The sequence below is a fragment of the Hemibagrus wyckioides genome, linkage group LG14 (genome assembly GCF_019097595.1).
Source record: "Hemibagrus wyckioides isolate EC202008001 linkage group LG14, SWU_Hwy_1.0, whole genome shotgun sequence".
NCBI classification, from domain to species: Eukaryota; Metazoa; Chordata; class Actinopteri; order Siluriformes; family Bagridae; genus Hemibagrus; species Hemibagrus wyckioides.
This window is the reverse complement of record NC_080723.1, coordinates 5,068,186-5,140,274: the sequence shown is the minus strand read 5'-3', so window position 1 is coordinate 5,140,274 and position 72,089 is coordinate 5,068,186. Positions and strand designations below refer to the sequence as shown.

Here is a 72,089-nt window from a genome sequence, read left to right as displayed (position 1 = left end):
AATGTGGTGGCTCAAGCAGTTAAGGCTCTGGGTTGTTGATTGCTGGATTGGGATTCAAGCCCCACATTTCCAAGCTGCCACTGTTAGGCCCTTGAGAGAGCCCCTTAACCATCCCTGCTCCAGGGGTGCTGTATCATAGCCTTCGGCTGCCATATGTGAAGAAAAGAATTCCACTGTGCTGTTAGAATAATAAAAGACTTCTTCAAGTTGGAAGCTCAGGCTACCATCAAACTTATACTAAGTGTTGTACTGGAACATCCCTAACCTATTAATATGCAACCATGTTCAATGCAATCAAGATCACCACATGCCTGTATCACAGATCTCTTCAGGAATATCAAGAAGCTTAGACATTTTAGGCCACTCTAACGAGGCAGGCAATTAAAGCACATGCTTTCACAGTCCTGAGTCATCTGGGATTAAGCAAAGAATAAAGACACCATTTGTTACAAACTCTCTAGGCAACACTTATCCTGTATATACCATACACCAGGGTCAAAGAGGAAAGAATTTACAGGTAATGTAGGTCATGAAGTGATATATTAATAGTCATGCCCTTCGCTCGAGCGCTCCATGGGAGGCTTCCATAACAAAGCTCATTAAAAATCCAGTTATGAACGGTGACATATGCTTCTTCTGTTGTCTATGCACAAGCAGGCCATGTGACTTGAGACTCCTGACTGTGTACTTTGATGGAGGCCTATCAAATATTAATGCCCGCCCAAGTGTCTGGGGTACCAGCATTATTTGACATGTCACTGTCATTCGCTGCTCTTTTAATTAACTCCCTGTATTTTGTCTTGCTTGTGTGTTGCCCTTCGAGGTGCCTGTAATCTCCTTCATTATTAATCTGGCAGAACGGAAATGTCACGGCAGCAGATTTCTGGGCACCAAAACATCACTTGACTCATGTTTCCGCACTTATTCCCTTTGCTGGGATTGGGTTAAGTTGCACCACTGATTCCCCCATAGACTTTTTTGTCATGTTTTTTTCCTTCACGCAAGTCAAGTATTAGAATCCACAAGATTTCAAAGTCCCTTTACTCCTCATCAGTCAAAGCCAGAATCAAAACAGCTGTTGTTATTCAGACTTTTGCTGCACCTCGCTGAGATTCATGTATTTCAGAGACTAATGTCAATCCACTTCCACAGTGTAGTGGAATATGGCTAAATGAAGCTCTGTTCCACACAAAACAACACAATTCGTATTATATATGTAACACAATTGCATTTTGTGTCTCAGTATCTGTTTAGTGCTCTAAATAGCTATATTCAAAAGGTTATTTATTTATTTATTTATTTATTTATTTATTTTCGCTGAAGGAAAATGTAAGCACTGTCCTTATCCTCCATTACATAATTTAAGTTCATACTTGTTCTCAGCTAAAGATGCACATTAATATTGTATATTATAATATAAATATGTATATATTGTAGATTGGTATAATGCACATAATAATACAGTGAAACAGTCAGTGTTCATTCTGTCAGCTCTGTTCCCTACTGAAAGAAATTGATGGCCACTGCTAGGGAAATCCTCCTGTGGTTGTCCTCAGTGGTCTCAGTCTATGGCTGAACTTACTCCGATAGGACTCCAGTGTCCCATCCAGGGGGTGTGACGTGTTGTCAAGATCCTGAAAAGTTTCTTCAGCATTCTCCTCTCAGACACCTCCACCAGAGACTCCAGCTCCACTCTTTTGACAGAGCCTGCTTTCTCAATAAGCTTGTTGAGTCTGTTGGCATCGATAGTCTTCACCCTTCACCCAGCACACTACAGCGTAGAAGATGACGCTGGCTACCACCGAGTGGTAGAACATCTACAGCATGGTTCTGCAGACATTTAAAGAACTGAGTCTCCTGAGGAAGTACATTACTTTTATTAGTAGTAGTAGTTGTAGTAATCGTATTAGTAGTGTAGTCATTGTTGTTGTTGTTATCTTTTTCATTCTCAATAATTCATATTTGGTTCCATCCCGAACACCATCATGGTTATACTGAAATCAGCACAGAACATCATTACCCATCAGCCCCAGCAAATCACATGACCACGTCACACATCATTGATCACTCCCATCTGTTTCTCCTCATTAACACCAGTTCAGTTTTTTATTGTGTGTTTCATTGTCAAGCTTGTGTTGGTGTGTCTCTGGAGTCACAAACTCTCTTGTAGTCTGGATGTTTTTGCCCAACATGTTGCCAACACACAACCCATCTCTTAAAATAAACAGCTTGCTGCGGCATAATTTTATAGACCTGCCCATATTCGTTGTTCTTTCGTTCATTTTTTAAATCATCCAGCTCAACTCTGTATCTCTCCAGAAACCCATATTCACATATAACACATTTAGGCAAATTGTATATGTTGATCTACTCGGTATATAACATGAAATGACATCTAAAATCCACTGCTGAAATGTAGCCTCTTAATCTGGCAGATGTATTGGCCAATTGTTTCTGATTGAGTATGCCTTTCAAGTTGAGAGGGATTAGAACTTAGTCACGGGCTGCTGGAAAAGCTTTAAAAACATGACAAGTCAGCATTCCAAAGATTTAGTGTCCTTCATAGTGTGTAGATTGTACTGTTTATTTTATACTGTACAGGGTGTATTATTTAAATGAAGTGTTATGGCATTAAAAATCCATCAATAAAATGTAATATGAGTTGCAAATCTGTTTTTCAGAGTTGTTTGCTGAAGTGGTAGACTACCAGCATCAATCGGACATAGAAAGCGGATCCCGGTGCCATTATTCCATTACCTGCTAAACAGAAATATTCAAAAGCTCTTTAAACAGGGTCCGTGTATAATCTCTCGGCCCGTCATCCAGCTCTAGATTCATTCCAAATGAAGAATAAGCAGGAACAATTGAGAGCGTGCTATAATGAACCCAGTGAGATTCAACAAGAGGAGCTATCATCTGCGTGACAGAGCTGAGAGCGAGAGAAAAAGAGAGCAAGATGTGCTTTTCTGTACCACAGCTGTTCTTACTTTAAATTGAAAAAAAGAACAAAAAAGGCTTTCATAAGCGTTGGCGATAAGTCATCGTCTTTATCGTCATTTCTCAAAAACGTTTTGTGTTGCTTTTGCACATCCAGTGATTCAGTGAGGTTTGTGAATCTTAATGTTGTAGGCACACCTCGGAAGAAGTCACTCACGGGTTCCTGTGATAGGGTTGCGGATAAAAAAGGAAAGAGCAGGTGTTACCGACAATTTGAGACGCACCAGGATCCTTACACAAACCTTGCTTTGTTAAGATTTGTATGTGTAAAAACATACATACTTGCTTCTGTGATTAACTCACAGAATGGAGAAATCAGGAAGGTGGATTTAGTGTGTAAATTGAACTTAAAGTATAATGATGTTGAAGCCATTTTAAGAAACATCCATCCATTCATCCATTTTCCATAACACTTATCCTGCACAGGGTCTCGGGGAGAGATCTCAGGTGACAAGGCAGGAATCACCCTGAACTGGCCAACCTATCATACAGCATAATCCTGGACATAATATCACACACCATGAGCTATTTAGAGACGTCAATCAGCCCTGGTTAAAGCTCTTATTACTCCTCGCACTGCCCCACGTACCCTCAGATCTACTAGCACTGCTCGACTGGTCCCACCATCTCTCAGGGTACAAGGAAACATCTAGACTCTTCTCTGTTCTGGCACCGGAATTAACTTCCCCTAGATGTCCGAAAAGCCGAGACACCGAAAGTCTTCAAAAGACGGATGAAGACCTACCTCTTCCTGAAACACTTACACTAGCTGTTTCCCTGTTTGTTTTATGTATTGTCGTATGTTGATTTTTAATATGAAATAAAATCTTCCCAACACAGTTTTTTAGGCTCATGGTATCATAAGTTTGACAGAGAATTCAAAGCACTCTTGTACGCCGCTCTGGATAAGGAAGAAACCTCTGAAGCACAAGGAGATCATGCAAACTCCACACACACATACACACAGGGCAAGACAGGAATGAAAATCTCCACAGCTGCGAGGCAAAACTGGCCATTTTAAGAAACAATAAAACCGGTTAAAACAGCAAGTCTTAATCATTTGAATGTTGCTTGAAATTATTACTCAGTGCCTCAACATAATAATAATGTCTTTCCGAATTATCCTAATATAGTTTTTATAGTTAATATAGTTTTTTATAGTGAATATAGCTTTTGTTACACTAATATTGTTATGTTGAACTGCATCCTGAAATAAGTGTGTGTGTGTGAGTGTGTGTGTGTATGCATGGTGCTTTACGATGGGTTGGCATCCTGTCCAGGATGTATTCTCGCCTCGTACCCAGTGTTCCCAGGACAGACTCCGGCTCTGCCACGACTTCTGACCAAGATCAAGAGGTTACTGAAGATGGATGACTGAATGAATTACCACAATATACTTGGTTTGTATTTGATATTCACCACATGTCCACACCTCTGGTGGCAACAGCATTCATTCAATGAAAGCCTGTGAAAACCCTCAAGAACAGAACACACACTTACATACTCATTGCATTCACACTGCATTTTGAATAATGTTTACGGTGTGTTACATAATCTATCAGAATTATGTAATTATTATTATTATTATTATTATTAGAGTGTGTGTGTGTGTGTGTGTGTAAAGCTTTGTTTATTAATCTCCTTGCAGTCTCTTTAAGATCTGAACATACCACAGTTATTAAGAACAAACACACAAAACGATTTTATTAACCAATCGATGTCAATTACACAAATATTCCTTAAAAATCACGTGCAAGTCATCAGCTAACTATAAACAATTGATCAGATTGAACTCACCAACAAGTAGTATTTATCTAGGGGTCATAGCAAATTAAGTCCTGCAAATAAAATTGCTTTTTGTGATGTAATGTCATCTCAGTCCTCCTCAAATTTATGTTAGTGATGTTATAGTGTAATGTTTTTGTTTTGTTTTTTAGCAGCACTACTACTTGTGTTGGCCCTACTCAAAACCCAGCCTACTTGGGATTTCATATTGCCTCTATGTCATTGTGTTAGCTGTGAGTAGCTGAGACTTTTCATCAAGCCCAAAGCGGTGGAACTGGGAATATTGCCTAGGCACACAGATGGCCCAATCCTCACAAATCTCTCTGATGCTGTGAAAAAAAAATGCCTGAGGTAAATGAGAATGAATGTCCAGGTCCTCTTATCTTGATTGATCTCCAGACTTTCATCAATACCACAAATATAAGAGGCAAGCCTTGATTAATTTAGAGTAGCTTTGCGGTCTGTCGCGGTGGGAAACCTGTCCGATTCAGTGATCGCTACTAGACAGAAGTCCATTCACATTCGGCGTGGTAAAGGGAATCAGTCACTCCACTAATTTACTTTAATGAAACAACACTTTCAACATATTGGTACAGCTTCTCAATTAAAAGAAGAATAGGAGGAATGTTGTCGTTTTCATGCAAGCATCTTATACTAATCCCAGCCCAGTATATCAGTCATTTAAAATACTGCTATAATTGATTTTTTTTTTGCTTCCCTTTGTTGTAGTAATTCAGTTAATGGGATTTGTCGCACACTTGCCTACTTGAAGTGGAGTCAATGCAGCACCTCTAGGTCCAATGAACATTTGTATTGTTTAAATGGGATTGTGCATCGCTGCTACAATTATACAAGTAGTCCAGGATGCCTGCTGAGATCCAGTGCTGTGAAACGGGATTATTTATTTAAGAACCATTTATACATGCTTTTGCTATTCTTGCTGGCTTCATTTTGTATTAAAACAAAAGCATTTCTATCATTTGGAATATTACAAATGTACCTTCTCTAATGAGTTAAGAGGAACTGTCACAGACAAAACAACCATCCCATCAGTGTAATCAATATACATGTAGCAGACGATACAAAACAAATGAGGATCATCAGTCATTATAGGGAATCTATCATAGAGACCAGCGTATACCAAATGAATAAAACAAACAATAATTTTTGTGCAGTACATTGTATAAAGGGGGTGAATTTTAGTCATGAGAGATTCACAGTAGACAATAACCAGGAGAAACATACTTTTAGGTTTTAAATAGAAGTGTTTATACTGCCTGAGTGAATTAGTATCATTTGCATAGAAATATCTCCTTGCTTATTTACCAGGGTCATGTGGCATGCCAATTCAATGCCATCTATAATCTTGTTTTTATTGACTTCATCTGGGAAAACCCAAATGAATATTTTTTGGATTCTGGTATATGAATATTTGCCTGCAACTTGAATCTTACCAGGCGTCACATTCTCTTATGGCTTTTCATACAAGCCCTGGCAGAAGACATGAGTATATCTATTAATAAGTTGATAGGAGTGGACACAAGAACGTTGCAAAACCTAGATTCCATAGCGAACGTATAATCTAAATGCAAATGGAGCATCCGGCTCATTTCTCCCCTCTGCAGTATCCTTAGGCAGCAACACTTTAGCATAATAATCTGCTTGTTATTAGGCTGTTGGAATTGGATAATGATGAGCCATGATCAAATATTTTTAAACTGCATTACAACACAGTCTCATTTCTAAAGGAAAAGCTGGGTTTCATCGTTTTGGTGAGTCCCCCGCATTGAAAGAATGTATTCATGTTTTTGCCTAATCATTCATTGTTTTATAAGGAAATCAGATAGAACTGTGTGTAACCTTGGCTTTGTTTGTGATCATGAGTATATGTATAGGCTACACTGTGGTGCAGAGGGTAGAGTTGCTGCCTTACAGCTTAATGGTCACCGGTTTGATTTGGAGCCTACGCTGTACAGTGTATTTCATGCTCTTACCATGTCCATATTGGTTTCCTTCCAGTTCTCAGATTTCCTCCCACCACCCAGAAATGTGAGGTGGAGCGCTAGTCTAGGTGTGAATGTGTGTCATGCCGTGTAATGAACTGGGGTCTCTTCCAGGGTTCCACCTCCCACCAAGTGTTCCACATTCCAGATCCAGCACCAGAATGTATTGGATAGTGACGATAAAATAAATGAATTTCTTCTTCAGTAAAAGCTTTATCCTAGTATATGCGCTCACTGGTAACTGTATTAGGAGAACCACACAAATACTGGGTTTATTTTCACAGAGCAGTTCCAGTTCATCATGGCATGGAGTACAAAAGGTGTCAGAAATATTCCTTTGCGATTCCAGTCCATGTTGATGCCCTGCACATTCATGCTGCAAATCTCCCATGCTATCACACCCCAAAGGATTTAAATGCGATAACCAAGCAAGCCATTGAAGTATATTGAAATCATTATTGAGTCCATGGACACGGTTTGAAACAATTTATGTTTTTGCAATGCGGCACAACATCATGCTGAAAATAACTATGAAAAGGGCAAATTGTCACCGCAAAGGGAGAAACCTTATCAGCAACCATACCCTGATAGACTGTGGTGATTAAACAATGCTAAATTTGGAATTATTTAGGCCATGTGTGCCAAGGAAACATTCCCTGCATCATTACACACTACCACCACCAGCCTGAACTGTTGACACAAGGCAGTTTGGGGTCCAGGGATTCATGCTGTTGTTTCGGCCCAGATTCTCTCACAGCAGAAATCAATATTCATCAAGCCAAGCAAAGGTTTTTTTTCTACTCCTCAAGTGTCCAGTTTTGTTGAGCTTATGTCTGCTGTAGCCCGATATTCCTGCCCTTGGATAACAGGACTGAAACCTTGCTGTTGTCTCAAGGGTCTATTATGTAGCGCATTCTGAGATGTTTTTCTGTTCAACACAGATGTCAAAAGTGGTTATTTGACTTGGCGCAGCATCCTTCTCTTTCCTCTGACAAGTACGAGGCATTTCTATTAATGGAACTGCATTCAGGGGATATCTTTTTATTATTATTATTATTATTATTATTATTATTATTATTATTATTCTTTTTCTGTATAAACTCTATAGACTGTTGTGCTTGAAAATCCCAGGAAGTCATATGTCATGGAGATGTTTGTTGTGAACATTTAATGAAGCTCATATACTGTATATTGTATACCAATCATGTGCCAGCAACCCAACACACAAAATCATGCAGCTTTCTGTTAGGATTTTTGGCCACAGTGACTTAAAACTTAACACAAAGTCATTCCCGTTGTTTATCTTATTCCACTTTGTTACAGCCATTCAATCAACTCCCAGTATTTAATAGGCACTAGATAAAAAGCAGACATCGGGGACTACAGATGGCAAACACCTGCAAGGTGTGATTACACTAAATAGACACTTTATCAGACAATAAACAAGGCTCAAATAAAAAGGACAGTTACTACCGCATCTTGCTGAAGGAACAAGCCTCAAGTGCAACCACAACCACATCAGATTTTTTACCGAATAAAGAACTCACGGCTATTTTAAAAGGAAACCGAATAGAAAATATGAGGGAAAGGACATGTGAGGAGAAAGGAATGTTTCCTGAATTCCTGTAAAAATGAAACGATTTTCTGTCCACGGGAGAGAGGATCTCCAGAGATCAGACTGTGAAAGTGCTCCAGTTACCGAGTCGTGGAACACTTTGAAAAGATCTTCAACTTTGAAATCCCATGCAGAAGCGTGTAGTCTGGGGAGCGAGACTGAGAACACAAGCTACTTCTGTCTGCTTTGCATATCTTTTAAGAAGAAATTGCATTATAAACAGTATGCTTATTACCTGTAGTCAGTTCATCTCAGTAGTATAGCTCGCTTGGAATTTGCTGGGTAATTCTAAATATATATATATATATATATATATATATATATATATATATATACATACATATATATATGTATATATAATTCATGCAAAGTTTATCAAGTTAAAAATGTATAATTGTGTCAGATACGGTTGAATTCACTGGGTGAAGATAGACCTCTTCCTGAAATACTTAAACTAGCACTGTTTTTCTGCTTGTATAAAAAATGTCTGTGTGCTATATGACATCCCAACAGATGTCATGTTATCCTTAGTCTAAAACCTAGTACAGTATCGATTTAAACAGTCTTCAAAAAAGCACTTTTCTTTGTCTCTCTGAATAAGGGCATCTGCCAAATGCCGTAAAAGTGAATGTAAATTCATACCATATAAAATAAATCAAATATAAATATAAATGTGACTTTCTTTTTCTTCATTTTCTCTGTACTCACTGAGATAAACTAATGCCTCAGTCGACAATTGATGAAGACATCAATGAAAACCAGTTTCATCTCTCCACCAAACCATTAAAACAATGGCAGTTTTCAGCAGTGGTGGAGAGCCTGTAGAGTTCTTTAGTGGAGCTTTTGTTTATAATGATTTGTTTGCCTGCTTCAAAATGCTGCTCATTAGTGTAGCTTTTGTAGCTTTGGCAGCAATTACTTTCCTGATCAATATGAGCATTTGACCTCTGTCTGCACATAGCGGTGAGTTTCTCCTCTATTCTTATGCGAGGTCAACCTAGACTTAGAACAGATTGTAGGTAATGATTTTCTTCATGAGAAGAGTTCAGCAGCATTACCACAACAATATAACTGCAGATGAAATGACTATAAATTTAACTCCACAGCTTAAGAAATTCTATGATCTTTCAATATTAATTTTAAATATATTCATAATTACTCTGATCAGGCATAACAGTATCACCACCTGTCTAATATTGTATTATTCCCCTTTTGCCACCAAAACAGCCCTGACCCATTAGCTCGTCATTAGCTCGTCTGTTGGATGGGATCACACGGGCATCAATGAGCCTTGACCGCCCATGACCCTGTCACCTGTTCACCACTGTTCCTTCCTTGGACCACTTTTGATAGATACTGACCACTGCAGACCGGGAACACCCCACAAGAGCTGCAGTTTTGGAGATGCTCTGATCCAGTGGTCTAGCCATCACAATTTGGTTCTTCATCAAACTCGCTCAAATCCTTACGCTTGCCCATTTTTCCTGCTTCAAACACTTTCAACTTTCACAATCAACTTTGAGGACAAAATGTTCACTTGCTGCCTAATATATCCCACCCACTCTCTCTCTCTCTCTCTCTCTCTCTCTGCAGAATAGTTCTTTCTCTCCAACCTTGACTTCACAGCGCTCACAGGGACACTGTGAAACAACCTTCAACTACATTATATGGTCAAAGGTTTATGGACACTTGACCATCACACCCATGTCCTTGTTGAACATTCCAGATTTAGTTCCTACTTTGCTCTGATAATAACATCCACTCTTCTGATAGATTATGGAACGTGGCTGTAGGGATTTTTGTTCATTTAGATACAAGGAGGTCTGGGTGTTCAGTGGGGATGAGGTCAGGACAAGTTCTTACGCTTCAACCTCAGGAGATCATTTCTTCATGGAGATCACTTTGTGCACAGGGGCATTGTTTGTGCCTCTTAGTTCCAGTTTAGGAAAATTGTAATGTTACAGCACACTAAGACAACTGTATACAATTGTATAGAGTATTGTTTTAAGAAGATCCTCTTAGGGCTGTGATGTTCCCTTAAAATGAAATCCAACTGTTTCCATAGCCGCAAGGCTTTCAGACATAGAAGGTACCTAAGTACCTAAAACAAGCAATACACATCAAGAAAAATAAAGCACACTAATAAGGCATGAATAAAATCAAGGCAAAACACATCCACCTTATATTCAGCATTATGTAAGACTTCCAGTTCACAATTTCATCAGTGTTTATGAACACTGTTTATTAATGTCTTAAAGTTAATGTTAATACGAAACATAGTATTAACATAAATTATAAGACATTCACTGGCAGTGTTCATAAACACTGTGATGAATATTGTTTATACAGTTGGCTATAATCACTTGCACTAACAAGTCACGTGTGTTTCGACCATAAACTGAGCTGAATGTAGACGTGACACCGTAGGATCCCCAGCTGCCGCTTAAAAAGAAGCTCTTCATCTTTAGTCAAAAGCTTTGAATGTAAAGAAACCGCTAAACGACTGTATGTTTGCTCTTTTCACCTTGTGTCCAAAAGGTCTACAGAGGAGCGTATGTTTATTCTTTGGCCTCCGACACGCCGGTGAAAACTCTACAGAGGCATCAATATAAATAAATAAAGGCTTTTCCATGGGTAAGCAAAAATGAATGAAATAGCCAGATTTATTATAAGGTTGTAAATGACTATGGCACTTTCTATGGCATGTTGTTTTTGTGTTTTCTTTTGCTTAAGATAATCAATGTCCTAACACCTGCATATAAGACTGCCCAACAAAATGAGTAATAAAAGAATCTTAATTAAAATTGAATGTAGGGTTGGTCAATATTTTTACCCACAGACATCCATTTGAGATTTCTGTGATAAGCATTAGATACAAATCAGTTCTCAAAACCCAATGTGTATGATTTTGTTGCTTAATGTAGTGATGCATGAACTGACTTCAAATTTGATTCACCTCTAGGGAACTTATGGGAACTTATTTCTTCTCTTTAACTCCAATTTTCATGATAAGTTTTGGATATTTATCTCAACTTGAGATGTTATCATGAATGGCAGCAGGTGAACTTTAATTTCTAAGTTTAACCATCGTGAAACGTCTTACAGTGTAGAATAATCTTGCTGTCATTTGTCTTATTTTCGTGTTTTCTTAAGCATGTGTACATTCAGCGTGGCAGTGAACTTGCCAGCAAATTCAGGGTGTATTCCTGCTTTTGGCCCAGTGTTCCTGAGATTCACAGCTGAGATCCTTCAGATCAACTGTAACCCTGACCAGGATAAAGCTTACTGAAGAATGAATGTACAAAGAAGAGGAAGAAGCCATAATGACTGTCACATATACATTACAGCACAGTGAAAGTCCCATTAAACATTAGAATGGGGAAAAAGTGTGATCTCTGTGACTGTGACTGTAATTGTGACATGAATGTTGGTACCAGAGTTGAGTATTTCATAGACTGCTGATTTCCTACGATTTTCACACAGGCAAAAAATCTAAAGTTTATACTGAATGGTGAAGAAGTACCCTTTATTTGTCACATATTCATTACAGCACAGAGAAATTCTTTCTTTGAAGTTGGAGCACAGAGTCAGCCATGATACAGCACCCCTGGAGTAGAGAGGATTGGGACCCAACAGGGGAGGGACCCAACAGTGGCAGCTTGGCAGAACTGGTGCTTAAATACCAACTTTCCAATCAACAACCCCGAGTCTTAAGCACTTGAGCTACCACTGCCCTAAATGGCTGAATGACTGACTGAATGCATGGATGGATGAATGGATGACGGATGGATGGATGGATGACTGAATGACTGAATGAATGATCATAAGGTATAATTCATAAAGTCCTTTTAGCATAATGAGGATCTCTGTAATGTGGTGGAAATCATAACTTAAATAAATATGGCTTTAGATTTCAGTGATGTTCATATACTTTTACATTTACTTATTTAGCAGACATGTTTCCTCAAATCCAAACTGATACAACTCAGCTGAGCGTTTGAGAGTTAAGGGTCTCGTCTTCTGGGTTTGTGGTAATATTATGCAATAGGAATAAGACTGACTTGATGACTATCTTAGCTCACACAGCTAAGAGGTAAAATAAACTGCAGACTGATTCACAAAGTTTGAGTGAATGAAAGTTTTATATGCCCTTGAATAATATTCAGCTCTTCCATGCAATGTCTTTGCATTAATAACTAAAATACACTGCAGTTACTCCCTAGTAACTTTCTTTTAAGTATCCCTAAATAATATAGTTTATTCAATATTATCGGCTTGATTCATTTAGCAATAGAGCAGGCTGACATATCTGTTATTGATTTGTTTTCTTCCTAGTGCTTAAGATAGAAAACTCTAACTACACAGGCCATATAACACTAATTGTGTATAGCCACAGAGATAAGTGATCAATCTTCTACTGGAGTGTGTATTGTTTACACAGCAGTCGGGGATTAATTAGCGTTCAGACATTGTGATAGTATATGTTTCATTTACAGTAAAAAAAAAAAGAAGAAGATATATTTTGAATACAGTACATCGTTGTCAACATTTGCATGTAATTAATGACTGACCAAAACAAAACAGAATAATGAGATCTCAATATTTTTAAAAGAGATAAATGTTATCAAATGCATTTAGGACACATTTGATGATGTTGATGGACTCATTTTCCATAACATCAGCTCTGACATCAATGCAAGGCAAATCACTGGGGTATATGATTATATCCAGTGTCTACAACATTTAACCTTTTATGGAAGGAGTCTCCAGTGTCTACAACATTTAACCTTTTATGGAAGGAGTCTCCAGTGTCTACAACATTTAACCTTTTATGGAAGGAGTCTCCAGTGTCTACAACATTTAACCTTTTATGGAAGGAGTCTCCAGTGTCTCCAACATTTAACCTTTTATGGAAGGAGTCTCCAGTGTCTACAACATTTAACCTTTTATGGAAGGAGTCTCCAGTGTCTACAACATTTAACCTTTTATGGAAGGAGTCTCCAGTGTCTCCAACATTTAACCTTTTATGGAAGGAGTCTCCAGTGTCTACAACATTTAACCTTTTATGGAAGGAGTCTCCAGTGTCTACAACATTTAACCTTTTATGGAAGGAGTCTCCAGTGTCTCCAACATTTAACCTTTTATGGAAGGAGTCTCCAGTGTCTACAACATTTAACCTTTTATGGAAGGAGTCTCCAGTGTCTACAACATTTAACCTTTTATGGAAGGAGTCTCCAGTGTCTCCAACATTTAACCTTTTATGGAAGGAGTCTCCAGTGTCTACAACATTTAACCTTTTATGGAAGGAGTCTCCAGTGTCTACAACATTTAACCTTTTATGGAAGGAGTCTCCAGTGTCTACAACATTTAACCTTTTATGGAAGGAGTCTCCAGTGTCTACAACATTTAACCTTTTATGGAAGGAGTCTCCAGTGTCTACAACATTTAACCTTTTATGGAAGGAGTCTCCAGTGTCTCCAACATTTAACCTTTTATGGAAGGAGTCTCCAGTGTCTACAACATTTAACCTTTTATGGAAGGAGTCTCCAGTGTCTACAACATTTAACCTTTTATGGAAGGAGTCTCCAGTGTCTCCAACATTTAACCTTTTATGGAAGGAGTCTCCAGTGTCTACAACATTTAACCTTTTATGGAAGGAGTCTCCAGTGTCTACAACATTTAACCTTTTATGGAAGGAGTCTCCAGTGTGTCCAACATTTAACCTTTTAGGGAAGGAGTCTCCAGTGTCTACAACATTTAACCTTTTATGGAAGGAGTCTCCAGTGTCTACAACATTTAACTTTTTATGGAAGGAGTCTCCAGTGTCTCCAGCATTTAACTTTTTATGGAAGGAGTCTCCAGTGTGTCCAACATTTAACCTTTTAGGGAAGGAGTCTCCAGTGTCTACAACATTTAACCTTTTATGGAAGGAGTCTCCAGTGTCTACAACATTTAACCTTTTATGGAAGGAGTCTCTAGTGTCTTCATGCAACTCTTGAGTTGTCCTTCCTTTGTGTTTCTTTGTTGTATTAATTCAAAGAGAGATGGGGGGGGGTATGGAAACAACTGCTTCTAGCTGCTATAATGTAAGTGATAGCAATAACTTGTTCTGTGGATGTACTACATGAATGTGAGTAGAGTAAGAAAGTTAAGGCATGCATGTCATTAATTTAAAAATATTAATAACTACAATCAAGGGCAAATGGGCAGAGCTACATTATGACATTATACAGCATGCCATGTTTTTTCATTTAAAAATTTTTTAATTCTTATAACACCATGTGATGCCATTCCACAAAATAGCAGAACATACTGTATTTATGACTGAAATAAGAAGTTTCTCAATGCCTTATAGCCTTCATTAAGAAGCTCTGAACTCAACCAGACTAGAATATCCAACAAGTTTACCATTTATGAAACAGAATTATTCAGCTCTCTGCATAGGCATCTTTCTACATGGCTTTCATGCAATTATATGCATAACTTTATTACTGTTTCATCAATATTAAAATTCTAGCTGTCCTATTTAAACCTGAACAACCCGAACTGAGACTTTATGGTAGGTATTAGTTCATTTCTGCATGCTTAAAACTGCCCACCAGTCCTCCTGACATTACTTACAATGCATAGAGAGGCATCGGTTTGTCTGTTCACAAGGGTCTCACCTCCATCTGTTGAAGTAAATTCTGCATTTATTCTGCAGATATGATACACAAAAGCTTTTTTTTTTTTTTTTTGGTTGAATGTCTAGACATCAAATAAATCTCTACTTTTTCTATGAATATATGCTGAATGGTGGTTCATTCATTTCCTGTCCATTGCCTTCCTCTTCTGGATGAAATGAGTAGGTGTGGAATATATTACTGATTTCCCTTGATAAAAAGGGAGGAAAGAATAACAGATGGCTATTACTAATGCAAAGGTAAGTGTAGAATTGTACGCCCAGTCACAGAAACATTCGTCTCAGGCTCTCAATGGACTATTACAACCATTGACTCCAGCAAGATGCTTCACATTGCCTGTGAAATTCTCAGTGGAGGGTTTTTTTTTTTTTTTGCAGTCATGGCTTTGATTCTACCTAGAACAGATCCCTGAAGGGGGCGGCGAAAGCGATTTCAGACAGTGTTTAAATAGCCAAACGTTCCGACAATACTGTTTTTTTTTTAACCCTTGGATATGATGTCTTAAGGGACTTTGGAAACAAACATGTATTCATGATTTCTCATGGGACACCGAATGAGGGAATGTAGGTTTAAAGCTGAACCAGACTTAATATCATATGATATTAGTTTCACTTGGATCAATCTAATGAAATGTCACAATGAAAAAACATTGTGTATGAAGTGGGCAATAGAGAGTAACAATAGAGAGTGGGTGATTTCTCAGTTTCTTTCCAAATGCACCAGAGGGGCCAGGTCAGAATTGATGAAAAGCTTCAGGTTAGCAGAGATAATATTGTCGGGTTGCTTTTAAGAAATAATCTTTAAAATATACAGATGGGTGACGAGTTAAAATAAAAACTATTGGCTTTGTTATGCTCTAAGGGATTCTTTTATCAGAACGGATCTGGGTACACTTTTCGTCTTAGAGGAAAGTGTTACGGCAAAATGAAGTTTTATTCTACGAAGCAGTAGAAATATTTAATCTATGTTGTGTTAAAATTCTTTTAAAAGAAAGTAAAAAAAACATAATATATAAAAAACTAATATAGTTATATATTAAAAAATAATGGTATGTTTACATTTCTGCCACCCTTATCTAGAACGACTTACATTTTATACAACCGAGCAAATGAGGGTTAAGGGCCTTGCTCAGGGGCCCCAGCCATGGCACCTGGGATCGAAACTCACAACCTTCTGATAAGAAGTCCAAAAACCTTAACGACTAAACTACTACATGTTGTGATGTTATGTAATGTTTTTAACTGATGCAATTAAGTTAATGTCATGTTTTTAGGTTTCAAGAAACATTTATTACTTGAATAAACTGGGATTTATGCTGTTTTACTTGCAGACTCTAAGCTGGTAATGTACATGACAAATATAGTGGAACCTCAGCATATGAATTTAATTTGCTCTGGAGGCGAGTTCTTAAGGTGAAAATTTGTATTGCGTAACGAATTTTCCCATAAGATATAATGTAAATGCAATAATAATCCATTCCAGCCACCCAAAAAATATTGCCAATATGACCAATACAAAGTGTATGTAAAGCAGCTGTATGGCTGCGTACAAAGAACTGACCCAAGCCAGGCATTCGATCTCAAGGGTCCTCAAAGGAAGTAGAGCCACCAAGCTTGGGCTAAAAATAGAATCTACACCACCAATCGGTCAACCAAAAAAATGCCCAGAAAAATCACCTAGCTTTTGAACGCATCCTTAAAGTAAAAATTCATAAGGTAGGGGAATCATATGCCGAGGTTCCACTGTACTACGTAGTCTGTTGATGAGCTAATCACAAATAAAACATAACGTAAATAACCAGCATTTACATCTAAGCACAGTTTAACTTGATGGATGTGATGCTAGACTAACCCAAATTTTTAACAGATCTTTAGTTAAGTTATACTTAATTAACAGTAGAGCAAGGTGTTGATGCAAATGAGCCAAATTTACCTCAACAAGCTTTTATAAGTTAAAACACAACACTTAAAATGAGTATTAAATTATTCCAGCATATTGAAACGTAGCAAAGAGATTTTTGACTGCAGTCTCATGTCTTATCCATCTTCAAATTAACGCACATGCATAGCTCTGGTGTTAACTAGACTGTGTGGCATGAGAAGGTCACTGCAGATGATAAATTGGCATGATTCTTGATAGTTTGTTCTACCTTGATGAAATTTATTGGATGCTAAACTGAAATGATTTAGACGCTATGCCGAGCTTGTTCTAGTTATATATATATATATATATATATATATATATATATATATATATATATAATTCAGACCTTGAAGAATTATAATGAGTACTTTGAATTTTATTAGAAATTTGCTGAAGGATACGAGTATGTACAGATAAATAACGCTCAAGAAAAGTATAAATATTTCAAAACCAAGTACAATTACTGAAGTATTTTCAAAGAAACATTAGGGATCCCTTTTTGATTGATCTATTTTTAGATTTTTCTTTATATTTTTATGTTACTATTTTTACGGTCGTGAACCGATACACCAGGGCAAATTCCTTCTACATTTGATTCTGATTCTGATTAATATGGAAATGATATAAATCATACACTATGACCTTCACAGTCACCGGATCACAACCCAATTAAACACAATTAGACATTTCTCTACCACACCATCATCAATTTCCTTTCAGAAGAACAGCTTTCCCATCATCCCACCAGTACAGTTCAAGAGAAAATCGATTCGTTTAACAAAAGTAGCACGAGGAGGTTAGTCTACAGATGTATCAGGCTTTTTGTTATTAAAGCCAGTTTCATTGCATAAGGAATTTGATCTCAGAAACCTTTGTTGGAGTCTGAACACTCAAATCCTTAACATTCAGACTGAAATATATTCTACTGTGGAGTTTTTTAACAAGCAAAATTCTCCAAAAAACAAGTCGGAGCCACTGTGACATTGATCAGTCGCTGGAGTGAACTGCTTTGAATGGAACAAAAGAATGTTTATCTGTCCATTTCTAAAAAAATGTTTAAAGAAAAATGGAAAAACAAGTAAATTATAAGTGAAATAAGAGTGAGTGATAAACCTGTTTACATTTCCAGTGTGTTTCAGCTGCCTTATGCATTAGACCTAGTTATAAAACTGATATTTAGTAAATGAGAAATAAAATAATGTTTAATGTATATATATTTTAATTTTACTCAAAAGTATTTGGCTGCCTTTTACTCCCTTATTTTACATTACTGAACACTGAAGGATTTTACTTTATAACCATGAATTATTTTCAATGGTTAATTTTTGAACAGTTCATTCTGACATAATGTCCTTCCTTTTTTTTTTTAAATAGTTACTTGTGTAATAAGATTAAATTATTATGACCATAAAATAATCTGTAATAATGTGGACCGTGGCTCGGAAATGGTTTTTATTATAGACTGAGCACAACTGCAAGGTATTTCACCCTTTTATTCATCAGAGCTATTTTACGCTACGGTGCATTTACAGAAGAAAAGAAATGCTTTGTCTTTTCAAGAAGAGACCCAAACACTGTGGAAAAAATCAGAGATTACAGTTCACACCTGGAAGATCAAAATAAACAAAGAAAGTGATTTTTCTTCCCCACAAACTTTAATATATAGTGTGGAAAAAAGTACTTTATAAAAAAAACAAGATTCTACTCATTCATTATTGATATCCATACAATATTCAGCATTGTGGTTTTCACATATCAAATGATATTTCCTCCCTAAAGTAATTGCATCATGTTTATTTAAACCTTCTGTCAAAGCCTTATTGAATATGCATGAGAAGTGTAAGTGAACCCATTTACCATACTGCAAATAGTCCGGACCTCTCTCGTTACTGCTTCCTCTGACGAGCGCCATTATTGTGCGCTATTCATAACAGTGAGGCGGGCGGCTTGGCCTTCTGAACTTATCTGTTGTAAAAGAGAGCAGAGTTCCCATTGTCCAACTGTAATTAGAATAAAACCGAGACAACAGAGCAACAATAGATGGTCCACACATGGAACATAAGCTTTGTGCTCATACTCCCACACAGGCACATGCACACGCACGTATATACACACAGACACACACACACATACACATATACACACACGAATGCTTACTTTTATTTACTATTCTGGTTACAGACAGATAAGCAGTGAGCTCCTTTTATTAGCCAGTATATTGGACTATGAATAGTAAATGCAATGCAGTATAAAATTGTTACTGAAAGCTCAAAAGATGAACGGTTTAATTTCATTTGCCTTTTCATAATAATAGTTTACATGCATCATTGCTTCAAGGTCTTTATTCTTCTCGTGTTTCTCTTCAGTTTAGTAACTGAAAATGTGTCTGAATCATCTCAGTGTTTCAATCGTTTATACATTATACATAACATAAATGAGCATATGAATTACTGACACATATACACTGATCAGCCATAACATTATGACCGCCTGCCTAATATCGTGTTGGTCCCCCTTTTGCAGCCAAAACAGCCCTGACCGTCGAGGCATGGACTCCATTAGACCCCTGAAGGTGTGCTGTGGTATCTGGCACCAAGATGGTAGCAGCAGATCTTTTAAGTCCTGTACGTTTCGAGGTGGGGCCTCCATGGATCAGATTTGTTTGTTCAGCACATCCCACAGATGCTCGATTGGATCGAGATCTGATGAATTTGGAGGCCGAGTCAACACCTCAAACTCGATGTTGTGCTCATCAAACCATTTTTGCTTTGTGGCACAGTGCATTATCCTGCTGAAAGAGGCCACAGCCATCAGGGAATACCGTTTCCATGAAAGGATGTACATGATCTGCACCATGCTTAGGTACATGTCAAAGTAACATCCACATGGATGGCAGGACCCAAGGTTTTCCAGCAGAACATTGCCCAAAGCATGACACTGCCTCCGGCTTGTTTTCTTCCCATAGTGCATCCTGACGCCATGTGTTCCCATGGTAAGCGACGCACACGCACCCGGCCATCCAAGTGGTGTAATTGAAAACTTGATTCATCCAGTTCTGATGCTCACATGCCCATTTTTGGTGCTTTCGGTGGTGCACAGGGGTCAGCACTGGTCAGGGGTCAGCACACGTACATCATCGAGCCTTGGCCGCCCATGACCCTGTCACTGGTTCACCACTGTTCCTTCCTTGGACCACTTTTGATAGATACTGACCACTGCAGACCGGGAACACCCCACAAGAGCTGCAGTTTTGGAGATGCTCTGATCCAGTGGTCTAGCCATCACAATTTGGCCCTTCATCAAACTCACTCAAATCCTTACTCTTGCCCATTTTTCCTGCTTCTAACACATCAACTTTGAGGACAAAATGTTCACTTGCTGCCTAATATATCCCACCCACTAACAGGTGCCATGATGAGGAGATCATCAGTGTTATTCACTTCACCTGGCACTGTTCATAATGTTATGGCTGATCAGTGTATAAAAGTCCACACATCTCTGTACATTGTACTACAAGTAAAATTACAGGGTTCTATGATATATATCTTGACTAAAGCCCCAATCCCAGGCGAAGAGAAGCTGCCTCATAGCATGACACTAACACCACCATGCTTCACCATTGGGTATGTTCTTTGGGTGATATACATTTACGGCATTTGACAGGCAAATAATGCTGTAATGTTTTTGCACCAAACATATCTTTTAGAATTAGGCCCAAAAAGGTTCTACCTTCAGACACATTTATCCATATTTTGGTTTGGCCTCGGATGTTTGAAAGTTTTGTTGTCTGTTTGTGACCTTTTGTCCTTGGATGTTTTTTAATGAGACAGGGTTTTTGTCTACCCAGCCTACACCATAGCCCAGACATGTGAAAAATACAAGAGATTGTTGTCACATGCAGGAGTGACCAACACTGGCCAGATATTCCTGCAGCTCCTTTAATGTTCTTCTTATCCTTTCATCAATTTTGGAGGGATATCATGTTCTGGGTAATGACATTGTTTGTGCCCCATTTTCTTTTCCTTTTGTTGATCATGGCCTTCAAGGTATTCCAGGATCCATCTAATGTTTTGAAAATTCTTTTATACCCCTCTACTGATCGATACCGCTCACCAATGAGATCTCGTACATGTTCTGTAAGCTTTTCCGGCCATTTTTTGTTTCAGGAGATGGAAGAAATGAAGAAGATGTCAAAAAAAGCTTCCAGCGGATCATTATTTGGGGCTAATCTGAATATGAATTTGAATTTATTCATTTTATTTTATTTTTTTAACCCATTAAAACATTACTATTTGATTTTCTACTTGCAACATCCCTTTACTTAAAAAACGATCTGACATGATTGACCTTGGTTTTTAAATATTTACACCACAAAAACCTGGGTATAGGGTATAGCCTTTTGTGAACCTGCTGTACTTTACTGTATATTACCCCTATACCCACAGAGCTTCCTATGAACACGTGAGTAATATTAAACAGAGTCAGCCGTATCGACACCGCTATTCTCCTGTGTCTTACAAATTACTGCCTCAGTAAACTAACAGGTTAATTATGTACAATGCACTTACAAATTCAATTCAATATTTACTGCCACTACGCCAAATGCAACGCGTGACACCCGTTCCAGCGGCATCGATCTCTCTCTCTGTGGCGGCTGGGGCTTTAAATTCTGTCTATCACAGGTGATGAGATTTCAATTAAAGCAGGAGATCTTTATTGTCTGGGGAACCTAAGCATTCAGTTACTTTTGAGCCACCGTGCCTCTACTTATTTACCCAGTCTCTTGGTGCATGAATAGATTTCCCTTTTCATGGTTTGAGTTCACTCCAAGCTTCAATTAGGTGGAGAGAGGAAAGCAGAGAAATCAATAGTGCTCTGCAAATTGGATCCCAGTGTAGAGTGACACACACTGGGTTTATTCTTTCAAGAGGTTGCTGTAGGGTCACCTAAATATCCTAAAATTCATTTTGCAAATCAATTATTTCCGTTATGTGACGACATTTAGACTTCAAATAATTTCTCCATGGGTCATTTTTTCCCCCACTTACCTACAGGCATGCTAATACAAAAGACCTCCAAATAAACTGCCATCACTGTACGTATTAGGCTCAGACAATCGGCAGATGAAAAAAATGATCATAGCCAAATGCTATCATACATCATGGTGTTTTCAACATTAGCGACTACTGTGAGCAGTTGACAGAGACTTTTAATTCTTTGTATTTCTGACGTTTGTTCCTCACTGGAAAATATAGCATTACGCTGAAAAGTGCAGCACGTGATCTTTTTTTTTTTCTTCACTGTCTCGCTATATCTTGCAACCAAATGAGGCCATGTCCTAGAGCATGCATAAATAATGCTAATGATGCCAACGAGCTGTAGGGAGAGGAGGTGGTGGAGGGTTGTGCAGCAAAATTAGTTATGGAGTGTCTCCGAAATGAAAAGGACGCATGACAAATGATGTTCCTGAGGTGGTTTAGTGTGCTCTCAATCTCTGCTACAAGGCATCTCATCAGATGTTACATGGTCTTGGCTGCTTGATTTGCATAAGTGTTATCGAAAGTAGCTATAGACATGTAACAGCATCTCCAAATTCCTGTTACCGCTAGCTCAATGCCATGTACATTGCGTATTGTTGGTTCATTAAAAAAGAAAAGTTAATTAGTTTGTTAAACATTTAATAAGCTGACATTGATGTGGTTTATTTGTTCATGGCTATGTAATAATCTGAATAAAGCAGCATGTTAATCCAACATAGAAATAAATTTATTTACAATTTATAAGCTGAGTATTTTAACCGCTATCTATAGAGTTGCAGGAGAAATGTTTCTCGAATTTCTGTATTACATTTAGGGCTGTGCCTGAGGTCTATTCTCCACTTCTAACATCACAGAAAACTAACACTGCAATTCATTCAACTTGATTATTTGCCTTGATGCTGGAAATTGAAAGACATGCAGACCTCCAGGTGCTGTCTGGATGTCCTTCATACAAAGTAAATTAACATTCGTCCTCATTCATCATGTTCCAGATACCTGTCATGTTTACTGGAAAAACAATTAAAACCCTTAAACATAAACGGAGGAAACCGAAAAGTCAAGGCAGCACGATATATAGGGCAAATTTCTAACTATTAACGGTTCTTTGGTTGTCTCTCTGGGCCCACTGTAGGGGCCAAAAGTTTGCGGACACCTGACTATTACACCCATATGCGGTTCTTGCACAAATTGTTGCTCCAAATTTGGAAGTTTTTGAATGACTTTGTATGCTGTAGATTTACAATTTCCCTTCACTGGAACTAAGAGGCTCAAACCTGTTCCAGCATGACAATGCCCCTGTGCACAAAAATAAGCTTCATGAAGACATAATGTGTTAGAGTGGAAGAACTCAAGCCCTGACCTCAACCCCACTGAACACCATGGGGATAAGTGCCTGCTCGTATTCGAACCACAGGTATACATTAGTATTAATGGTAAGCTGAATGCTTTACTTAAGTAGATCTACTCCCATTAACCATAACTGTAACATAAAAACACTGACAGGTGGCAGTACACAATACACTCTGTTAAGCAAGTGGTGTTATCTGGGTAGGTCTAATTAGAGACCTTGCTGTTGCAACCCCAGTGAACACCTTTGGGATGAACTGGAACACTGACTGCACCCCAGACCTCCTCACTCTTTCAACATCAGTGTCTCATTAATGCTCATCTAACTGAATGATCACAAATTCACACAGCCATGCTCCATAATCTATTGGAAAGCAGAAGGAGGGGAATTTATCATAACATTAAAGAGGGACTACATCTGGAACGCAGCTTGTATATATATAAATTAGCATTCTGTGATTAACCTATATTTCGTGGTGATTATACAAACTTCCATCCATCCATCCATCCATTTTCTGTACCACTTATCCTACACATGGTTGCCATGGAAACCATAGTGCCCTGAAGGAACCTCCAAAACACTAAGAACATGCAAACTCCACACACACACACACACACACACGCACACACACACACACGAGGTGGAGGCTGTGAAACAAACCCCCTGGAGGTGCGAGGAAAATATGCTTAAGAAGCCTGACTTGGCAATTTGAGGATATATGTTTTTACTTTAGTTGTGTTAAGGTAAAATTGTTCAGTGTCTATACTGCAAATATACAATATTATGCAAAAGACATGAACATGAGTCCAAAAATACTGAAAGAAAATGTTGGAAATCCAAATGTTTCACTATACAGATAATAATAATAGTAATAATAATAATAATAATAATAATATCTGCATTTAAACACACTTTGTCTCAAAGATCATTTCTGAACAATGTCCTACAAATTTCTAAGGAATTCAACTGGTAATATTTTTCAGGCATCTTGAAGAATCCCAAATATCTTTGTTCTGTTTGCTTGTGTTTCTGCAGGTAATTCCCAACAATCTCCATTATGTTTATATCTGAAAAATTGATCATTACTAAATTATTAATTAAATTATCTTACTTTCTTTTAGGAAATATAAACAAATATTTATTTATTTATTTATTTTTAATTAAAAGATACCTACAAAATTTTCTGTTCTACTGAAATCGTCACAAAGCAGAAAATGTTTTGTTTTTTTTCCACAGTATTATCGGTTTATCATTACAGACACATAAAGCACTGGATCGTTAATTTATTTTAATTAACCGGTTTCTTAGCTTGGCCTCACAATCCATCATGCTGTGACATGCTGCGTATTTGAATACACTGCTCAGAAGCTGATAAGGAGTCCATGTTTATCTCCTCAAAACTAACTGGTTAATTTGGAGCTTAATTATGAATTAAATGATTAAATGCATCATGAGCTTTTTAGGATAACTTTTAACCTGAAGTTGTTCAAAAACATAGCTGCGGTTGAACCCTTATTCAATCAGAAATGCAAATTTTAGTTTTCTACTAATAATGCCAGAGATCAGAATCCAAAACACTCATAATGGTATTACAACAAAATAGATTCTACTCTGATTGAATTGGATTAGATTGTGAGGAAAAACTTTAAACATTATAATAAGTTAATAATATTTGTAATGCTGCTAAATACAGATCTTGGTGAAGAATTTCTTTAGGCTTATATACTGTAGATTGGTTTTCTTCCAAATGTAACTGAATGTACTTCAAGAAAACTCTCTATATCCAGCTCATTTACTATTTCTGTGAGAATTGAAAATAAATAAATGAATCTTCCTGCACAGATTCCTCAAAGCGCTAGCTTGTGCAGATTGTTCCAGCTTCTCTTTTGGATGTACTTTTAGCCTGGCTGTGTTAAGGAAATTCCCATAATACACTTTGCACTTCTGGAGTTTGGTGTATTTATCATCGTAGGACAAGATATTCTTGCTGGTGCCAGTGTGTGTGCCATTAGTAATGGGGTCACTGTGTTATTGTGTCACCAGGATCCCAAGCAATAGGGCAATAAACAGACCCTTAACACTCACAACACTGCTGCCAAAAGTGCCAGATGTCCTTGGCACCATGGTTCTCAACTAACCCAACAGACATGTGGACCACAGCCAAAGCAATACTTGGGAGAAATCCTATTCCACAGAAACAGAAGAACATTCAACTAAATGCAAAAAATAAATAAATAAACCCTACTTGGTAACCTAGGGAGGTTTCACAGTTGGTCAGAACACTTGAGTCTGCACCCAGGATGGATTCCAACAAACACCCCGGGTTTGTTTTGTGGGAGGGGATCATTAGAAGAATTTTTTTCTTAACTGTTCCTCGATTGCACATTTCTGTACATCCCTTTTATTGGCAAATTGGCAGGCATTAAGTTTATCCACTGCTACCAACACAAAATCATGCGGCTGTTTTTGTATGAGCTTTCTTTTTTGAAACATGTGCAATGGCACCTCATTTGCACCACAAAAGTGAACTACAGCTAGAGTCTTATGAAAATCTGGATTCATAGATCAATAACCGGAATAAACTTTAAATAAAACCTGAAACAGGGAGTAACATGACAAACTGAACTATTCTACGATGCATACAGCACTGTGCACAGACAGCTTCCACACCAGATTCTTCAGAAGAAGCAAACCCAAGACCATCGTTTTTAACAGGACCAGGAACTGGATCTCTGGAGCACTTCCTTGTCTCGCAAGCAACATTCATACTTCGCCAGTCTTCCCAAACACTGGGCTCAAAAAACTGAGTCAACTACACTGTGGTCAATGGTTTGTGGACCATCACACCCATGTCCAGATTTAGCCGCTACTTTGCTCTTATAATAAAATCCACTCTTCTGCAGGTTCATGGAGCGTGGCTGTAGGGAAGTCTGGAGTGCAGTCAGTGTTCCAATTCATCCCAAAGGTGTTCAGTGGGGTAGAGGTCAGTTCTTCATTCCAAACTCAGGAGATCATTTCTTCGTGAAGAACACTTCCAGAAACTTGAAAGGGGCACTGTCATGCTAGGACAGGTCTGTGCCTCTTAGTTCCAGTAAAAGGAAATTGTAATGTTACAGCATAGCAGGACATCCTATACAATCGTTTGCTTTGACCGCCGTGGTAAGTGTCCACATAATTTTGACCCTATAGTGTATGTCCTGGAAAGCTGTCAGTATTTATTAAAGGTTGGATGAAGTAGCTACACTCTTCCAATATTAGCATATTTTGGAGCAAATTCTAGGAAAAAAATCTAATTTCAGCTATTATCCATGTATGAGGACAAATACTCCTGTCATTTATTATAAGAATCCAAGCTTCATAAATCATCCTCAAAACTCACTGGGGTTATTTACCACTGCCTCACAAATACAATAAACGTGAGGGCAAATATTGAATCATGATGAATAGTATTGTCTGGGAATATTTGAGTGTCCCATTGATTTCAGAACGTGGCCCCAGGCCATTGGGACTGGTCCACTTCACACAGAACCATTCTCCACATAAAAGACAAAAGGTCAATTTAAATGATTGATACTCTTTTGGTGCCGGATAATAGAGAAACCATTACTTAAATGTTTTAGATGATGAATCAGGCTGACATTTTCGTTACAATTGAATCATAAACCTCGATGTTAACCGTGTCTCTTATTTTGCGTGGTATTGCGTCGAACATACAGTAAAAGACAGACGCGGCACAGAGGAAAAGGCAGAGAAGAAGCATTAATTAAAGCCTCAGCAATCCTGAGTGAAGGAAGTGAACACTCACGCCTTGTGACTATTATGTCGGCAATTAGCGAAAGAAAGCACATTGAGGATTGAGCCCCAAGTAGACTTTAAGTAAATGAGTAATTTAGCACTCCACAATCAGAGAGCAACTTTCTACATGCTGTCATGCAAATGAAGTAACAGATGTTACCCACATTAAAGCTAATGAAGTGTCATGGACTTCATAATATTGTCCATGGAAACAGATTGTGCCGTGTTTGCTCCGAGTAACGTTTTGATAACGAACGTCTCTAATATTAGTTGTGATCATGACTGCATGTCAGGACCAGCAGATGACAGCAAGATAGATACAGAGAGTTGCTACCTTTTTATTGAGATACAGTCATCACAAAGATTTTCATCTTTTAAAGTTTCAGTACAATTAAACTTGGTTCAGCAAAATAAGCAGACAAATCTGTTGTTTATCGGAGAGGAAAGCCATAAGGGGAGAGAGAGTTGAAAATAAATCGCTCTCTAGGTCTCTAACAGGTAGCTTCCTCTTCCATTTCTCTTTTCCCCAGTTACAGCACAGTTATCAAAGTGACAGCCTGGCCAGCAGAGTGTGGTGTTTTTGTTATTTGTCTTTTTCTTTTTTTACTGGAGAGCGCTGAATTGGAGCTAAAAGATTAATGCCTAAAACTGACTGCCTTCTAAAGCCAACAGAAAAACAAGAATTGATAATGTACACCAATCAGGCGTAACATTATGACCACTGAGGGGTGCCGTGAATAACACTGATTGTCTCCTCATCAGGGCACCTGTTAGTGGGTGGGATATATTAGGCAGCAAGTGAACATTTTGTCCTCAAAGTTGAAGCAGGAAAAATGGACAAGCGTAAGGATTTGAGCGAGTTTGACGAAGGGCCAAATTGTGATGGCTAGACCACTGGATCAGAGCATCTCCAAAACTGCAGCTCTTGTGGGGTGCAGTGGTCAGTATGTATCAAAAGTGATCATGGAGGCCCCACCTTCAGGACTTAAAGGATCTGCTGCTAGCATCTTGGTGCCAGATCCCACAGCACACCTTCAGGGATCTAGTGGAGTCCACGCCCCGACGGGTCAGGGCTGTTTTGGCAGCGACAGGGGGACCAACACAATATTAGGCAGATGTTATGCTTGATTGGTGTATATAATGTATATGGATATCTTAAATATTTTTCGTACCTGTATTTTTAAATCTCATTTGTCAGAAGGCGTTGATTAATTTTCCATAACAGCACGACTGGGACTGAAGTGCCTGCTCTTATTCGAATCACAGGTCTATATTAGTATTAATGCTAAGCTGAACGCTTTATGTAAGTCGATCTACACCCATCAGCCATAACATTAAAAACACTGACAGGTGGCGGTACACAATATTAAGCAAATAGTCCTAATGTTACGGCTAATCTGAGTAGATCTAATTCTAAACCTTGCCTTTATTTACATTCAACCCCACTGAACACCTTTGGGACAAACTGACTGCACCCCAGACCTCTAATTCTAAAGGTTTTGCTGGCACTCGAGCTGACACAGCCCCTAGAAGTCTGACGATCGGAGTGTCATCTGAACACATGCTTCAGCTGGAGGAATAATAAGGAACATCTGGTGCCTTTATTCAGACACTTAACATAGTCAATATCGCAAAATTACTTTTGAACAGTGACCTAGAAAACAAAATTCTACATTCAGTCTTTTCTCGTTTTACTCCTTATTCCTTTTCATTCTAATTCTCACAAATTCTAATTCCAAATGTTCTGTTTATTTACCCTTTTAAATGAGAAAACAAATCCCCAGACTCTCAAAGTGCTCCCTGTATGAGGTCCTATTTGGCTCCTGCCTTTTCATCAGGACCAGCGTGATTCTTTTTCAACCACTGTACACATCTGGCTTTACTTCAAGTGGTAGCGTTTTATGATTATGTTAGGTTTCAATTATTCATTTTTCAAACATGGGAACTTCGAGGTTATGTGAACAGAGCCTGCCATTTAAATACCTCGATTTAATTGACGTTGATTTGACACGCCGGGGGAAAAACCGTGCGCTCACAGTTTACAGATTCTGGAAGAATTAAAGCGTTCCACTTTATGTGTTGCAGAAAGCCCAATTACAAAAAAAAAAACAAAAAAAACATCCTCAATCAGCCATTTTCTTCCTAAAGCAACTCATCTTATACTCCATCACCAGCTGGATTTTCAATGAACTGGGTCATTTCTCTCTCATTGATTTATTCTGAAGTCTGCCTCAAAGGGCTATATTGCAATTGGCTTTATACGCGAATGTTAAAAGAAGACTATCCTATGGGCAGTATCACGTAAAATGATATAGAATGAGCCCTTACACTATAGCGCTCTAATTCATCACCTAACACACATCGTTATTTCTCATCGGAAGCAAATATTCTCAGGAAATCACCTTTGCTAAGTGCTTTGACTCCAAGGTATTTTGAATTATTCCGGCTTATCCCTCCTTTTGCTTTTGTATAATTACTTGAAAATCCGCCCCTTCGACACGGACCCCTTTCTGACCAGTAAAAGCTTGGGGCATTTAGCATTTACGCTTGCCCTTAGCAGCCCACTGGGTTTGAAAGAGGTGGTGGAAAGCTGATAATTACAGAAAAGCTTATTGTAATTGAGACCTCCCATGAAACTAAAAGCTGCGTTAAATTAATAAGGCTTAGGGTGGGAGATATTTTCACTCACAAAGCAGGAGCAGAATTAATCCCTTCCTGCACGGATAGTCGGAGAGGCTTGACACACTGGAGACACAATATGACACTGTAGATGAACTTTGGAACTACATTTGCCGTGCATTTTTCATCTAAATCTCCTACTACACTGTTAATATATGAAGTGATGTTCAGCCTGATGGATGGGACGAAGCGAGCGAGTCTAAGAACCGCGTGCGTTTTATTCTAAATCACAGTTTGGCATTTGCAATGAACTTTCGCAGTACATAGATTTAAAGCACAGAAAATAATCCACCCACACTAATTACTTTAAAACCCAGGAGACTGAAACATAATTAAAAGTGCAACGTTTATTACAAAAATATACTGCATCATTCCAAACATTTACATTCAGAAATCAGGTACCATGATGGACATTAACACACAATCTTCACGATCACATTAAATGAATTCCAATACAAAACATTTTGGATATTCAGAAACGAATCCTAACGTTACAGATATGTTGTACATCAGAACTATACGTTGTTATTCAGTGTGGATGGTGATAAAAATGTTCTGTTCTGGTGTATGATAAGTATGCACTCTGGCTCATCACTCAATATTTAATGTCACATAGAGCAAACGCAAAGAGATGGTTTTCGATTATAACCAGTCCGTGACGTTTCTTACAGAACCGATAGGGAATCCGAAATGAAGTTTCGATTTCAGACTGAAAAGGTGGCTGTGAAGTTTAAGTTTTCATTGCTACTTCAGTTCAGTAAACTATTTAATAACACAAGCTGCCAAGCACCCTTCCGTCTCGAACACATCTTTAGTGATTGAAAAGAACCTGGAAAATGTTTCAGGAACATTAATTATCAAAATATTATATTATAAAAAAAATTCATTTCGTTTATTTTTTTTTACATCATAAATTTCATGGATATATTATTAATTGTAAACAATACCACATAAGATTTAAAGGCCAGGGAACATAGTGTAGAATATTTAAAAAAATATATTTGCATGGTACCAAATTAAGTATAATAACAAAATCAAAAATAGAAATATGCTTGAAGACTTTTAAAACCATCAGAATTCACTAATCAAAGCACCTGGAGTCTAGTATCAATGATATATAGTGATCACGAGGCCCAGCTTAAGCAGAGCAAGAAAGAAAACCCTCACCTTTTTACTTAATTACATTTTATTTTTATCATTTTGTCTTGTATACTCAGTGGAATTTCAGAAATAGGTATGTGTATTAGTATTTTAATAACGTTTGCCCTTTTTAAAGACCTGCCGGTCGTTTATAAGATTAGAGTGCACTGCCTGTGTCCGTAAACATATCAAAACTGACAAGTGGCAAAGGGACTCACGAGAAAACATTAAACAGTACATTATAGCGCCACCATCAGGCCAGCGCTTTCTTCCTCTTTAGGAGTATCTGCCAAATTTGCTTAATTCTCTTTTTATAAGAGAATCAAAATAACAAACATATTAACAAAAAACAACAGGGCTTTTGCACTTGGACCCCCATCAATCTTACTTGGAAGAACACAGTTAAAATGTTTTTAAACACATGTAGTGTGTAATGATGTACACATTGTCCGAGCCCTTGATGATATGGTCATGTGTTACAAACATAAAATCCTAACCATGTATAAAATGTAAAAATGTTCTTCACCTGAAAATGTAGCTGTGGAACAGTTAGGAATACATGGAAAAACTTGACCAATGAAAGTCAGCGATTTATTATCGCCCATGTCATATCTATAAGTTAGTAAGCTTAACCGATCCATATAGGTCATTGTTTGTACCTATTAGATCCTCGGATTAGTTTCCATTCACACAGAGGTTCAGTTAGGCTCATTTTCTAATCCTACAAACCAGCAACCTTACAACAATATCGGAAAAACGACGATGATGATAATAATAATAAAACTGAACTCAAATCAGTAGACAAAATGTATTTACCCATCCCTGGATAGAAATAAGGCTTAATGTTGAAGGTGATGAAATTTCACGCCGCATTCCATGTTAGTGCTCGAAAAATTATTATTCACAGCCTGCAGTACCAACACACTTATTTAGCTTCATCATTAGCTTATGATTAAAGAAAAGAAAAAAAAATGGAAACAGGGCTGTAGTGAGGAGCTGTTTCTAGGAACAATGTTTGACTGTCAAAATTGGACTCCGGATGCCATGTAAAAGTGATCTTAGTGCCACATTTCACCTTCCTTTTCCGTCGTACAGGATTATCAGGATGACCCGAGGAGATGGATGAGATCATCGTGCATTGTGGTTGTCGTTCTGAAGGTTTCTGACGCTCTCCTGTAACTTCTTGGTGAAAAGGTGGCCGGATCGTCCGCAGTACGTATGCAGGGTATTCTTTAGTTTTTTCTCTAGAGGTTTAAGTAGAAATTTGCTTGCATCTTCTCCAAATGGGTACTACATGGAAAAAGAAAAAGAAATAAATGTCAGAGATGTTCAAGAGCTTTCATTGGACAAATAAAATGATTCTGTGTTAAAAATCATGGCAGAAACCCTGTTTTGAACCTGACCCCATTTAGCCGCATAATAGCACCAGCTTATTATTCAGCTACTATAAATGATTCAATCACTACAAGGAAACAAACAGGAAAGATATGTAGTTATGAGAGTGAGGATGGTTATTCAGGTCCGGGTGTAGAAGGTGGGGTGTGACTTGGCATGGATCTGCACTGTAAGGGAGGTGTTTGTGAACAAGCTAAGATAGTAATGATGGCCTGAGCCGTGTTATCACACCATTCTGAACCCCGCGTTTAACCCGAGGTTAGAGAAACATTCGCCCTTGTAATTTAAAAGCGAGCTTAGCATTACTTTTTATCCAGGGTTGTGAAACCCTGCTCTGAAGCGGAGTGAGCACTTATTTTGTGGTGTTAACCCCGAATTGCAGCGCCAAACGTGTACAGTGTGAAATGATGTGGTGTTAGAACGTTATGGCTAGATACTTAGCAACAGACACCCAATCAGAAACTGAACAGTGTGTTCCTCATGCACTATATTGCCAAAGGTTTTGGGACACCCCTCCAAATCACTGAATTCAGGGGTTTGTTTTTCAGGGGTTGGGCGTGACCCTTTAGTTCCAGTGAAAGGAACTCTTAATGCTTCAGCATACCAAGACATTTTGGACAATTTCATGCTCCAAACTTTGTGGGAACAGTTTAGTGATGGCCCCTTCCTGTTCCAACATGACTGCACACCAGTGCAAAAAGCAATGTCCATAAAGACATGGATGAGTGAATTTGGTGTGGAGTCCTGACCTCAACCCGATAGAAGACCTATAGGATGAATTAGAGCGGAGACTGTGAGCCAGGCCTTCTCGTCCAACATCAGTGACTTACCTCACAAATGTGCTTCTACAGAAATGGTCAAAAATTTCCATAAACACACTTCTAAACCTTTTGGAAAGCCTTCCCAGAAGAGTTGAAGCTGTTATAGCTGCAGAGGGCGGGACAACTCCATATTACATTCATGTTCATATAAAGGCAGATGTCCCAGTTTTGGCCTGGCTTACAGTCTCTGCTCTAATTCATCCCGAAGGTGTTCTATCAGGTTGAGTCAGGACTCAGTCAAGTTCCTCCACACCAGATTCGCTCATCCATGTTTTTATGTCCCTTGCTTTATGCACTGGTGTGCAGTCATGTTGGAACAGGAAGGGGTCATCCCCAAATAAAAGTTGGGAGCATGAAATTGTCTGGAATGTCTTGGTATGCTGAAGCATTAAGTTCTGTAAGGGGCCCGAGCCCAACCCCTGAAAAACAATGCCTGAATTCAATGATTTGGAGGGGTGTCTTAAAACGTTTGGCCAAATAGTATATCATGTGAAAACATTCAACAAAAACTGCTTTGTAGCATCATGCAGCAAAACACTGAACATCAGTCATGTGTGTTGCAAGGATGGGGAAATATGTGACATTGAAAAATTTTTCAAAAGCTGTCCTCTTGTTCCTGATGCATGAGAAAAGCTGTCATTTAATGTGGCCGTGTGCTGTATTTATCCATTGTAGTTGACACCACAAATATGCAAATGAGAACGTTAAGGCAGGGTTTATGAATGTACTGTGTGAACTGTCAGATTATGAACAACAAGGATTAATTGTTAACCTTGGGTAAAATATGAGTAGTGTGAAACATGAAACAAGGATAACCAGGATTGTGTTCACCCGGGGTTTACAGTGACCTAGGGTTAACTATTTCAAATGTGAAAAGCATCAAAAAAAAGAGTTCCTGTGGAATGGACTGTACTCAGGCTGGAAAATATGAAAAGACAAAAGATAAAACTGTTATTAACATTTGGCTTCTAACAATAGTGTTTCTTAAATTGGTATTGTTTTTCAAAATAGAAATTTCCAGTTCAATAAGTAACAATAAGGCTTTCTCTATGAATCATGGTCAAAGATTCATTGCATTCCTCTCCATTTTCTATATGCTCTGCTTTAATCTTCTTTTTTCCCCCTCTGAATACGAAAGTGTGGTTTTATAACCTGCAGAGTAAATAAAATAAAAGAACCTTTTTATGGAGCCTCATTTGCTTTCTGTTCTTGTTTGGTATGAGATCACAAACAAAAAAGTGATATTTTTTTTTATCATCAATGATAGAACACACATCATGCCTCGATGACGCTGAGTTTACTGTCTCCTATTGATTTTTATCGGAAGGGTGGAGGTGCTGGATGCTGCCTTGCTTTCTCCTAGTCCCAAACGAAACATTGGTACTAAAGATTTTATGGTGCTTCTGTGAGGTTTGGCACAGTAATGGTGGGGTCTTTTACTGCCAGCTGAACTCCTGTCTCTGTTAGTGTGTCTATAGGGAGTGTATGTTATCATGAGATACAGAGAGGCCTGAGGCCTTGTGCACTCGAAGAGAAGAAAGAAGAAATGAAGTATCAGGAAAAGGACTTTTTGAAGCCAAGACAACTGTGACCAGACAACAGGATATATAGATACATCACACCTTGACATCACAACTTGACTACAATATTCATTCTTTCTTTTTTTCGTTGATGCTCCGCATGGCCAAACAGTGAATGTGGGCCTGCCATACAGACAGCACTCAGTAGAATCATGGGCTTCAACTAATGACAGACCTCATTTAGCTAATGGTCCGAAATGCTTCCTCCTCCGTCAAGGGCAAAGAGGTCTTGCCTGGTCGTAATGACCAGAGGCAAAGACATACACTCTCTTTCTCTCTCTCTCCCTCTGATAAAATGAACAAAGAATTGACCACTCGCTACAAGAGAAAGGGAGAAAAAAGGTGATTCCCTGAATCTCAAACCTTGATGAATGAGCAAAGGATGCGTTAAGGAAGACAAGGAACGGAGAGAGGAAGAAGGGAGCGTTGGCTTTAAAGATTAGCGCATTAGGAGCGATCGTTGCCCCTGATGAGGCCGACAGAGATTAAGTCCGGAACACTGTGGCGCTGGCAGGCTGGCAGTCTAAGTTAACAGAGCTATTGATTTCTAGCCTTCAGCTACAGAGCAAACGCTCCCACTCATTCCAAAGCAAATCCTCGCAACCTGGGGATAAAACTACACAGATGTTAAAGTTGTTGTCGAGTATCCTGAAAACACCGTGCCACACAAATTCTAAAACAGGCAACTGAACCGAACGAATTTTAAAACAGGCTTATCTGGCAAGATACAAGCTCTCTTCACAAAGAGAGCTTACATTAAAGAGATGTGATGATGATATGAATTTCATAATGAATTTGTGAAACCCTGCATGGTTTAATGCATGGTTAAGTTGAAAGGGTTGAGGAGGAAACAGAAAGAAATGATAATGTCGAATGAGAGTTGATGTGGCAGACCAACAAAAGCCCACAGGGCTACAAGCACAGGTGTTGTAGCTGAAAAATATTCGGAGGAACAATTCCCGATACCTTCATTTTTTTTTCAGCCCATACTGTGCTTCCATTATGAAGAACAAGAGCGCTAGCCAGGCTGGTGCGAGCATTTGCCTGAAGGAACTTCAATATGGCCTTTTACAAATTAACCACATTTAATTAGATTTTATCCTGTGTTGATGAAAGCTTGCGTGATGAATAATAAAAACGCATGCTACTTCACGGCAACGTTATTAAACAGTCCACCTATGGAAGAATCTACACAGTTTTTGTAAGGTTTTAAGCAAGAGCTTACTTTCTGAATGGCTTCATAAATGGCTCGGAATGCAGGCTGCTTGTCATCATGGTAAACACCTCGATTGCCATGGAGAATGTAAACCCCGTGTTCCTCGGCGGCAGCGCAGTTGCTGCCGTAGATGCAGTGGTCCGGGCGGTAGTTCCAATGGCACGGGAACACAAACAGGCTTTCTGTGGGGCATTTAATCAGTAGTCAAAAGACATGCGCATGTTTATACATCTGTCCTAAGCTGACACGCTATTCCAGCACTGCCTGAGGAAAGTTGCATCATGTTTTTGCCACCTATTGCATACATCTGGTTACAATAGTTTGGAAATAAGTAATCAGCTGTATCAGAAAGGCAGTACAACACGTTAGTAAGTTGGGTTGAACGTTTAAGCAGAACACCATGGCTACATAGACAGGTCTGAATATGTGTGAGAATGTACCTGGATTGTAGTGGAATATGATATTAAGGAGATCTTGGTCCCCCCATGTAATGTTAAGCTTGTATTTCTGTAGTAGTGGCATAAGCAATTCCTTCCATCTCAGGTGAACTGTCGTCATATCATTCTGTTCAAACAATACAAGAAACAAATCTTCGTTAATGCTTTTTCAGAAACAAAGTTAGAGTAAACTTCAAAACTGTCATTCCCAAACCTCATTTCAGAGTTTTCCTGATCATCTGATAAAACAGTGAGCAAACAACATACACAGTCCCCCCCCGTCCCCGTCCCCCGTGCTTCTGGCTGAAGTGACACTGATACTTCTACATGTTTTAAATTAATATTGCTTCTTCCTATTTAAAGAAGAACTGCATGATGAAACACTTTCAGCCATGAGGAAATCGGAGAATCTAACTAGCAGAATAATAGTGACCTCTGCTGGTTGAACTACTATTAACATCCCTTAAACGTGTCGACCTGGCTTCTTAAATTTAATTCACAAAGAAGCAAAAAGAAAAAGAAATCCCACAAACACACACACACATTCCCTTCGATACCTTGAAGCGTGTGGCTCTGATGCGCGTCATGTTCATGAGCATGACTCCAGAGTTGACGCCTGTTTTGCCGTAGTAGGGGTGCCGCGCAAAACGGTTATACCAGGCGATTCTCGGCTCCTCGTGCTCAGGTGCCATGGCTGCCATGTGACTGCTGTTAAACTGGGAGAGAAAGTTCCAGATCTCTTCTACTGGCTGCAGGAACAGGATGTCTGTGTCCACGTAGAGCAGAGAATCCACCTCAGTTAGGATCAGCTTAAAAACAAATAACAAAACACAATGTTCAATTGTTGTTATCCTCAGCTCAATTCTAAAAATAATATTTTTCAGTAATACAAGCTTAATCCCAGGTGAACCTGATCTGTACATGTTTGCATAATCTCTGTTCTTGTCATGTTCAAGCAGACTGATTGGAAGAAAGAAAATGATGTCCAGATCAGACGGGATTGAGGAAAGAAAAATATACTCACAGGTAGGAAAAGCCTTTGGGAAGCACAGGGTTTAAACAGTCTCTTCCATTCCTTGGCATTGTCACTGGGGAAGGTGATGGGGTAGGTAGTGTAGTTAAATTTAGAACGGAACCTCGCTGGCCACGACTCCAACTGGCAGAGAACAGACACGGTGACAACACTGAATCATTAACACATCCTTGCACAACCAAATTTGATTTTTTTCCTCCTCTTTGCCATTTTAAATCTAGAGCATAGAAAGTCCTACGGTCCAGTGATAGCAAAAGATGAGGTACGACTACAGTGACACTCCTGAACTTTTCAGAGAAGCTCCAAAGAATTTTTTTGTGTGTGGTTTAAGATTAATCAGGATTTATATTTTGGCACTTATGACTCTTGTCATACTTGCTCTTTTTATAATAATTAAAAAAAAAAAAGTTTTGAGAAAGTTAACAATGGACTGAATAACTGAGGATGAGTTTTTCTTACTGGATGTGAGTGTCACACTAGGTGCCACACTCAAGGATTAGTGCAATGTCTAGTAAAGGCTTAGTTATTACATTACAGTGAAGACGATTTGAACGTTGAAATGACATTCCTGAGTGTGTACAGCCTAGAATAGAATAGAATAGAATAGAATAGAATAGAATAGAATAGAATAGAATAGAATAGAATATCTTTATTGTCATTGGAACATGTGGCATGTCTGACGAAATTCGGTGCTTTACACATATTACACAGGATACACAAATTACATTTTACACACTTAACATAAGTAGAAGATCATTTGCTCTTCTTGCACAGACTTCTAAATGGTTATATACAGGATTATACTTCACTTTTCCCCAGGTAAAACTAATCATGTTTGAATAGTGCTATAGCCCAAAGAAGCCGGAAGTTTCTAGGTAACATCACAATCGTATTCTACAGCCTGAAAGTACTACACTGTCTTTGTCACAGCCGATCATTTGCCTATTAAGCTAGAGTATGTACCATAAGAGAACACCTTAAGAGAAATGGAAGCACTTGATCTTACAGCATCTTTGAAGCCTGAATGGAGCTCATCCTCAGCAAAGATGTGAAAGTGGAGAGTTCTGCGACTAAAGAGAACCGCAGACTTCAGCATGGTGAGAGTCTCCTCAAGCCTGGGGCCACATGCCACCACTGCCAACATGACCGGCTCGGTTCTGCCCAACTCAAGCACCGCAGATGATGTTTTACCCACAGCATACCTGCAGAACAGCACAACACAGACGAATTGGTGAGCTGGTGCCTAATCTAATTAGAGACACAGGCTGAAAAGAAGCTCAAGGGCCATTCCTTTTGGAAAAGGTGCTTAGCACTGATGGGGAACACAAGGATGCCTGGATTACAGTTCATACAAATGCCAATCTGACTTTGATGGCTACAATCTAAACTCGCAACCAATGTTCAAGTCAACCCATCCTACCTACGAGCCGACTCCATAAAGCAGTTCTTTCCACAAACATCACGGGGCAGTCTCCAATATGGATTCCAGTGTGTGACAGACATTGACTTACACCTGACAGAACGAGAAAAATAGGCTCTACATCAGGTGTGATGTAGAGCACTTCATAGTTTAGTGCTATACCTCACCTAAACACATCTGATTCATCATCTAATGACCAAGGGGATGGCGATGCACCACCCAAGTTCATCTAGGGCTTCTGCCTTCCTGGATAACTATTTGACACTCCTGTCTTTAACAGCTCGGAGTCTATTAATGGAAAAAAGCAAAACTCCATAGTGAAAGATGTGGTCCGAATCCAAATAACAGCCCACACACATCTTTGAAACATAAATGCAAAAACAAATTGGGCATGGAAGTATGGTGACAGAAATACACTATATTGCCAAAAGTTTTGGGACACCCCTCCAAATCATTGAATTCAGGGGTTTTTCAGGGGTTGGGGCTTGGCCCCTTAGTTCAGCATATCAAGACATTTTAGACAATTTAATGCTCCCAACTTTGTGGGAACAGTTTGGCAATGACCCCTTCCTGTTCCAACATGGCTGCACACCAGTGCACAAAGCAAGGTCCATAAAGACATGGATGAGTGAGTTTGGTGTGGAGGAACTTCACAAAGTCCTGACCACAACCTGATAGAACACCTTTGGGATGATTTAGCACGGAGACTGTGAGCCAGGCCTTCTCGTCCAACATCAGTGCCTGACCTCACAAAAGCACTGCTAGAGGAATGGTCAAAATTTCCCATAAACACACTTCTAAACCTTGTGGAAAGCCTTCCCAAAAGAGTTAAAGCTGTTATAGCTGCAAAGCATGGGCCGACTCCATATTACATTCATGTTCATATGAAGGCAGACGTCCCAGTTTTGGCCTGGCTCACAGTCTCCGCTCTAATTCATCCCAAAGGTGTTCTATCGGGTTGAGGTCAGGACTCTGTCAAAGTTGGGAGCATGAAATTCAAAGACATCCAAAATGTCTTGGTATGAAGCTGAAGTATTAAAAGTTCCTTTCACTGGAACTAAGGGGCCGAGCCCAACCCCTGAAAGCAATGACTTCTAGGGGTGTTCCAAAACTTTTGCCAATACAGTATATCATGGTTATCGTTAGTGGTAACAAGCATGCTAGAATGACTGCAAGTATTAATCCACCCCTAACTAAATATAGACATGTTTGCTATAAATGTGTATTAATTTGTGTAACATAATTTGTTGTGTTTGGCCAACCACTTTAATGTCCCATATCTCATTTTATTTGCTGTGTTAATTAGCTAGCTGTGTACGAACACGCCTAAACCTGTTCTATTTAGATTAGTCAGCTAAACAGACCAGGAACTAGCTACGTGTTAGCATACTAGATGCTAAGTAGGCTAGCTAGCTAACTATTGCTAGATAAGTTGTTATTATTATTATTACTTGGAAGCCGTCTTTATTCCCGACACATTATATAGACATCTCCGATATCGTTTAACAGGAAGAGCAGATATACGCGTTGCTAGTTTATAGTTTGCTGTTAGCAAGCTAACTGGCTAAGCGCTACCTGTGCTCGGAGTGAGGTAGGCTGAGGCCTCCTGCCCGCGCGCCTCGCTCCGGTAGCGGCTCGCGCCATCCGGCTTCGGTCTCCAGAGAGGACGCGAGTTGCTCGAACACGTACAGCACCGACACGAACACCGAGACCACGCACACGGATACAAGACGAACGTGTCGACGCATTTTCCGAGCACTTCGAAGCCTTGAGACTGAAAGTCACGTCATGGTTGACGGCTCTGGACCAAGGGGACGCGAGGAGAACTGGAGCGTCTCGAGCCAGGCCTGCTACATTACTGCAGCAAAGCTAGCGCTAGCGGATTAGCACGACGCTGCACCAACGCGTTGTACTACTAATTTTTACAGAAATAAAATACTCCCACACACACACACACTGATGCATGGAGTACTTTAGAATATTTTTCATTTTATTTGGAAATGCAATATAAACCTTAACCGAGAAGAACCACAGTAAAGTTTGATTTTAATATAAACCCTTTATGCGAAATGTATAAAGGATTTTCATATACTTAAACCTTTATGAGAAAAATGGCTTTCCTTGAAAAAAAAAACCCTCTAAGCACTTTATAATCAAACTGCTTTCTTTTACAGACATAAGCAACATGGAAAATAGATCTACAGTTTCCTATTAAGCACTCTAACCAATATAATTATCTAAAAAAAAAAAAAAAAAAAAATGCTTTTAAGTTCATATTGCAAAAGTGTGAGTTTGGGGGAAGAGGATCTAAAATGGTCAGGGGTTAACACAGTGCAGTGCATAATATTTAAAAAAAAAAACAATAATAATAAAAATAAAGGACACTCCAAACCTTCTCAGCAACATTCACTGCATCCAGCGGGAACGCAAGGATGCACACCTGCAATTATACATCTGTCTGTAATTGTATTTCCTCCGCATGCTGATGATGGACATACAGAACACAATGGTGGGGGAAACCCTTAAGGTTTACAAGCTGCTCAACAACAGTAAACCCCCAAGGAAAGAGTTCTCATTTTCGACCCTTTTTAGATCACTATACACAAGATGTACAGTGTAGTAAAGTGATAAGCAATAAAACTTTTTTTTTTTTTTTTTTTTTTTTTTTTAATAAAACTCTGGCTGTAAAATCTGATAAAGTAACTAGCGTACAACTTTCTCAAAACATGAAAACACCACCAGGTGCCGTGTCTGATCATTTCTAACCACAAGTCATTACATAAAACTAGAGATGCATCAATACTGTTTTTTACGAGCATGTTTTTGATACTCGATAGACATTGAAATGAGTTATCTACTTAGTATTAATCTGTCAGGAGCACCATGATTATTTTATTTTGTTCATGTTGGAAATGAACTTCCTGTGCCAAGTTGTATGTTTCCGTATCACAGAGTAGCATTAGGAAAAGTGGTCATTAATAATGAGGCCAGTGTGCTGCGAATTGTACCTTCACTCACGAGCAAAGTGTAAAACCTAGTGGGAAACCGAGCCGAGGGGAAGAAAGTGTGCATGTCTCAGTGCTCGCAGAACTCAAGTGCTGTCATGTGCATGTCAGGTTCTCGGCATGCTCGTTTCACTGCTCCATGGTGGTGGATATAATTGTTATCATGCAATTCACAGTAGCCTGTGGTTATTTTTAATGACCAGGCTTAGTAATAATGCTCGGTATGCACAGGAAACATATGCGCACAGCTTAAAAGTCACACGTTTTTTTTTTTATACTAAAGATGCTGTTAATGCAATATTCTCACAGAGTGCCATTTGCTGTCTGTGTTTGCTTCAAGTATTAATCATGAAATACATTAACTGATAGATTACCGTCTTTTCATGTTGTCTGGTCATTAACATGCCATTAGGCTTCCATGACATGGTGGTATCGGATACTGATATTGCTGCAAGAATGCATACGTCAGCATGGTATCACAATGTTACCCAATACCAGTATCAGTACTGATGCATCCCTATTAAAACTCTTCACATTAATATTCTGTAAACTTTCCACTTTTGAGAAATTCATACCAAAATATTCCTCATTAAAGAATGAACAATACCAACATTGTTGAAATTCACAATATTATGGCCATATATTCTATTAGTGGAGCTCAGTCTCAATCCCCATGTTTGTGATGTCCTGGATCTAAGACCACTGAAACCTCCAGTTTCTTTTCTTTCTTTTTTTTAAATTACCAGTCAGGTGAGAAAGCGCTTAGAAAGTACCACTTGTACATTCTCTTTACTTCCAGACACACATCTGTAACGGTCTTTGTGCCAGCAAGCTGTTCCATGAGTTTAGAAAGGAAGAGATGTTAATCAGATCAAACAGTCCCTTAAACAGTATTCAGAAAGCTCACTGATGGGTTTGCTTAACATGGGCAGCATTATAACTTCTTGGTACTCGACTGAGACCTTCGTATGATCTTAGTGCAGTGACTGTTTGTGGGAAACTCCAAGCCCCATCCAGTTCAGTCAAAAAAAAAAAAAAAAAAAAAAAGATTGGGGATATGTGCGGGAATATCTTTGACCTTCGGTAAAACGTCGGGTTTATCAGAGGCTAGTGTGCTTCTCCGTTGACTGATGAGCCTTCACCCCGAGGAGATGATGACCTGGAGACTGCTCTCTCAGTGTTATCCGAGCTGGATCCACTTTGGCTGCGCAGGTCTGCTGACGTGGCTGTGGAGGAGGATGAGCTTGTGGAGGAGGATAAGGGCTTTGCTTTCTCCTTAAAGTCTGTGATGATGACTGTTAGGTCTCCAACTGTGACTTCCAAGTGCTGTGCACTGCTTCTGTCAACATTTTTTAACCTTGGCCTGTCAACAGAAAGAGTGGGGGGAGGGAAGGTGTTTATAAGTTAGTCAAGCAGTGGAAAGAAAATTATCCAAAATTCTAAACTAATCATGTTTGGTGCAGTCTTGCTTACTAAGAAAGAAGAAGGTGAAGCCGTTTTTCCATTACAATCTATTGAGATCAAAGAGTTACTGAAAATCGCAGTAAACTGACTGCTTTAAATGGAATGCAGTAGTGTGAATGAATCTAGTAAGACTTAACATTTTGCCAATCAACAAGATAAAACATTTTCTATCACATTTTCTGAACAAAACAATCTTAACCTATTCCAAACACTGCAGGATCTGAACCCCATCGAAATATCGCCTACCTCATCTTTTTGTGGCTGTTCTTTTTCATTGCTGGCTCCCTGTCGTTTTTGTCCTTCTCCGTCTTTTCCTTTTTCTCTTTTTTGGGCTGTGTGGGTGAAGCAAACTGCGGAGGTACTTGCTGAGCCACAAGCTGTGAAACGGCACGAGGTTTCCTGGAAGAGGGTGTTGGATGAATAATGATGATGACATCATGGAGAGTGTAAAGTCAGGGCTAATGGGGTCATTAGTGGTCAGCACTAAACAACGGGTTGTATTCCAAATCCCAAAACCTCAAACACTGGAATCTAACTAAGCTGATCTCTGCTACCGGCAATACAAAAGAGAGAGGGACGGAAAAAGTAACTATTAACTGGCTGCTTTGGGGAAACCTCTTTAAAAACGTGTGTGTGTGTTCTAATTTTACAAAACGGGTCCACGAAGCATTTCATGCTAAAAGTGGCTCTTAAAGCTAACTGAAGGGTAGTCCAGAGCACTGTCTGAAACTGCAGATGTTGGATGCTGGCAAGTCAAGTTATTATTAAAAAAGTATTCCAAGGCATTTTGATTTTAATAAGCTACCCTTCTGATGAGATATGAGGATAGATGTCTCACTAGAAGCAGCTATGCAGTAAAGTTAACAACTCACTGCTACTTACAGAAAGTAAAATGCAGGTATAATACATAGATGTGCGATGTGCTGAGACTATAATGTGATTAAATGCTCTGTAAAAGCTCTTTTCATACCAGACAATGCCTTAATTACATCAGTTTCTTTTAGATGCTCACCAACTACAAAGACACTGATACTGTAGGCTTTCTTTACCTTAGATCTAATTACATGGCTAGCGTAACAAAATATATTACTCTAATTAATTCAGAACATGCCATGCATTTACAAGGTGACCGTGAGCTTATATACCTTACATGTAGCAGGTATTTGTTTACACATATAAAATTAAAGACAATCATTTTTCACATTCACACAGAGTGCTGCTCTATCTGCCGGTCACAAAACTGATGATACATACAGTCATCTATAGTAACTGAATAAACCACCCCAAAGTGTGGTTATAAGATGCAACTTAAAGAGGCTGAGAAGATATGATTTTGGTCAATATGCCACCATATCTGAACCCTATATGATAATGCACTATTCATATCATGTTTGTTGTTGTGTAGTTGAAAAAAAAGTGAAGGTGCATGATGATCCTTTTTAAGGCATTTTTATACTTTAAAACCAGCATTCAAGTGATAAAGATAGAGATGGGTTAAGCTGGCACTTGGGTGACAGATACCTTTCAACAAAATAACAATCAGACAAAGTTTTGCCTTTAGGATTCATGCAACATTCTAGTCAACAAGGTACAAGGTGAAGCAAGGACAAAACTGTCAGGTTAATAGTGTGATCATATCCAGTCTTTAACATCCTCAGAACAGTTCACTGCCCAGAAGGTGACTAATATGCACATGACCAATATGCACTGTGTGTCATATCATATCTGGATTTCAGTAGTGTAATTAATAAAAACAAAATCAGGCATAACATTCTGAGCACTGAGAGGTGACGTTAATAAGACTGATGATCTCCTCATCATGGCACCTGTTAGTGGGTGGGATATATTAGGCAGCAAGTGAACATTTTGCCCTCAAAGTTGATGTGTTAGAAGCCGGAATAATGGACAAGCGTAAGGATCTGAGCGAGTTTGATGAAGGGCCAAATTGTGATGGCTAGACGACTGGATCAGAGCATCTCCAAAACTGCAGCTCTTGTGGGGTGTTCCCGGTCTGCAGTGGTCAGTATCTATCAAAAGAATCCTTTAAGTCCTGTAAGTACCCTTTGAGTCCCACCTCACAAGTCACAGGACTTAAAGAATCTGCTGCTAACATCTTGGTGCCAGATATCACAGCACACCTTCAGGGATCTAGTGGCGTCCATGCCTCGACAGGTCAGGGCTGTTTTGGCAGCAAAAGTGGGACCAACACAATACTAGGCAGGTGGTCATAATGTTATGCCTGACTGGTGTATGAAGTGATTACATTAATTTAATTCACTCATTCTGTAGGGCAATTGTTAAGAAATATCGCATGACAGGCATCAAACACAATTTGTAGCCTTCATTCAACTGCTTAGTGTCTACAGTTGTGTTATATCAATTATCATGTCTAGAATGTGAACATGTGGTAATAAATGTTTACCAGATCCGATTCAATGTTATGATCCCATCTGAGCAAAGAAGCTTGTAATGTGATAGTATTTGTGGCTTGGTGTGGTATTTCCATAACAACAACAACTATTACAATTATTATTTTTTACAGCATTTGGCAGAACGCCTTTATCCAGAGCGACTTACATTTATCTCATTTACAAAACTGAGCTATTGACGGTTAATGGCTTTGCTCAAGGGCCCAGCAATGGCAGCTTGGTGATCCTGGGATTTGAACTCTCAACCTTATGATCAGATTCATTCTTAAAGTTCTTTGCCATCTCATTCTAATACTATTCCTTCCTTCAATCATTCTTCTTCAGTACTGTAGTGGATCCAGAGCAGTCAATACGGCTCTCCAGCTCACATCACAGTATACAAGTTAAGAGAACAGGTTCACTCGACTCTGTCAGTATATAAAGACTGAATAAGCTGCACTTGTGACTGATTACTGATCATCACTGACCATCGCTTTTGCCCAACAACCAAATCACTGATTCCTATTGTTTATCCCATCCTCACACTTCTTCATTCAAGAAGTAAAAGCAAATTATTCCATTTGTACTAATATATATATATATATATATATATATATATATATATATATAAATATAATATATATACATACATATATATACACATATATACACACACACACACACACATTTGTAAACGTATAAACAGTATAGTTGGTGGTGCATTGACCAAAGATTATAAACTTCTTTCTATTTAAGAAAAACTCTTATCGCTTTCTATTCTAATAAGACTTTATTTCATCGTATTTTATATCTTCAGAAAATTTGATCGCCAATGATCAGGATAAATAGCCGATATGCAAATGAGGTCGTTGCGTCATCAAGTGCCTTTTTTGAGCGTGCTCGTGCTCACTTCGTCTGAAAAGTGTTAGCGACACTGATTCAGAGTCTATTTCGGGAATTCTGGGCGCGAGCTGGGAATACTTCATGGATGAGACGCCAGTCTGTCCCAGGACACAATGCGTGCTCCCTCCCTCCCTCTCTCTCTTTCTCTTTCTCTAACTCTCACACAAAACTCATTTAAGTAACTACCGGGATGCTTTTTTGGGGGGGATCAAGCGCACGAGGGAGGACTCGGGAAGAACCGGTGAGGCGGCTACGCTACGCTCGCGCATTGGAGTTGAAGCATAATATTAATAACGAGTAATATATGAAGACTTTGGCACATTTGGATCGCGTTACAGTTCGTATAACTTATATTTAAAAAAAATAATGAGGAGAATGAGAGCTGGACGGACAGGCTCTTACCGTGTGGATGTGCCCTTTCTGACGTCGCACATCATGCACTTGAACGCCTCGGCGGTGTTCCTGAAAGTGCAGACGCTACAGTCCCAGCAGCCTTCGTCTGACGGCGGCTTGCAGTGCCTCTTTGGCCTTCAAACAAAACACAAAAGACACAAGGGAATACGGTTTTCACAGATTCACACACAACAGAGACATGTGTCAGGCCAGTACCCGCCACAGCTGCGCAGCAACATCGCCTGTTTATGCCGCTAATGGTTGTTGAAACAAAACAAGCTATCCGCCATGTACGATTAGGTTTTAGCGCCCCACGCCTAAACACTGAGTTACAAACAAGCTACAGGGCCTCGCTCTCACAGCGCTGCTAACAGGCTGCTGCTTTACCTTGTCGGACTCTTCTTATCGCCCATTTTAAAAGGATGGAGCAGTAATTAAAGAGTATAGAAATTCGACCCTGATACTCCCGCGGTACAACCGCTCTCCAGCTGTCGCGAAAACTCCAAGCGGAAGTCGGTCACGTGCTGCGAGCGCGAGCCAATCACGAGGCAGGCTCGGGCTAGTTAGAGAGGCGCTGTAAGAGCCTGAAAGTGGACACATCCTATAGAGGATCCTATGTGCGTGCATGATGATCCTTTTTAAGTCGTTTTTTTATACTTTAAAACCAAGTGCAAGTGATAAAGCTAGAGATGGGTTAACTTGGCACCTGGGTGACTGAGACCTTTCCACAAAATAACATTCAGACAAAGTTAAAAGCCGTTTAGGATTCATGCAACATACTAGACAATATATAACAAGGTACAAGGTGAAGCAAGGACAAAACTGTCAGGTTAACAGTGTGATCATATCCAGTCTTTAACATCCTCAGAACAGTTCACTGCCCAGAAGGTGACTAATATACACTGTGTCATATCATATGTGGATTTTTTAGTAGTGTGTAATTAATAGAGCACTGACCAGTGAAGTGAATAAGACTGATGATCTCCTCATCATGGCCCCTGTTAGTGGGTGGGATATATTAGGCAGCAAGTGAACATTTTGTCCTCAAAGTTGATGTGTTAGAAGCAGGAAAAATGGACAAGCGTAAGGATTTGAGCGAGTTTGATGAAGGGCCAAATTGTGATGGCTAGACCACTGGATCAGAGCATCTCCAAAACTGCAGCTCTTGTGGGGTGTTCCTGGTCTGCAGTGGTCAGTATCTATCAAAAGTATCCTTTAAGTCCTGTGAGTATCGTTTGAGTCCTGTAAGTTGCAAGGTGCGGCCCACGGAGTTTTACACCGGGTTATTAAAATTATTCGGATATGAATGATTTTATAATGAATTTAGTTTGTAATTACTATGGTTAAATTAGTTGTTTATATATAACGTATGTAGTTCATTTAGTTTTTTAAATAAGTTGATAATCTGGTAGTTGGTCTAAAAGTGTGCAATGCTGTTGGATAGAAGAGAAAATGTTTAAAATATTAACGTTTAATGTTTTTTCACAACATTAACTGTGTGTATGCAAAGTATACTGAATAAAACCAAGACATGTAATTCATTTTATTCAGTATAAAAACTAATGTGAAAATAAGAATAATGTAAAGGGCAAAAGAGTGGAACAGAAATATCGGAGGGCATCGATGATATTACTAAGTTCTTGTTCTGTCACTGTGTTGCGGTGAGTGATACAAAGTCCTTAACATCTTGATCCTAAAACATTTCAGCAGTTCAATGTCAGGATGTTAATATTTGGCGATGGATGGATGGAGAGATGGACAAATAGATGGATGGATAGATGGATGGATGGATGGGTAGGTAGATGGATGGATGGATGGATGGATTCATAGATAGATGGATGGATTTTGTTGCTGTGAGTGATACAAAGTCCTTAAAATCTTGATCCTAAAACATTTCAGCAGTTCAGTGTCAGGATGTTAATATTTGGCGATAGATAGATAGATAGATAGATAGATAGATAGATAGATAGATAGATAGATAGATGAACATGGTCTGTTAGCCCTTGCTTTATCTCTGCCTAATGAGTGTGATGCAGCAGTGTTTTAGTCTTTTCGTCTGACTAGCTCTCTCACCTTTTCATCTGAACTCTCTGCCTCAAACAGATCAAGTTCCAGAATGTAAACTTTCAAGCTAAAAGTCCAGTGTTTGCTGGACTGCTCCACGACATCTACATTGGATTACTCATTAAGATGTCATTGAACATCTCTAAAAAATGAATGAAAAAAATAGACCCTTGTTTTTTTTATAGGAGGAGCAAAATTTTTCTGAAAGTCTATAATGAACTCAGAAACTATTCTGACCTGTTAGTTGCTCAAGAGCTCTTGGTTGCACAATTCCCTGTGACTATAAACATTTGTAGAAAAGACACTATCAACATTTACATTATTTATTGTCCAGTGTCACCCAAATGAGGATGAGGTTCCCTCCTGAGCCTGGTTCATCTCAAGATTTCTTCCTCATATCATCTCTGGGAGTTTGTCCTCGCCACCCTCGCCTCAGAATTCCTCATAACGGATAAATGTTAGGGATAATTATTAATTTATTTTTAAACTTTATTTTTATTCTGTTTTTATATTTCTGAAGCTTTAAAGCTGCTTTGAGACAAAGTCCATTGTTATACAGTACTATACAAAAAAAAAAATTGAATTCCATTATGTTTGATTGCTTCTCATATTAAATGTCATTCTAAATGCACTAGCAATGTTCCTAACAGGCTCTAGGAATAATGAAAATACAGAACAAATTCATGTACTAATATGTACTACGCCGGGACGTGGTTGATCCGCTTTGCATATCGAATGTTTATAGAAGTTAATGTTGGAAATGCATGACTAGATTGATCCACATGTGTAATTATTAATTCACATGTAATTATTCCATATGGTTAATATTGCTTTCTCACAGGAATACACATAGTTATGTGAATTATATAACCCTGCGAAGTTTAATAAGTACATACTGTACTGTACTTAGTGGTTAGCACTGTTTCCAATCCTCACAGCAAGAAGGTCCTGGGTTCGAATCCCAAGTTCAAACACGCAGGGGCCTTTCTGTGTGGAGTTTGCATGTTCTTCCCGTGCCTGTGTGGGTTTACTCTGGGTACTCCGGTTTCCTCCCACAGTCTAAAAACATGTACATTAGGTTGATTGGTAATTCTAAATTGCCTGTGGGTGTAAGTGTGTGTGTGGTTGTCTGTCTATATATGTGGCCCTGTGATGGACTGGAGACCTGTCCAGGGTGTACCCCTGCCTTCCGCCCAATGTGTTCTGGGATAGGCTCCAGCAGACTCTGTGACACTAGTTAGGAATAAAGCGGGTATAGACAGTTGATGTAAATGGACAGCGCTTTAATTCTTTGCAGTGTCATATAAACAAGACTACGCCATCATAGACCCTTTATGAAGAACAGTTCAGGTGAAGAGCTGTAACTTAAACCAGCAAGCGATGCTTTTAGGATGTTAATCCGTTTTGTATTGTAAAACTAAGTATTAAGTATGCACAGATCAAAGTATCAGGGCTGATGTTAGCTTTAAATAGCTTCCATTGTAAGTGAAGGCTTTAAGAGAGATGGCTCGGGTACTTTACTGTAGACAGTATTGGATCAGTTTCAGGTTTCGGCTAAGATCTGATCTAGGTATGGTTGAGGATGCATGCTTATTACATTTAGTATTTAACACTTGCTTATCATATGTCTTTAATCTTAATGCTAATTATAATCAAATGATGTTTAAGCATATAACTATTGTTTAAACATGCACAAGTGGAATTCTCTGGGGCTTTTATACAATATGTTACCTCTTTATTAAAGGCTTAAGGCATCTTGTCTTCAGTCGTAATTGTCTTGCTTTATCACGTGGTGGTAATGAATAATAATATATTGACTAAATCAAGTCATTTAGTTTTCTTAATGTTGGTTGGAACCAAACGCTACTAGCAAAGAACTCATTGTCTTATGTTATGACATTTAAACAGTGCTTAAATCTTTAATAGAGAGCGTGAGGGCAGTCAGAGCTGGCAGAACAGTATGTGGTCATTAAAAATGAGGACTAGAAGGTGGGTCTTGCACCTCCAGTCAAGGGCAACGCATAGACCCTGCCGAGCGCTCGTGTCTCATTGCTCTCACTCGAGACGGGTTCTCTGCGTGCTCTCAAATAGCTCGGTGTGCAGACAATTTATTCCACCTTACACTCTTGTTTCATGACCACACATGCTGTTAAGGCTCTGAGTGCTCAGATTGGCTGCCCGCATGCTTTCTGTTCAATATATATTCTTCAAATACTATAAGAGGTTTTAGAAAGCTGTTGGATTATATTCTCTTGATAATAAAAGACAAGATAAGATAGCACTTTATTAATCCAGAAAGAATTTCTTTTGCCAGAGACTAGATAATGGGGTGTGTATATATATATATATATATATATATACACACACAAAATGTACACAAAGGGTGCTTGAGATATTAAGATAATATTGCACATGCTATGGTATAATGTGGTATTGCACATGATATTATGATATGTATTAGAATGGGTGGGGAAAGTGGTAGCTTAGTGGTTAAGGTTATGAGTTAGAATCCCAGGACCACCAACCTGATCAAGGCCCTTAGCCCTCAATTGCTCAGTTGTAGAAAAATGAAATAAGAACGTAAGGTGCTTTGGATAAGGTCATCTGCCAAATGTCATAAATGTATGATATTAATGAAAATATTGTAGATTGTTATAGTGAACATGGTTTGTAGTTTTAATGAGTATGAGTTCCTGTAAATAAGCACAGAATTGAACCGGAACCTTATATCAGTACTGCTATAGATACTTCCTTATTATAGACTATAACCCGAGCTGGACAGTTTTTCTTTTAGCCGTATTGAGTTTTTAATTCAAGGCAATGCTGGTTGAATCTAACCTAGTTTGATGAATTACAACAAATCTTTCTATGGCTATTTATATGACTATTTGTACTACATTGATGTCTTGTATAAACTAAATAGAATTAAATAAAAATCAAACTGACTGTAGACTCTCCTGAACTGAAATTTATTTCTAAGCTGCTGTTTTAGATTTTTTTTTTTAATACAATGCCACTCTCTTCTATTTTTTTTTCCAGAGACTGAGATCTGAGACATATATCAGAGATCAGAGAAGACCCGTCTCTGCCTCTCTAGAGGAGGAACATACCCGAGGCAGTGACTGCACTCCACAGTTGTGGTACACGTGGTTAAGGTGCAGATCAGAGAGCATATCATAGAGAGGGAAGGCTTATTGTGTTGGAGAAAGAGGTGAAGCGACTTACAAAATCACAAGGCATCTTTCATAACATTTTAATGCAAGCCATGACTAATGAATAGGATTACATTAATTCCGTTGGTGGATTATTCTCAATCACTGGAACGTTGCACACAGCACATGAAGTCCTACAGCATGAAATACTGGTCCTGAAAAGCCATAGAGATTTTTCTCTTTTCTACAAACCACAATCTTTATCTCAAGACCAATAACTAAAATGTAAAGTGCTCTGATTTCCCAGGACTTGACTCTTGTAGCCCTGGTTGTGTCAATAGTGGTGTAACGTCCGTACAGTTCATCTTTACAGTAGTAGTAGAACCAGATATATTGCCTTATTCTCAAATAAAAGAAAACAAACAATACATTTTTAGGCATAGTTTCTGCTACCATTAATTAGAAAAGCATAGAGGTATCATATGTGTGTCACGGATGCACCGACCTCAGCCACGCAACCACGCCCTCAATCACCAGAGTTCTAACACTGACACCTGCAACCCATCACCAGAACACTATATAGCACCCTCACTCCACACAGTCAACGGCTAGTTCTCTTCTCTTCCAAGCCTGTTCTTCTTTTGGCTACAGTGCTTTAGTTCTTTGGTTCTTCGCTCCCATCGCTTGATTTCCGTGTGTTATTGAATAAACACTTTTCACATACCTGTTTCATCTCGGTCCTCGTCCTTGGTCGAGTGTGACAGTGTGATTGTGTGATATTGACACATCATCATCGTGTTGTGTTTGAGCTTATAAGCATGATACACAGGGTGGCACTGATCTAAAATATTACATCTAAAATATTAATAAAATATTCTACTACATTTCTAGAATGTCATTTTAAACATGAGCACATTTCTGGAGTTCATTATAACTGCGAAAGTCCATTTTTGTGTTTTATTATGCAGCCGGATCTGCATTTCTACAGACTGCATTTCTCCAACATGACGAGGTCATATCAGGTCAATCACAATATGTGTTTTAAATTTATAGTTAAAGCAACCAAATCTGCAATGGTGCTCTGGCTAGGAATGATAGTTGAAACAACAAGCACAAAAAACTATCAAATACACATTAAACATAACATTAACATAACAATCATTAACATAATAATCGCATTATCAATCAATATCATTCTCATACTTTATTTACATACATCTATTTTCTCTATCGCTTAGCCTACGAAGAGTTATGTGGAACCTGGAGCCTGGAGCCAGGCACAACATATGGGATATGCTGTACAGGGTGCCAAACCATTGCGAAGCACAATCACACACACACACACACACTCTCTCTCTCTCACCATTTCCTCTAGGTTTATAGGTAGCATTGATCATTGTCAGACTATGTTGTACTAATTTGGACTCGGTGTTCAGACTTGTTGCATGGTTTGTTCTTCAACCTCAGCTCAAAATATCTATATAATGTCAGCAAACAGGCAGGCAGAGTACAAGGTACCCACCTGTCAGAAATTAATCACGCTATCCCACTGACTCGGGACACAATGTAAGGGACATGCTGTACAGGATACCAGCACAATCACACACATACTCGTTCACACACTGCATACAATTTAGAAATGCCAATCAGCCTACCATGCAAGTATTTGGACCGGGGGCCAAGTCTTGGGACTGGGGGAGTATAACCAGAGTTCCTAAGAAACACCTGAAGCACAATGAAAACATGAAAACACGGGGTGGGGATTGGGGGGGGTGGTGTTTCATACCTGGAGGTGTGAAACAAACATGAAGCCTGATGGGAACAAGAATGGGTCACTGAATTAAAAAAAGCAAGATATTTTTTTTGTCTGGTAACACATACAATATATACCCATTAGGCAATTCCAGGTTAAAGCACTGGAGCTGAATGAAAAGTGAAAGATTTTTTAAATTATCTGAACATGTGGCACACGGGTATTTACATTTAAAGCTTTTGGGAGAGCAAAGTGTGTTTTCAGTGGCTGGGGCTGCCCAGCAGAGGGTAGTAGAATACTTTGTGTCAGTGTATAATCCGTTTTGAGTGTCTTGAAAGATAAACAATATACTCTGAGTGTAGATACTGTAGATCTCTCTGGAGTAAGTTGGAAGCATCTTTTACATTTTGCCTGCATTTCTGTGTAGATGAATTCCTCTGGGTTAATGAGTTGCATTGATCAATATCAGACTTTTCTCTTAGACATGAAATCCAGACTTATAAATAAGGTTTATTCCTCAACCTTAGCAATTTATTATAATATATATTTTTTTTTTTTACTATTTCACATCCCACATCTTCATAATATCAGAAAAGATGGTGTACTGTGCCCACGTGTCAAAACGTTATCACGCAATCTCCTTGTCAGTGACTGAAGTCAGACCTCCCACATTGCACAACATTTGATCTCTCTACCAAACACATAGTCCAGTCACCCAATCCCACTCCTTTCTATTACCTCTGGGTTTAACAGGGTGCCAATAGTTCACTGGCATGGTCTCTAGCTTTCTCCCCCACCCCATTATTCCCAGTGGAGCCCCACCAGATACCAGGCTTAGGACAAAGGGCACTACTGTGAGCTCCTGAAGCCAAAATGTTGTGGGGTCCAGTAAAGGTAGGTGGGGAGCGTAGACACTGTAGTTTCAATACAGGAAGCTAGGAATATTTCCATCATAGCTAGCTAGGACCAGTACTTATTTAGTATCCATGTGGTCTTACTTATTTACTCATATCCACCCTTATCATGCTGATTAATTGTAGAACTCTGTGTAGTCCACTCCTTGAGAAACTTCCTGGTATGTTTTTGAGGTTTTTCAGATTTTTCAGACATGAACTCTCATTCACCTTAAAGCATACTAGTCAGTGTTTACTGAACTGTGATGCATCAGCATGCTGCTTGTACAGGTCTGAAGCCTGTACAGGTCTGTCCAGAAAACTGTCCATTGGGCTCAGTTTGTCTGATTGTGCATTACATATCTGTCTCAAAGACAAAAAAAACAGGAGGTGTTTTTTCTGTTATGATGGCTGCAAATCTTGTGTTATACTAGCAATTTGGGGATGGATCTTTGGCTGAACTGCTTTCAGAAACAATGACATAAGACATATCTGACTTGATGTGTAACATGTGCGTTTGAAATTTCTCATGAATTTGTATGAGAGTTACTGTTACGGCGTTTTCATGGAGACGACTTGCAGCTCAGGCATAATGTGATTTCATTAAGAAAAGAGCTTTCATGTAGATGCATTATTATTATAATAAATTTGTATTCATATAGTTTTATTAAGCTTATTATAATTACTATAAATCATGATGGGGGGATTCTGGTGAGTATTTAATTGAAATACTTTTTACAATTTACAATATTATATTAGTAGGCTAAATCCGATGTCCTGGCAGTCCATTAAAATCTCTCTTTTTTTGACAATTATTATATAAAGCCGATGTTTAATTATCTAGGTGATAGAAGACATATGTGATTATAAATCATTTGTCAGACTGGAGTTGGGTGCATATTGCTATAACTAGTTTAATTACACAGGGTTGCCTTGAAAACATTCATATAACCACAGGCTGTTCATAAGTGAGACCTTTTATCCTTGTATGCCATTTAAACCTGTGAAGGATATAACATGTAGAGAGCATTTATACTGTACGTGTACCATTAGAAATATAGTATACTAATACAGTGTCTCTTAAAAACACTGTAAAATGATTTGAAGATCAGGAAAAACCAATGTTAAACCGTCGTACGTATTTCTCTGTATGATATGCGTACCATTAAGGGTAGCTTAAGTAATTACGCTGGATCACTGGATGTCAATCACACACAAGTCGAAGAAGCATGCACAACACTCGTTTCGAGACGCTTTTCTTTTTTGTTGTTGTTATACCTGTTTTTTAATAGTCTGAGAGCCTCTAAAGTAGGATTGGGTATAGATATATATTAGAAGAAGCTGGCAGGTCACACCCATGCTTTCTCACAATCGTGCGAAGAGAATTAGCAGCATGCACGCACTCAGAAAGCCAGGCTAATAGTCAGTGTAGACCTAAGCGTAGTGATTTCAGTGTCTGGACAGGCAAAAATAATCTTCGGAAACCTAAAATCCTGCACGAAATGGGATTCTTCTGCAAGAGTGGCTGAATCCTAGTGACATACTAATGAAGATGCAGGATAATAAGTCACATGGTTACATACATGCGTGCACTTAGAGTAAACAAGCATGTTGTTCTGCCCTCTTGTAACTCATCCAATTCGACCTAGTTCAGGCTTGTTTATTAGCTAATGATTCGGGAGCATGTAAAACATGCAGCACCAGGATTGAGAAATACTAAATGCACTGATTCATTTGTTACAGTGTGTACACACATGTGCACATATGCTCAGTGGGTGTCCTCATTGTGCTTGTCAAGGCCCAAGGCTGTAACGATATTCTGGGCAAAAGGAAAGCTTCAGTAAGAAGCGGAGGATCTGCTCCGCTGTGGCTTCGTGTGACCTCACATGGTGAGCGGTGGATAATGAGCCGAAATAGCCACCCTGACAGGCACTTTTGAAGTGCAAATTGTTGGCAGACAGCTTCCCTTTGAACCTTCGAAGTCACCTCACCAATTCTTTAATGGTTAGTGCATACACTCTCAAAAAACAACCCAAGGGCTTAATTTTGTTGTTAATATTTTATACGTTGACTTCATGGTAATTATCATTTAATGATCTCTCCAGTAATGATGCAGATGAAAGCTGGATAAAAGCACGCTTGATTGAGGCAACCTATTATCCGATTTTTTCTGATATATTTGAAGTCTTCCCTGTATTAACTTTATGGCCTAAAATGTCAGGTAATGTTTCTTTTTTTTTCTTTTTTTGTTGGGTGGAGCAGGTAAAGCTGGCATGTCTTATGGGACTTAAAAAAAATCTTCTTCTGGTTGCTTTAAAAGGTATGTAAACCCGGCGCAAGACTGTCTGGGATCTGTCATGCTCATTTGCAGGCCTGCACAGTTGTCCGTCCTGCTGTGTCTGAAAGAGCACTGCTGTTTATTCTGCCTCTACTCAGCGTTTGCAGCTCTCCGTGGCACCCTGTCGCGGCTGCTGTAGTGATCTGCTGTTTGAAGTCCCTCATTTCATCCTCCTGTCAGGACAGAGCTGCACAAATAAACACACACACACACACACACACCTGTCTCAGTGGCTCTGCACCAAATGACACTGCAAATAAAAAGAGTATTTCTTACATCAGCCTTGGGCCAAATCGTGTTATGTGTCAGATACCAGCACTGAGACAAGAAAAGCTTTCTCTTGTCCAAATGTCCTCAGAAGGGTTCTAGGTGAATGGACTGGATAAAGTGATATATTTATAATCGGTCCCTACGCTTTGAGGCATTGGTTTTTCATTTATTTGCTACCTGCAATGCTTTTAACCTAATATGTAAATTCAAACTGAGAGATTTGACACAGGGTGAGTATATCAAGGAGGCTCTGTGCAGCAAATGGTGGATGGTGTCTGGAGTGTTTCAGACAGGCCTTAGGTCATTAATGTCCTTAGCCACGTTAAGGCCAGTCTTTGGTTTGTGGTCTGAGTTCAGCCGCAGGTCGTGGAAACCAGGTGCCACTGGTTCATTTATACCTTGGCTACATTGTTAAAGCCTTATGGCACGTCGTAGAGGCGCTGCTAATCAGGCCACCAAATCAAAGGCATCAGCAGACACAACAATGAGCTCTCTAAAACAAGCGCTCTGTTTTACAGCTGCTGGACCAGATATGACTGAATGCAAATAACCGGCGAAGGAAACAATGACATCCTGGTTGAACGTTATTCAAACGGCTTTTCCATTACACTGAGCGGCTCATGTAGCAAATTCACTTTTCCCCAGCATGTTAATTAATGACAGAATTCGTTCATAGACCTGCAAATAGTTTGAGTTGCACTGGACCGACATTAGAACTTTGCGTATAATTTTAAACGAGAGTCACAGGCCTTGACTCTGTCATACACTACATCTGTGTCCCATCCGATTCGACTGTGTAGCCACATCATGACTATGTGGCCTTTTTCCCAAGAGGCAGAAATGTCAAGAGGTCATTCTTTAGTGTCGCTGACCTCTGGCCCGGCAGGCTCCAACTGCAGTCATGAAAAGCCCAGGGCAAACTTCTAAAATAAACAGTTAAATTAAAAGTAAGGGAGAGATGCAGGGATTGTGTTCCTCGTTGCCCCCTGCTTAACCTGAATTAGACCGAAGAGTAGCAGTGGCAGAACCCTGATAACTTTTTCAGCTCTTGCTGGAGCTTTTTAATTAGTCCTGCTTTCTGTCAAAACACTATTAGATTTTAGAGCAGCCGAGTAATAGCCTTAGCAAAAACGGATTTTTTTGGAGGGGGGGGATTTATTTTTAATGAAAAAGGATAAAGATAAAGGATAAAGATAAAGGATAAAGAAGCCAAGGGTTGTTGCTTGGAACAATATTTATAATGTCAAAGCCAATTTGCCTTAATCAGTGTCTGATACAAGAACGTGACCCTGATGCTGACATCCTAACAGTAATTAGACTTATATAGAGTAATGTGGAACATTCCATCGCAGACGGTATTATGTCTTGTGTTCACTTGCAATATCTTACTTGTATCAGAAAACAAGCATTCATAGCATACCTAACCGTGGTTCAGATTAAAAAGTGCGTCAAACCCAACATGATATCAATCCGGTGTCATATTACGGTGGTGTATTTCTCCAAACTTTTGTTAATGCACAACTCTTTCATATCTACTATATGAGTATCTTTCATATCTACCATATTGCTAGTACTTATAATATAACCAATTTCTACTTACTTTGTATTTATACTGTGTATGTGGATATGTGTATATGTGTATAATGTATATATATTTCTACCCTTATACACACTATATATGTAGTATATGTATATATCATTTATATTTATAGATGTATTATATTTATATATATAGATAGATAGTATGTAAACATATATGTATATTTTTTTCAGTTGTTGTATTATTTTTCTTGTTACTGCACCATAGGACTCAATTCCATTCCTCTGCCTGTCCTGTACATATAGCAGAATTGACAGTAAAGCTGACTCTGACTCTGACTCTATTTACTGTTGTCTTGTATATTGAAGTCTTTAAAATACAACCCTCACCTAATCAAAGGTCTTTCCTGTAATTTTGGATTTTTAGGAGCAGTGAACAAGTGACCTCTCAACCCACCGACTGGGGTCAAAGGTTGCTCCCTCACCGTTCACTCTCCAAGGCCATAACCCAGAGAGGAAATGACAGCACGGTGCATGAGGTCATGGATCTGAACCGACTGTAAATACCTGAGAATTCATGTGTCACGTGTCGATTGATCAGACTAAATCAGTGAACTGTTTTAACTTGCATTGGCATGATATAGGAAGGCTACGAAATGGAAAGCTCAATTTATGCCTGTTCTTGAGCATCCTACAGCGTGGAATGAGATGTCCTTTTAATACACACTGCAGTCACAGATACCATCCTGACTGTGGCAAGACTAGAGGTCCTTGTGCTAGCAGGTCTCAGCAGAGTTCAGAGGTCAGAGGTTTTTAACATATTCTAACTGTATACTGCTCTCTGAATTTACATGAAGCAGAATAAAACATGATCTAGCTCAAATATCAGGAGATTCGTTGGGAGATATAATTTATATAAACTCAATGTGTTATTATTGAAATTACTAAGCCAGTGTGGGCTTCACGACACATGTCCAGGAGGTTTATAATTTTTATCATTAGAAATCATAATCAATCTTTTTTATTTTAAATAAACAAAAAGTCGTTTTTATAGCTATCCCCTTGTTTGATTGCTTGAAATGAATGGTTCAAACCTCAGGCAATGAGCAGACCTACAAATCACTTGAAACTAATGACAGCATTATTAAAGAAGTGTACTGTGTGTGCAACATTCGGTGATAAATTGCTTCCAATAAAATATATACATATGTATATCATCACTGTTCACATTTCAGTAATGTTTGAATAGTCAAATTACTTCAAACTGACTGTCCCTCAGTGGTGGAATGAACTTCCAACCTCAGAATCTGTCACTATTTTTAATAACGGCTCTCCAGTGAACACCTAACTATGACCCCTAACTAGTCCACCACACTAGCTCTTCCACTTCTATACTGTACTTTGGAAAATCTTGTATGTTGGCACGACTTGTATCTCTTTGGATAAAATAATCTGTTAAATGAATAAATGTAAATGTAAATCTTTACTAAGGTGATCTGTGACCTGTATTTCTAGTTCATGGTGACAGAGAATCCCAGCTTTAGACTTATTTTTGGCTAATTTGTCCTGCCATGTTGTAAAATTAAAAATTTTCATTTTAGCATCCTTGTGTTACACTTATTGCCTAATTGTGGTTATTAGCAACTGTTATAATGGGGATAGTGAAACTTGTGCCTCTGTGCTTACCAGTGCTGGGCTTGTTCTGGTAAAATACTTAAACTACACAATGATTAACCAGCATTTAGCCCAAATCCATAAGTTCGTGCTCATTTCCCCATAGCACATTACACCGAGTGTCCATATCGACATGCCCCGTTTTTAAACTTATCGCTAAAATGAAACATTTTCTTTAAAAAAAACCCTTCTCTTTCTTAGACCTTAGGCCTTAGTGGTGAGGACGAGTTGTGTATTTGGTTATAGCATCAGAAACCTGAGCAAGCATGTCTATTCACTGCTCTGCAGCCCGGCCTGGCTTGATAAAAACTTCTGAATTCCAAAAGTAGGTTAAAATGTAAAGCACTATAATCTCATTCACATGCATGGTTGCTCTCTCAAAGGTGTCTAATCCAATCTTTTTCTGTTAATATGATTTAACATGGTGTTCACATTTATTCTGGACACACATTTATGGTGAACATGCACTGCTTAATAATACGTGTAGACGGTTGTAAGTGCTGATAAAGTGATTGTAGTGTACCATTACATAAAATTCCAGACAGCAGCAGCAATGAAGAATTACATTTTGGGACCTCCCAATCCACTGGAGCATCTGTTTCTGAGTGTGTGTGTGTGTGTGTGTGTGTGAGAGAGAGAGAGAATGAGAGAGGAATGCTCAAGGCACTTTAAGACAGTAATCACTCATAAGTAAAGCATGGTGTGCTGAGGTGAACCTTTCTAGCCATTTCAGTGTTTGACCTTGTGTTTGTATATGCAGGTACATGCAAGTATTCCTGAGTGTTTCAGAAGCAGCATGTGTTCAGATTTGATAAATGTGTCTGTCTCAGAGCTCTGTAAATCACTCTGCTTGAATTTCACTAAGCATTTTTTTCAATCACACTTAAAATATACTCTATACATTATGCAGTCACAAGTATTTGGATATTTGACCATCAAAGGGTCCAGGTGGCTCAGCGGTCAAGGTGCTGAGTCACTGATCAGAAGGTCGGGGTCAAGCTTCCAAACTGCCAAGCTATCAATGTCCTTAACCCCACTTGCTCCAGGGGTGCTGCATGATGCCTGACCCTGCACTCTTACCACAGCTTGATAATAAGCTGGGATATGTAAAAACCCTTTTACGGGGCACTGGTGGCTCAAGTGGTTAAGGGGGAGTGCTGTGGTAGCTCAAATGGTTACGGCTCTGGGTCGTTGACTGAAAGATCGGGATTCAAGCCCCAGCACCGCCAAGCTGCCACCGTTGGGCACTTGAGCAAGGCCCCCAACCCACCCTGCTCCAGAGGCGCTGCATCATGTATGACCCTGCACTCTGACCCCAACCCCAAAGGATATGCGAAGAAAGAATTTCACTGTGCAGTGATGTACTGTATATGTGACAAATAAAGACAGCTTAGCTTAAGGCTCTGGGTTGTTGACTGGAGCATTGGGGTTTAAGCCCCAGCACCACCAAGCTGCCACTTTTGGGCAATTGAGCAAGGCCCTTAACTCTCCCTGCTCCAGGGGCACTGTATCGTAGCTGCCCCTGCACTCTGACCCCAACTTCCTCAGCTGGGATATGCGAAGAAAATATGTGTGGCGATTATAAAGGCAGTTCTTCTTCTTCTTCTAAAAAAAAACAATATGTGGGCCATCTCTACACCATTGCACACAATCCCTTTAATAGCCTAAATCTGTTCCAGCATGACAATGCTCCTGTTGCAAAGCAAGCTCCATGAAGACAAGGGAAGAGTGAAAGTGGAGAAACTCTAGTGTCTTCCACATAGCCATGACTCTGACTCAACCCCACTGAACACCTTTGGGATGAACTGGAACACTGGCATCATCTTAGACCTCTTTACTAATCCTCATGTAACTAAATGATCACAAATCCCAACATTCACGCTTCAACATCTACTGGAAAGCCTTCCCAGAAGAGTGGAGCTTATTATAACAGCAAAGGAGGAATAAATCTGGAACAGATGTAATAAAGGACGAATAAATCTGGATGTTCAATAAGCATATACGAGTATCTTTATCTTCAGAGACCTACTCCACTAATGTCATAAATCATTTATTTTACATTGATATCATTATATAGACAGTTTCTCAAGTTCTTTAATCATAGTTATACACCGGTCCCAAGCCCAGAATGTGAAAGAAGGAGGGTTGCACATTGGGCTAGCAACCCACTGGACACTCCTGATACAGAAACATCAACTACATCTCCAGAAATCTGTCAGATCCAGGGCAATGCTCGCCCTGAACATAAATAGCTGGAGAAGATTTGCTCCACCATTAGCGAAGAGGATTAAGTCATATATTGACTAACCAGCTAGTGCACGCAGAAAAAATTGGCATTCTTATGGTTCCCTTCACCCCTTTACAGACACGAAATCATAACCTAACCAAACAGCTATGAGAGATTGGCATTGGACGGAAGGTTAGACAGCGCTCTCGACCACAAACATCAAAACACTATTTGAGGAAATAACTTTCAGACGAATGCTGTTCATCGATCCTATACTTTACCAGAGCCGTGTTGAATCTGCGCCTCTGAAGGCACACTGAAACTCTTCTGGCATCTCTCGTTTTTCTTTTTTTCTCCCTTTTTTAATTTGTACTCGTGTAACATAATAAACCGAAAAACAAACCCGATAATTAATGCTTCAACTTGATTCATTGCAGTGTTCTTCCATTTTCATCACAGGTAATACAATCACTCTTTCAAAGTTTTCTGCTAGACTCCGTTTATGTGGCTGAAGTAAGAAGAGGCATACTTATGTGGTATTAAGTATGCTGCCTCATCTTCCAGTCTAGCAGCGTCACCCCGCAGTTTGGCATAAATTTGAACCTTTCTTTTGAAGAAGCAATAAAAATACCAGCAAACAGACGCCGTTCTGTTCCCCTGCCTCCGCTCAGCCTGGCTTGGTAGCCTGCTAATTAAGCAACACATCAAAGTAGGTAGAAAATGCCCTAGGAGTTTAGAAAGCTTGTAGACATGCAACTAGATTTGCTCCAGAACCATTAAAAAAGTGAAAGGCTTGCCGATTGTCTGTTTACAGCAGTACTTACTACATACTGTAAGCAGTGCTGGGGTATTTTCAAACCAGAAATTGTACTACAATTACCACCTATTGGTAGAGTGCAGAAAGTGACAGAAAATGCATTTTTTTTTGTGAATTATGTTGGTTAAATCTATAACAAAAATTGCAATTTTATTTTGTATTATTACGAAAGATGGCAGTGGACTTAGCTTCCAGCTCTGAGGTATTTCCTTTGCAGTGGGGAGTGTGGGATGATTCGAGTCTCGATCACTGATCATTTCATTTTGATAGCTGCTCAAGTTCCTTTTAACACATTTAGCACTCCTTGACTCTATCGTATACGGTTATAGAAGAGAAATGATTTATAATTGCACTTTGCAATGGCATCCAGAAGAAGAGAGATTCCCTTTCATTCCCTTTTTTTTTCGCTTTTTGGACACTTTGTGAAGTAACACTCAGTTTTTTTTCTTTTCCTTTTCCTCCACTCAGTTTATTTCTTTTCCTTTTCCTCCACTCAGAATTTTTTTCTTTTCCTTTTCCTTCACTCAAATTTCTTTTCTTTTCCATTCCCTCTACTCAAATTTCTTTTCTTTTCTCTTCCTTTTCATCCACTCAGTGCTTTTCTTTTCCTTTTCCTCCACTCAGTTCTTTTCTTTTCCTTTTCCTCCACTCAGAGTTTTTTTTTTTCCTTTACCTTTTCCTTCACTCAGAATTTTTTTTCTTTTCCTTCACTCTGAGTTCTTTTCTTTTCCTTTTCCTCCACTCAGAGTTCTTTTCATTTCCTGTTCCTCCACTCAATTCTTTTCTTTTCCCTTTCTTCCCCTTAGTTCTTTTCTTTTCCTTTTCCTCCATGTTTTTGCCTTTTGCCCTTGTATTTCTGTCTGCTGATTTGTTTGACCTTTAGTCTGCTCCTGATTAAGTTTTGCGTCATGTTTTGGATTTATTTGCCAGGTTTTTTTTCCTGATTCAATTCGAAACCGCATTTGATTCCGTCCCCATCTTTGTCTCATGACAGACTTCAGAAACAAGAACAGCATGCACTTCTCGTCTCAACTTAAGGCCAGCTATTAAATTTGCACAAGCCTTTTTGAATATAACACACCATCACGTCTACACAGTTGTTCAGTGCCTCTCCCTCCCTCTAATCAGAGTTATGCATGACGTGTATTTAGCACGCGTGCCAAGTTTCGGTTTTTCTTTTCTTTGAAATCCAAACTCACTATGGAACTAAAAACAAATAGCATGTGTAAGAATTTATTAACATATTGTATCCTTCCAACACTTTGAACATGGCTTCATTGCACTTTATGTTGTGGAGTGTTATGGCTTGAGCAGTGACATGAAAATGTCATGTTGAATGAAAAGCAGAAGGGAAGTCATTGAAGACAGTGATGTTTGTTCTCGTGCTGAACTGTGTGTGTAAGTGTGTGTGAAGGGTAATGCCTTGTCTTGGGGAAATGTCAGCTTTAGACTGCTGCCTTATCAGTCTTAGCAGGAGTCGCTCACTGAGAGGGAGAATGCTATCCCCACACACACACACACACTCCTGCACACCAGCTGGCTAGATAAAGCAGGGATCATCAGGGTTTTAGTACCTTGAGTACCATACAGTCCCTGCAGTCACACTACAGGAAACGTGACTTGCATTGTAACATAAAAACTACTTTTTTTGGCATGCTTTATTTTTTTAACCATTGGAGGTTTCTGGAAACATTAACAGTGCTGCTGTGTTTATTTATAAAGACATACTGAGGCTTTGAGAGTGCAATATTAGAGTCTAGCTTTCCCTAAACTCTCACTGCCTCGACTAATAGCTCTCTCTCTCTCTCTCTCTCTCTCACACACATTAGACCGAAGTTAGGTCATGCTTTTACCCTGGGATGTTTTTTTCACAACTGAATTATCTGAAGGTGGTTTCAATATTCTCTTGGAGTGCCTGCCTGGAATTGTGCTCTGTTCTGCATTTGAGAGTTTAAAGACGAATTGCTTCTCTGAGTTTACACAAATCTCTTTCTCCTGCCTTCTCACATTCTGTGTAGGACGAGAAAGACCACCCAGCTCCTGCTTTAGCCAATCTCGAGATGAATCCTCACACTCGCATCCTTCAATGTCAGCCGCTAGGGTATTTCTTAAAACACAAATCCCACATAAATATCAAAATTAATCTTGGTCTGTAGTCGATTTTCAGTGTTAAACTATTTTCTTTCCTTTTTTTTTATTTTTCAGTTTTAGAATAATTAATGAAATATTTGTGGCCTAAATATTTCATCTGTATATGCAGAACTACGAACACAACCTCAAGGTTTCAGAGCTAATCAGAGCTCAGATGCTGGTGGAGTAAAGCAGGCAGATGAATCTTATAACCCAATTAGAACTGGCCTCATTGTGCTAGAGCTTAACATTTTCTTTTTCTTTAGTATATATTCTTCGACATTTGGATTTAAAGACCTTGCATGCCAAAAACTAGACTTCTGTTATTCCTTAGAGGGTCTGGTATGTTTCATTAATAAACATGATCTAGAAGAAGCTACTGTACTTCATAGAGTTTTAAGATGAGAGGCCAATGAAGTTGCAGAAGCCTGTCAGCATTCCCAAGATGAAAACATTTACTCTCCACTAGCTGCTTCATACATGGCTTTTTACACTGCTCTTAACCCCAGGTTATCGTCGTTTTAAACCCCCTGCTGTGTAGAGGAATATTTCACTCTGATCATTTAGAAACAGGGTAAGCACCACTTTTCACCTCTGAAGCAGACTGAGCACGGCTTTTGTGGAGGAATGGCGTGTAGAGTGTGAAACGATGCAGTGTTAAAACGCTAAAACTAGATCAGAGGTGTCCAGCCTTATCCACAAAGGGCCGGTGTGGGTGCAGGTTTTCATTCCAAGCAAGCGGAAGCCACACCTGAATTTATTATAAGACAAGATCGAAGATGATTAAACAGGTGGAATCAGGTGTAGCTTCTGCTTGGTTGGACCCACACCGGCCCTTTGTGGATAAGATTGAATTCTAGATGCTTAGCAACAGAGAACCAATCTGAAACTGAACAGTGTGTGCTTCATATCACGTGAAAACTCAGTACTCGGTAGCGTCAGGCGGGAAAACACTGAGCATCACGGAAGTGTGAGCCGTAGGGAGGGGGAAATACCGGATCAGAAGTTGGATATCCGCAAACACCTGGTCAACTACATGACAAAAGATAATACCTGCTCGAGCGCAGACCAGCAGACCTGTCCTTTATTCCACACTGATGTGAGACCAACCGTTATTTGAAGTGATCGCACGTTGTGTTTATCCAATCATGGCTGTTGACGGTGCAAATATGCACATAATGTACAGTGTGAAACATCGGATTACGAAGGTTTAGTTGTTAACCCTGTGGAAATTATGAGCACTGTGAATTCTGAAACAAGATAATTCAGGATTCTGTTTACCCGGGGTTTATAGTGACCCAGGGGTAACAATTTCAAACACTGATAACTTTTTTTCCGTCTTTGTGGAGAAGTGTCATATCACATCAGTTGTATAGAGATAAGATACGTGATACGACAGTGGCTTAGATTTGTTTTTAATATTAGTGTATTATATATGTCAGTAGCTTGAGAGAATGTCTGCAGTGTACGAGTGTGTTTTCCTCTGTGTGCATGTGTGTTTTCTACTCTCTGGAGAGGGTCCTGATTGTAGGATGTGTGTGTATTTCCTGCCCTAATAAAGATATGGCTAATCTTAGATCACTGACAACACAAACACAGGCCGTCGTGAAATCTGTTCATGGTTTAGTTTAATTGGAATCTGATTTCATTTTTCATACATTTAGTATCACTGGATGTGAAAATGGATCATCGAAAATCTTATTCAGATGCAAGTGTAGCGTAGAAGTAGAATCTCCTCTTGATGATGGCTGGGAACAATTACCCATACTTTATTCATCATTTCAATCAGCCTAGACAAAATACATCCACTTGGCCTATTACACTCTATTGAGCACTCCGTGTTTCAGCCTCAGTGATTAAGTACCTCTTAATATTCCCTAATGTGTACCAGCCCTCAAATAATTATCCCCACTTCCGTGATTACTCTGGACCCCTGCTTGCTTGGGCATTTGTTTGTACAGAACTGCCCTCTTCTGTGCAGTGTTTTACAGACCAATCTCCTCCACCTCTTCCCTAAGACTTTGGCCACATAGGGAGCTTTGCATGTTCCAGTGGAACTCCTTATTGCAGAACCCAGCTTGTGTGGCCACGAGTTATCAGCTCTGGAGATCAGGTCTCGCTATGTCTAGGTTTGGGAGGAGAAACGATGCATGGCCCTGCCACACAAGAGCAGGGACATTAGTTTCCTGTTTGCTTAAGTAACAGTGGTAGGCTTTTAGCTCATATCACATTAAGATAAATAAAGCTGAATATCATTGTTCAACAAACAGAGTGAGCTGTTATGTGTATATTATTTAATACTGGCCTCTTGGCGATACAGATCATAAACACACACAACACACAACACCTTTCTGCCATAGCCAGCATTACTTTTTCAGAAGTCTGTGCTACACTAGCTCTTATGTGGGATCGGACCAGAAGGGATAGCCTTCGCTCCCAACATGGATCAGTGAGCCTTAGGAGCTCATGACCCTTTCTCCGGTTCACTGGTTGTCTTCCTTGGATGTCTTCCACTGTGTACCTGGAACACCCCCACAAGACCAGCAGTTTTGGAGACCCAGTTGTCTAGTCATCAAAATTCATTAAAGTCACTTAGATCCTTGCACTTGCCCTTTTCTGGTTTCAACACATCAACTTGAGAGCTGACTGCTCATGTGCTGCCTAATATATCCCACTCTTTGACAAGGTTCTCTTGTAACAAGATAATCAATAATAATAATAATAATATAATAAGATCATGATTAATCATTGTTATTCAGTGGTTTTAATGTTATGGATAATTGGGATAATATGCAGATGGATGGATGGATGGATGGACAGACAGCCTGATAGATAGATAGATAGATAGATAGATAGATAGATAGATAGATAGATAGATAGATAGATAGATAGATAGATAGATAGATAGATAGATAGATAAAGTAGTTTAATAATTAAATTTTTTTCTTCTTTTGTAAAGCTGCTCTGAGACAATGTCCATTGTTAAAGGCGCTTTGCATATAAATTGAATTGAATAGATCATTTGAAATTGCACTGATTGTTCATCGCCTGCAGCACTTGATGACTTTTGAACAGCTTTGAAGTTCCGGAACACGTTTATTTGGATGACGCAACCTGACATGCAGACCAGCAGAGAGAAAACGCAATCAGTAAAAGCAGTGGAGTTTGTTCAAAAGGGATCAATTATTAAAAACAAAAAACCATGCAAACACAATCAGCGCTGATCATTAGAAATATCTGCAGTCCACATTCCGTTGTCTTGCACTACAAGTGTTACTTTGACATCTTGCAACCATTTCCCACATCTAAATAATAGCAAGCTGTCTTCACATCCCAGCTAGAGAAAGGAACAGTGTTTATTCCGAGTGGAAGTGCAGGGACGTTAGTATAATCAGCTATAATGGGTTTGATCTGCAACAGATACATTTCCAGATATGTTTCATTCTGTCTCCGTATGACCTGGCAGAGAATTCAAAAATTTTTGCGTTCCTGTTGTATTGTTTTCCTGCTTCATTCTATCTTTTGTTAAAGTGTTTATACTTTCTGCTTCAGAATTATTTACACTACTGGCACAGTCTGAAACAGTGCTGGCTTTAGTTTTAGGAACTGGGACAAGAGTAGAGCTGTAACTGTTATAGCTGGAGGCTGTGAGGAGAGTCCTCTAATTTAGTCTCACGTTATAATTCTTCAAGAAGGGTGGGACACTGTTGTTGCTTCTCTTGGCATGATTAAAAGATGATGTGCAGACAAACTGAGTCAGGGCTTCATTTTCCTAAATATAATGTGCCAAGCTGTTCAAGCGATTTACTATTATATATATATTTTATTTTCTAAAAGAACAATCCTCTTCCTCCTCTGTCTCTGCTTAGTTATTCTCTCCCTGTCTGCATGCTGAGCCGCGGAGTTCACCTTCCAGCCCTTTGTGATTAAACTTGGCCTTTCATGTTGGCCTCATTCTATCACGGTTCTGTATATTATCTGTGTATCTAAACAAATCTCCCAAATTCCATTCTTCCTGCGGTTTGCTAATGGCTCGCAGTCTTCCTCTGTCTTTCCTCTCTTCCTTTCTTCTCTTGTTTTTCTTTTTTCTTTCACTCTCATCTCAGGACAGCTTGTCTCTCTGTGTACATTAATGTTCAACTCCGATTTGCTCGTTCCACCTCTCCCAATTCTCAAAGGGAACATTGTGTGGAAGTGAATGCTCCAGAGTACTTCATCTTAGACATAATGATTCTTAAAAGAATTTATTATGCACTCACTATCCACTTTATTAGGAACCTCATTATCCAATGCTCTTGCATGTATTTATCCAGTCAGCTATTCATGCGGCAGAAGAACAGTGCATAAAAGCATTCGATTAATATTCACATCCAGCACCAGAATATGTGAAACATGTGAGTTAGTTGGCAACTTTTCGGCATTTTTGTTGGTGCCTGATGAGTTGGTTTGAGTATTTCAGATCCTGCTGATCTCCTGGGATTTAAATACACAACAATCACATGATTATATAAAACCTCTAGTAAGCAGCAGTTCTGTGGGTGAAAACACCTTTTTGGTGAGACAGATCAGGATGAGAGATGAGAGTAATCTCTGTACATCTGTGAAGAACAGAAAAGCATCTCAGAATACACAATATGCTCAACCTTGAGGCACATCATGGCTCCCCACAGAGGACCACATTAGGACTCATTCCTGTCAGGGCAGAACGGGAATCTGAAGCTACAATGGGCACAGGGTGACAGAATCTGGACCACTGAAGATTAGAAAAAGACCAGGCGATGTTTGTGAGAATCTCAGGAGATTCTGAAACACTCAAACCAGTCTGTCTGCCAGCGGCCACCATGCCATAGTCACTGAGATCCAATTTATTGTTTCTCCATGTCTGATGTAAACATTCACTAAAGCTCTTGGGCTGCATGTTTTTTTTTTTGTTGCATTGTTGAATGGCTGACTGGATAAATACATCGAGTTGTTGTCATTCCTAATAAATTGGATTAGGAATTATATATTATATCTTATTTAAAGTACACTGTACACAGCCATTTACGATTGTTCCTATTAAAGTGGCCAGCTGTACGAGACCCGGAAGTATTCGATTAGATCTTTGCTTTGGGGCTTTCTTTTCCAAGTGTTTTTCAAATATTCCCCTTATTGCATTCCCATCTTGCAAACAAGTTGTGAGTGACTTGTATTCTAGACCAAAAATCTGTTCATTTATGAGCGTAATGCAAAACGTAATTCACAAGTTGAATGTTAAATTAATTCTGTGGAGGAAATGCGACCACTATTAGGTCTTTCAGTAATATTTCAGTAATATTATTATATTAATATTAATAATATTTCAGTATATTTTCAGTAATAGTTCACTAATATTTTGTTTTCCACCCTGGAAATCTGATGATAGGTTGATAATTGGAACTAAAGGTTTACTGGTGTAGATACTTTGATCAAAGCACACAACCTTCTTAACCTCAATTATTTGGGTGGAACTGGGAGACCTTTGGTCTGGTTGCTAATTGCCAAAAAGCCGACCTTGAAGGGACAGCTTCATGCCGCACTTAAAGAAAACCTGATTGAGATTAAGAAGCTATGTCTGGAGGAACTCTGGCATTTTATATCTGAGGTGAATTTCGTGCTTAAATCTGACCAAAAAAAAAAAAACCCTTACCTTTGGAATGGTCATGCTGAGTAATGCTAGGTTTTAGGCACCAGTTTACTAAGCTATTAGCTTTACTAGGTTTTCCTTTGTTTGTATTATTTCTCTGCAAGCTTCTTTAAAATTAGACATTTTTTTTTGTTGTTTCGCATATTAAAACATTTCCTATGATAAACGATTGAAATAAACAGATTTCACTTAAGAATATGTTTTTGTTTCTAAACAAAGAAACTTGCTTTTATTGCTCACATTTCACCGATCTGTACACAATGGCCCGTTAAATAAAAAACTGAAACCAAAGACACACCGCAAAATACACAGTTGGATGTATTTTTCATTAGTTTGTTTTAATAGAAAAGAAGCACGTGTACATGTGACCCTGACGTAACAAGGATCTAACTGCATTGCATTTGGTGACATTCTTATTTTAAAAAAAACAAAACAAAAACAAAACTAATTAACAAAAGTGAAGCTGCTCCAAATCATTCGTCAAC

General features: G+C 39.0%; 3 protein-coding genes across 6 annotated transcripts in view; all 3 read right to left on the bottom strand.

The window, feature by feature from the left end:
* Positions 1 to 30,194: 30,194 nt before the first annotated feature.
* Positions 30,195 to 40,794, bottom strand: LOC131364743 (glucoside xylosyltransferase 1-like). 3 transcript variants are annotated; one of them, XM_058408036.1, is made up of 8 exons: positions 40,485 to 40,794; positions 38,910 to 39,026; positions 38,496 to 38,691; positions 37,481 to 37,612; positions 37,014 to 37,265; positions 36,460 to 36,583; positions 36,029 to 36,201; positions 30,195 to 32,297 (listed from the first exon to the last, which is right to left on the bottom strand). In XM_058408036.1, the coding sequence occupies exons 1-8, from the start codon at positions 40,655 to 40,657 to the stop codon at positions 32,136 to 32,138; spliced, it is 1,329 nt and encodes a 442-aa protein (XP_058264019.1). In that variant the 5' UTR covers positions 40,658 to 40,794; the 3' UTR covers positions 30,195 to 32,135. The 3 variants fall into 3 exon arrangements, with proteins under 3 accessions (XP_058264019.1, XP_058264020.1, XP_058264021.1); XM_058408037.1 differs by having other exon boundaries at positions 38,910 to 39,002; positions 40,485 to 40,793; XM_058408038.1 differs by lacking the exon at positions 38,910 to 39,026 and having other exon boundaries at positions 40,485 to 40,789.
* Positions 40,795 to 40,878: 84 nt separating this feature from the next.
* On the bottom strand, positions 40,879 to 47,605 carry yaf2 (YY1 associated factor 2). The gene is made up of 4 exons (XM_058408039.1): positions 47,470 to 47,605; positions 47,092 to 47,217; positions 43,625 to 43,777; positions 40,879 to 43,277 (listed from the first exon to the last, which is right to left on the bottom strand). Exons 1-4 carry the CDS (start codon positions 47,493 to 47,495, stop codon positions 43,022 to 43,024), a joined length of 561 nt encoding a protein of 186 aa, XP_058264022.1. The 5' UTR covers positions 47,496 to 47,605; the 3' UTR covers positions 40,879 to 43,021.
* Positions 47,606 to 71,827: 24,222 nt separating this feature from the next.
* The window catches only part of prickle1a (prickle homolog 1a), a 23,066-nt gene continuing 22,804 nt past the window's right edge, over positions 71,828 to 72,089 (bottom strand). For both annotated transcript variants that reach the window (XM_058408781.1, XM_058408782.1), the window contains exon 8: positions 71,828 to 72,089. This exon is cut by the window's right edge and continues 1,251 nt beyond it. The gene's annotated coding sequence lies outside the window, so the exon portion shown is untranslated.

Excerpts from the sequence above, each read along its gene's own strand:
- LOC131364743 (XM_058408036.1), bottom strand. The coding sequence starts at position 40,657 with ATGCGTCGACACGTTCGTCTTGTATCCGTGTGCGTGGTCTCGGTGTTC. Across the intron at positions 39,027-40,484 it reads CTACCTCACTCCGAGCACAG|AGCCTATTTTTCTCGTTCTG; the intron begins GTAGCGCTTAGC and ends CACCTGATGTAG. Across the intron at positions 36,584-37,013 it reads TCAGAGCCACACGCTTCAAG|AATGATATGACGACAGTTCA; the intron begins GTATCGAAGGGA and ends TTGTTTGAACAG.
- yaf2 (XM_058408039.1), bottom strand. The coding sequence starts at position 47,495 with ATGGGCGATAAGAAGAGTCCGACAAG. Across the intron at positions 43,778-47,091 it reads AGAAAGGGCACATCCACACG|GAAACCTCGTGCCGTTTCAC; the intron begins GTAAGAGCCTGT and ends ACCCTCTTCCAG. Across the intron at positions 43,278-43,624 it reads AACAGCCACAAAAAGATGAG|GCCAAGGTTAAAAAATGTTG; the intron begins GTAGGCGATATT and ends TTCTGTTGACAG.